Genomic DNA, 72,089 nt, shown 5'->3' on the forward strand with positions numbered 1-72,089 from the left:
CCATTCAATTCCTCATTCCATTCCACGTTCCATTCCGCCTTCTATTCCACGTTCCAATGCATTTCATTCCACTTTCCATTCCATGTTCCATACCATTGCATTCCACATTGCATTCGACTTTCCATTCCATTCCATTCCTCATTCCATTCCTTATTCCATTCCACATTCCTCACAATGGCATTCCACATTCCATTCCATTCCGTTCCCTATTCCACTCCATCCCATTAAACATTCCACTCCATTCCATTCTATTCCACATTCCATTCCACTCCATTGCAAATACCATTCCACATTCCAGTAAATTCCATTCCACATTCCATTCCACATTCCATTCCATTCCATTTCACTTTCCATTCCACATTCTACTCCATTCCTTTCTGCATTCAATTTCATTCCATTCCACATTCCCTTCCATTCCATTCCACATTCCATTCCATGACATTTCACATTCCGTTACATTCCGTTCCACATTCCATTCCACATTCCGTTCTGTTCCATTCCATTCCATTAAATTCCATTCCATTCTAAATTCCATTCCATTCTATTCCGCATTCCATTCTATTCCATTTCACATTCCATTCCATTCCACATTCCATTCCATATTCCATTAAATTCCCTTCCATTCCATTCCATTCCACTTTCTATTCCGTTCCATTCTATTCCACTTTCTATTCTGTTCCATTCCATACCATATTCCATTCCATTCCATTCCATTCCATTCCAAAATCCATTCCATTCCATTCCGCATTCCATTACAATCCATACCACATTCCATTCCACATTCCATTCCACATTCCATTCCATTCCATTCCACAATCCACTCAATTCCATTCCACATTCTTTCCCACATTCCATTTCACATTCCATTCCATGCGTTTCCATTCCATTCCACGTTCTATTCCATTTCGTTCCGTTTTCCATTCCACATTCCATTCCTTTCTATTCCATTCCATTCCACATTCCATTCCAACCCATTCCACATTCCATTCCATTCCATTCCATTCAATTACATTTCTTTCCACATTCCATTCCATTCCATTCTATTCCATATTCCATTCCGTTCCATTCCACATTCCATTCCTTTGCATTCCACATTCCATTCCACATTCAATTCCATTCGTTTCCATTCCATATCATACCACATTCCATTCCTTTCCATTTCATTCTGCAATGCATTCCATTGCATTCCACTTTCAATTCCATTCGATTTCACTTTCCATTCTACATTCCTTTCCATTCCGTTCCATATTCCATTCCATTTTATTCCAAAATACATTGAATTCCATTACACATTCCATTCCATTTGGTGTTGCATGGCATTACAAACCATTCCAATTCACATTCAATTAAACTTCATTCCACATTCCATTCCTTTCCATTCCAAATTCCATTCCACATTGCATTCCACATTCCATTCTACATCCCATTCCACATTCCGTTCCTTTACATTCCAAATTCCATTCCACATTGCATTCCACATTCCATTCTACATCCCATTCCACATTCCTTTAGATTGCGTTCCACATTCCACTCCATTCCATTGCATTCCAAATTCCATTCCATTCCATTCCATTACACATTCCATTCCATTCCATTTCACTTTCCATTCCACATTCTACTCCATTCCATTCTGCATTCAATTTCATTCCATTCCACATCTCATTCCATTCCTTTTCTCGTTCCATTCCACATTCCACTCCGTTCCATTGCCCATTCCACTCCATTCCATTACACATTCCATTCCATTCCACTCCATTCCACGTTCCATTCCACATTCCATTCCATTCCATTCTACATCCAATTCCTTTCCATTCCATTCCATTCCATATTCCATTAGATTCCATTCCACATTCCATTCCATTCCATTCCACGTTCCATTCCATTCCATTCCACATTCCATTCCATTCCATTCCACATTCCATTACACATTCCATTACGTTCCATTCTACTTTCCATTCCAATCAATTACATTCCACATTCCATTTCATTCCATTCTGCATTAGGTTTCATTCCATTCCCCGTTCCATTCCATTCCATTCTGCGATTCATTCCACATTTCATTTTCAATTCCATTCCACATTCCATTCAACTGTATTCCACGTTCCATTCCATTCCATTTCACATCCCATTCCATTCCACTGTATTCCACGTTCCATTTCATTCCATTTAACATTCCATTCCATTCCACATTCCATTCCACATTCCATTCCGTTCCATTCCACATTACATTCCTTTCCATTGCACACTCCACTCCATTCCATTCCACATTCGATTCCACATTCCACTCCATTCCATTCCACTTTCCATTCCACAACCCATTCCTCATTCCATTCCATTCCATTCCACATTCCCCTCCATTCCATTACTTTACACACTCCTTTCCATTCCATTACACATTCCATTCCGTTCCATTCCACATTCCTCTCCATTCCATTCCCTTGCACAATCCTTTGCATTCCATTCCACATTCCATTCCACATTCCATTCCATTCAATTCTACATTCCATTCCACTTTCCATTCCATTCCATTCCAAATTCCATTCCACACTACATTCCATTCCACATTCAATTCCACATTGCATTCTATTCATTTCCACATTCCTCCCCATTCCATACCATCCCACATTCCACTTCATTCCTTTCCACATTGCATTACACATTCCATTACACATTCCATTTCACATCCCATTACACATTCCATTTCACATTCCATTCCGTTTCTTTCCACATTCCACGCCATTCCATTCCATTCTACTTTCCATTCCATTCCACTCCATTTCAATTTCCATTTCATTCCATTCCTCTCCCTTCCACATTCCATTTCATTCCATTCCATTTCAATTTCCATTTCAATTTCCATTTCATTCCATTCCTCTCCCTTCCACATTCCATTTCATTCCATTCCATTCCACATTCCGTTTCTTTCCATTCCACATTAGATTCCATTCCATTTAAGTTTCCATTTCATTCCATTCAACTCCCTTCCGCTTTCCATTCCATTCCATTCCATTACTCATTCCATTCCACTTTCCGTTCCACATTCCATTCCACGTTCCATTCCTTTCCATTCCACATTCCATTACATATTCCATTCCATTACTTTCCACTTTACATTCTAAATTCCTTTCCATTCTATTCCACATTCCATTCCATCACATTCCATATTCCATTCCATTCCATTCCACCTTCAATTCCATTCCATTCCACCTTCCATTCCATTCCATTTCACATTGCGATCCATTCCATTCCTCGTTCCATTCCACGTTACATTCCAGTTTCCACTCCGCGTTCCATTCTTCTTTCCACTCCACGTTCCATTGCATTCCATTCCATGTTTCATTCCACGTTCCATACCACGTTCCATTAAACTTTCCATTCCACGTTCCATTCCACATTGCATTCCACGTTCCATTCCATGGTCCATTCCACGTTCCATTCCACTTTCCTTTCCAAGTTCCATTCCACGTTCCATTCCACGCTCCAATAAATTCCTTTCCACATTTCATTCCACAATCCATTCCATTCCACATTCCATTCCACATTCCTTTCCATTCCCTTCCATTCCACATTATATTGCACATTCCATTCCATTTCATTCCAGTCCACATTCCATTCGATTTCATTCCATTACTCGTTAGATTCCATTCCATTCTACAATCCATTCTATTCCATTCCACAATCCATTCCATTCCATTCCACAATCCCTTCCATTCCTTTCCACGTTCCATTAGACATTCCATTCCGTTCCATTCCACATTCCATTCCTTTCCATTCCACATTCCCATCCATTCCATTCCACTTCCCATTCCTTTCCATTCCTTTCCATTCCACATTCCATTAAATTCCACATTGCATTGCATTCCATTCCACTTTCCATTCCATTCATTTCCATTACATTCCATTCCACATTCCATTCCATTCCTTTCTGTAATCCATTCCATGCCATTACACATACCGTTCCACTCCATTCCACTTTCCATTCCAAACTCCTTCCCAAATTCCATTGAATACCATTCCACATTCCATTCCATTCCATTCCACATTCCATTCCATTTCTTTCCAGGTTACATACCACATTCCATTCCATTCCATTCCACATTCCATTCCACATTCCATTCCATTCCATTCCACATTCCACTCCATTCAATTCCACATTCCACTCCATTCCATTCCACATAACATTCCACATTTCACTTCTTTCCATTCCATTCCACATTCCATTCCATTCCATTCCCCATTCCATTCCATTCCATTCCATTCCACTTTCCCCTCCATTCCATTCCATTCCACCTTCCATTCCTTGCCATTTCACATCTCATTCCATTCCATTCAACATTCCATTCCACTCCATTCCATTCCATTTCAGACTCCATTAATTCCATTCCACATTCCATTCCATTCCATTCCACATACCTTTCCATTGCATTCCATTCCATTTCACCTTTCATTCCACATTCCATTCCATTTCACATTCCATTTCATTCCATTGCATATTCCATTCCATTCTATTCAATTCCATTCCACATTCCATTCCACCGTCCATTCCACGTTCCAGCCCATCTTCCTTTCCACTTTCGAATCCAGGTTCGAATCCACGATCCATTCCACGTTCCATTCCAAGCCATTCCACATTCCATTCCATTCCACATTCCATTCCATTCCATTCCACATTACATTTCATTCCATTACACTTTCCATTCCTTTCCATTACACATTCCATTCAATTCCTTTTCACATTCCATTCCATTCCATTCCACATTCCATTCCATTCCCTTTCGCATTCTGTTCCATTTTATTCCACATTCCGTTTCACATTCCTTTCAATTACATTCCATTCCATTCCATATTCCATTACGTTCCATTTTATTCCACATTCCTTTCAATTACATTCCACATTTCATTATGCTTTTACTTCCATTCCATTCCATTCCATTGCATTGCATCCTGCATTCCATGCCATTTCATTCCATTCAATATTCTTTTCCATTCCATTCCATTCTACAGCCCTTTCCATTCCATTCCATTCCACATTCCATTCCATCCATACCACATTCCATTCCACAATCCATTCCATTCCATAGCACATTCCATTCCAAATTCCATTCTATTCCATTCCACATTCCATTCCATTCCATTCCACATTCCATTCATTTCCATTCCCCATTCCATTCCACATTCCATTCTACATTCCACTCCATTCCATTTCACATTCCATTCAATTCCATTCCACATTCCATTCTATTTCTTTCCACATTCAATTCCACATTCCAATCAATTCCATTCCACTTTCCACTCAATTCCATTCCATTCTGCATTCCATTTCATTCCATTCTGCATTCCATTAAACTTTATTTCAAATTTCATTCCATTCCACATTGCATTCCATTTCACATTCCTTTCCATTCCATTCCACATTCCATTCCATTCCAATTCATTTCACTTTCCATTCCATTCCATTCCAGGTTCCATTCCACTTTCCATTCCACGTTCCATTCCACATTCCATTCCACATTCCATTCCATTTCATTCCACATTCCATTCCACATTCCATTCCATTCGTTTCCATTCCACATTCCATTCGATTCCATTCCATTCCATTTCACATGCCATTCCACGGTTCATTCCACGTTCAATTCCACGTTCCTTTCCACTTTCCATTCCACATTCCATTCCACGATCCATTCCACGTTCCATTCCATACCATTCCACATTCCATTCCACGTTCCTTTCCTCATTATACTCCATTCCATTCCACATTCCATTCCATTCCATTCCACATTCCATTCCATTCTATTCCACATTCCATTCCATTCCATTCCACCTTCCATTCCATTCCTTTTCACATTCCATTCCATTCCACTCCACATTCCATTCAATTCCATTCCATTCCATTCCACATTAAATTCCATTGCATTTCATTCCACATTCCTTTCCATTCCATTCCACATTCCATTCCATTCCATTCCTTTGTTTCCATTGCATTCCACATTCCATTCCATTCCATTCCATTCCATATTCCATTCCATTCCATTTCATTCCATATTCCATTCCATTCCATTCCATTCCATTCCATTCTACAATCCTTTCCATTCCATTCCACATTCCATTCCATTCCATACCACATTCCAATCCACATTCCATTCGATTCCATTAAAATTTCCATTCTACATTCCATTCCATTCCTTTCCACATTCCATTCAATTCCATTCCACATTCCATTACACATTCCATTCTACATTCCATTCCATTCAATTCCACATGCCATTCCATTCCACTGCTCATTCCATTCAATTCCATTACACATTCCATTCCATTCCATTCCACATTCCATTCCTCATACAATTCAATTCCATTCCACATTCCATTCCATTGCATTCCACATTTCATTCCATTCCATTCTTTTCCACATTCCATTCCATTCCGTTCCATTCCATATTCCATTCCATTCCATTCCATTCCATTCTACAATCCTTTCCATTCCATTCCACATTTCAATCTATTCCATACCACATTCCATTCCACATTCCATTCCATTCCATTCCATTTTCCATTCTACATTGCATTCCATTCCATTCCACATTCCACTCAATTCCTTTCCACATTCCATTCCATTATATTCCACTTTGCATTCCATTGCTTTCCACGTTCCATTCCACATTCGATTCCACGTTCCATACCAATTTCCATTCCATTCCATTCCACATTCCATTCCATTCCCCTTTCCATTCCATTCCATTCCGCATTCCATTCCTCATTCCATTTCATTCCATTCCACATTCCATTCCACATTCCCTTCGATTCCATTACTCATTCCACTCCATTCCATTCCATTCCACATTCCACTTCATTCCATTCCACATTCCATACCACATTCCACTCCAGATTCCTCTTCATTCCATTCCACATTCCTTTCCACATTCCATTGCACATTCCATTCCATGCCATTCCACGTTGCATTCCATTCCTTTCCACTGCACATTCCATTCCATTCCATTACGCATTCCATTACATTTCATGCCACATTGCATTCCACATTCTATTACATATTCCAATACTTTCCATTCCACATTCCATACCACATTCCATTCCATTCCATTCCATTCCACATTTCATTCCACTTTCCATTCCATTACATTCCACATTCCATTCCAAATTCCATTCCATTCCATTCCACATTCCATTCCATTAAAAACCACGTTCCATTCCATTCCATTCCACATTCCATTCAATTCCATACCACTTTCCATTCCATTACATTCCACATTGCATTCCATTCTATTCCACGTTCCATTCCACTTTTCACTCCATATTCCATTCCTTTCCATTCCACATTCCATTCCACGTTCCATTCCTCATTCTATTCCATTCCATACCACATTCCATTTCATTCCTTTCCATTTCACATTCCATTCCATTTCACATTCTATTCCACATTCCATTCCATTAAATGCCACATTCCATTCCATTCTATTCCATTACACTACTTTCCTTTCTAGATTCCATTTAATTCCATTGCTTTCCATTCCATATTCCAATCAATTCCATTCCACATTCCCTTCCATTCCATTCCACTTTCCATTCCATTCCATTCGACGTTCCATTGCCCTTTCCATTCCACATTCCATTACGTTCCATTCTACTTTCTATTCCATTGCATTCCATTCCACATTCCTTTCCCATCCATTCCACATTCCGTTCCATTCCCTTCCAAGTTCCATTCCATTCCATTCGACGTTCCATTTCAAGTTTCTTTCTCTTCCATTCCTCATTCCATTCCATTGTATGCCACGTTCCATTCCATTCCATTTCACATTGCATTCCATTCCACATTCCATTCCACATTCCACACCTTTCCATTCCCCATTGCTTTCCATTCTGTTCCACTCTCCACGCCATTCCATTCCACATTCCATTCCGCATTCCAGTCCATTAAATTCCACGTTCCATTCCACATTCCATTCCTCATTCCGTGCAATTCCATTCCTCATTCCATTCAATTCCATTCGATAGTCGCCTCCATTCCATTCCTCATTCCATTCAATTCCATTCGATATTCCCCTCCATTCCATTCCATTCGACATTCCATTCCGTTCCATTGCACATCCCATTCCGTTCCATTCCACATTCCACTCCATTCCATTCCATTCCAAATTCCATTCCATTCCATTCCATATTCCATTCCATTCCATTCCACGTTCCATTCCTCGTTCCATTCCATTCCATTCCACATTCCATTCCACATTCCATTCTATTCCGTTCCACTTTCCATTGTATTCATTTCCACTTTCTTCTCCATTCCATACCATTTCACTTTCCACTCCACTCCATTCCACATTACATTCCACGTTCCACTTCATTCCTTTCCACATTCCATTCCACATTCCATGCCACCTTCCATTCCATTCCATTCCACATTCCACTCCATTCCATTCCATTCCACATTCCCTTTCATTCTATTCCACATTCCACTACATTACATTCTAATTTCCATTTCATTCACTTCCATTCCATTCCACATTCCTTTCAATTCAATTCCACATTCCCTATCATTTCATTCCACTTTCTATTCCTTTCCATTCCACGTTCCATTACACATTCCTTTCCGCATTCCATTTCACTTTCCAGACCATTCCATTCCTCATTCCATTCCATTCCACTCCACATTACATTCCACATTCCATTTCATTCCATTCCACATTCCATTCAACACTCCTTTATATTCAATTCCACATTCCACTCCACTCTTTTCCATATTCCATTCCATATTCTGCTACATTGCATTCCACATTCCATTCCACATTCCGTTCCTCATTCCATTCCACATTCCATTCTATGCCATTCCACATTCCATTCCATTCCATTCCATTTCACTTTCCATTTCATTCCATTACACTTTCCATTCAATTCCATTCCTTTCCTCATTCCTTTCTACATTCCATTCCACAATCCATTCCACATTCCATTCCATTCCATATTCCATTCCACTTTCCATTCCATTCCATTCCACATTCCATTCTTAATTCCATTCCATTACATTCCACACTCCATTCCTTTACATTCAATTTTCCCTTCCATTCCGTTCCACTTTCATTTCCATTCCATTCCACTTTCCAATACATTCCATGACCCATTGCATTCCATTCCATTCCATTCCACGTTCCATTCCACGTTCCTTTCCAGTTTCCATTCCACTTTTCAATCCGTTTTCCACTCCACGTTACATTGCATTGCATTCCACGTTCCATTCTGCGTACCATTCCACGTTCCATTCCACTTTCCATGAAACTTTCCATTCCACATTCCATTCCTTTCCATTCCATTCCACATTCCATTCCACATTCCATTCCATTCCATTCCAGTCCAAATTCCATTGCATTGCATTCCATTTCACACTCCATTTCATTCCTCATTCCATTGCATTCTATTCCATTCCCTTCCATTCCATTCCAAAATCCATTCCATTCCATTCATGATTCCAATCAATTCCAGTCCACGTTCCATTCCACATTCCATTCCATATTTGATTCCTTTCCATTCCAAATTCCATTCCATTCCATTCCACATTCCCATCCATTCCATTCCACTTTCCATTCCTTTCCATTCCATTCCACTCTACATTCCCTTCCATTCCATTCCACTCCAAAATCCACTGCCTTCCATTTCACTTTCCATTGCATTCATTTCCATTCCATTTCATTCCACATTCCATTCCATTCCACATTCCATTCCATTCCATTCCTTTCCATTCCGCAATCCATTCCGTTCCATTCAACATTCCTTTCCACTCCAATCCACTTTCCTTTCTACATTCCTTTCAATTCCATTCAACATTCAATTCCATTCCATTCCAAATTCCATTGAATTCCATTCCACATTCCCTTCCATTCCAGTTCACATTCCATTCCATTACATTCCACATTCCATTCCACATTCCATTCCAAATTCCATTCCAAACTCAATTCCATTCCACTCCACGTTCCATTCCACGTTTCATTCCACATTCCATTCCACTCCTTTCCACATTGCATTCAACATTCCATTCAAGAATCCATTCCATTCCATTCCTGATTCCATTCCACATTCCATTCCATTCGTTTCCACATTCCGTTTCACATTGGTTTCCGCATTCCATTCCTCTATATTCCACAATCCATTCCACATTCCATTCCATTCCATTCCACATTCCATTCCAAATTCCATTCCGCATTCCATTTCAAATTCCATTCCATTCTTTTCCACATTCCATTCCGAAATTCTTCAATTCCAATTCACTTTCCATTACATTCGATTCCATTACACATTCAATTACATTCCATTCCACATTCCGTTCCATTCCATTCCACATTCCACTCCATTCAATTCCACATTCCACTCCGTTCCATTCCACATTACATTCCAAATTTCTCTTCTTTCCATTCCATTCCACATTTCATTCCATTCCATTCCACATTCCATTCCATTCCATTCCCCATTCCACTCCATTCCACTTTCCATTCCATTCCAATACATTCCACGTTCCATTCCACGTTCCCTACACTTTCATTCCACGTTCCATTCCACATTCCATTTCACATTCCATTCCACATTCCATTCCATTCTATTCCATTGCACATTCCACTCCATTCCAATCCGCATTCCATTCCACATTCCATACAGCTTTCCATTCCACATTCGATTGCAATCCATTCCACCTTCCATTTCATACCATTACAGTCAACTTTGCATTCCATTACATTCCACATTACATTCCAATTTCCATTCCCTACACCATTCTACATCCCATTCCACGTTCCATTCCTCGTTCCATTCCAGTTTCCATACCATTACATTCCACATTTCATTCCACATTCCATTTCACATTCCATTCTACATTCCATTTCACATTCCATTCCATTGCACTTTCCCCTCCATTCCATTCCATTCCACCTTCCATTCCTTGCCATTTCACATCTCATTCCATTCCATTCAACTTTCCATTCCAATACATTCCATTCCATTTCAGACTCCATTAATTCCATTCCACATTCCATTCCATTCCATTCCACAAGCTTTTCCATTGCATTCCATCCCATTTCACATTTCATTCCACATTCCATTCCATTTCATTTCACATTCCATTCCATTCCATTGCATATTACATTCCATTCCATTCCATTCCATTCCACATTCCATTCCACTGTCCATTCCACGTTCCAGCCCATCTTCCTTTCCACTTTCGATTCCAGGTTCGAATCCACGATCAATTCCACGTTCCATTCCAAGCCATTCCACATTCCATTCCATTCCACATTCCATTCCATTCCATCCCACATTCCATTCCATTCCATTCCACATTCCATTCCGTGCCATTCCATTGTTTCCATTGCATTCCACATTCCATTCCATTCCATTCCATTCCATATTCCATTCCATTCCATTTCATTCCATATTCCATTCCATTCCATTCCATTCCATTCTACAATCCTTTCCATTCCATTCTACACTCCATTCCATTCCATACCACATTCCAATCCACATTCCATTCGATTCCATTCCAAATTCCATTCTACATTCCATTCCATTCCTTTCCACATTCCATTCAGTTCCATTCCACATTCCATTACACATTCCATTCCACATTCCATTCCATTCCATTCCACATGCCATTCCATTCCATTGCTCATTCCATTCAATTCCATTCCACATTCCATTCCATTCCATTCCACATTCAATTCCTAATACAATTCCATTGCATTCCACATTCTATTCCATTTCATTCCACATGCCGTTCCATCCCATTCCACATTCCATTCCATTCCATTCCACATTGCATTCCATTCAATTCCATTCCATATTCCATCCCATTCAATTCCATTCCATTATCCTTTCCATTCCATTCCACATTCCATTCCATTCCATTCCACATTCCATTCCATTCCATTCCACATTCCATTCCATTCCAATCCATTCCAAATTCCTTTCCATTCCATTCCACATTCCACTCCATTCCATTCCACATTGCATTCCACATTCCATTCTACATTCCGTTCCATTGCATTCCACATTCCTTTCCATTCCTTTTCACTTTCCATTACGTTCGTTTCCTCATTCTTTCCATTCGATTCCTCTTTCCATTCCATTCTATTACCGATTCCATTACATTCTCTTCCACATTCCATTCCATTCCATTCCACATTCCTTTGATTCCTTTTCACTTTCCAGTTCATTCCATTCCTCATTCCATTCCACTCCTTTTCACCTTGCATTCCATTCCATTCCACATTCAATTGCACATTCCATTGCATTCCATTCCACATTCTATTCCATTCCATTCCATTGCACATTCCATTCCACATTCCATTCTATTCCGTTCCACTTTCCATTGCATTCATTTCCACATTCTTCTCCATTCCATACCATTTCACATTCCACTCCAATCCATTCCACATTACATTCCACGTTCCACTTCATTCCTTTCCACATTCCATTCCACATTCCATGCCACATTCCATTCCATTCCATTCCACATTCCACTCCATTCCATTCCATTCCACATTCCCTTTCATTCTATTCCACATTCCATTACATTCCATTCTAATTTCCTTTTCATTCTCTTCCATTCCATTCCACATTCCTTTGAATTCAATTCCACATTCCCTACCATTTCATTCCACTTTCTATTGCTTTCCATTCCACGTTCCATTACACATTCCTTTCCACATTCCATTTCACTTTCCAGACCATTCCTTTCCCCATTCCATTCCATTCCACTCCACATTCCATTCCACATTCCATTTCATTCCATTCCACATTCCATTCAAAACTCCTTTATATTAAATTCCACATTCCACTCCACTCTTTTCCATATTCCATTCCATATTCTGCTTGATTGCATTCCACATTCCATTCCACATCCCATTCCTCATTCCATTCCACATTCCATTCTATGCCATTCCACATTCCACATTCCATTCCATTCCATTCCATTTCACTTTCCATTTCATTCCATTACACATACCATTCCATTGCATTCCTTTCCTAATTCCTTTCTACATTCCATTCCACAATCCATTCCACATTCCATTCCATTTCTTATTCCATTCCACTTTCCATTCCATTACATTCCACATTCCATTCTTATTTCCATTCCATTACATTCCACACTCCATTCCTTTACATTTCATTTTGCCTTCCATTCCATTCCACTTTCATTTCCATTCCATTCCACTTTCCAATACATACCATGACCCATTGCATTCCATTCCATTCCACTTTCCATTCCACGTTCCTTTCCAGTTTCCACTCAACATTTCAATCCGTTTTCCACTCCACGTTACATTGCATTGCATTTCACGTTCCATTCTGCATACCATTCCACGTTCCATTCCACTTTCCATGTAACTTTCCATTCCACATTCCATTCCATTCCATTCCATTCCACATTCCATTCCATTCCATTCCAATCCAAATTCCATTGCTTTGCATTCCATTTCACACTCCATTTCATTCCTCATTCCATTGCATTCTATTCCATTCCATTCCATTCCACATTCCGTTCCATTCCATTCCAATCCAAATTCCATTGCTTTGCATTCCATTTCACACTCCATTTCATTCCTCATTCCATTGCATTCTATTCCATTCCATTCCATTCCATTCCAAAATCCATTCCATTCCATTCATGATTCCAATCCATTCCAGACCAAGTTCCATTCCACATTCCATTCCATTCCATTCCATATTCGATTCCTTTCCATTCCAAATTCCATTCCATTCCATTCCACATTCCCATCCATTCCATTCCACTTTCCATTCCTTTCCATTCCATTCCACTCAACATTCCCTTCCATTCCATTCCACTCCAGAATCCACTGCATTCCATTTCACTTTCCTTTCCATTCATTTCCATTCCATTCCATTCCACATTCCATTCCATTCCACATTCCATTCCATTCCATTCCTCTCTGTTCCGCAATCCATTTCATTCCATTCAACATTCCTTTCCATTCCAATCCACTTTCCTTTCCACATTCCTTTCAATTCAATTCAACATTCAATTCCATTCCATTCCAAATTCCATTGAATTCCATTCCACATTCCATTCCATTCCAGTTCACATTCCATTCCATTACATTCCACATTCCATTACATTCCATTCCACATTCCATTCCACATTCCATTCCAAACTCAATTCCATTCCATTCCACGTTCCATTCCACGTGTCATTCCACTTTCCTTTCCACATTCCATTCCACTCCTTTCCACATTGCATTCAACATTCCATTTAACAATCCATTGCATTCCATTCCTGATTCCATTCCACATTCCATTCCATTCGATTCCACATTCCATTTCACATTGCTTTCCACACTCCATTCCAATATATTCCACAATCCATTCCACATTCCATTCCTTTCCATTCCACATTCCATTCAAATTCCATTCCACATTCCATTTCAAATTCCATTCCATTCTTTTCCACATTCCATTCCGAATTTCTTCAATTCCAATTCACTTTCCATTACATTCGATTCCATTACACATTCAATTGCATTCCATTCCACATTCCATTCCATTCCATACCAAATTCCATTTCATTCCAGTCCGCATTCCATTCCATTCCAATCCATTCCACATTCCATTCAATTCCATTCCTATACACATTCCTTTTCATTCCGTTACACGTTCCATTCCTTTCCATTACATTCCATTCCACTTTCCATTCCATTCCATTCCATTCCATTCCATTCCCAATTCCATTCCATTCCATTCCATTCCATTCCATTCCATTCCAATTTCCATTCCACATTGCATTCCATTCCGTTCCACATTGTATTCCACTGCATCCCACATTCCATTCCATTCCATTCCTCATTCCATTCCACGTTCCATTCCGCCTTCTATTCCACGTTCCATTGCATTTCCTTACACTTTCCAATCCATTTTAAATACCATTCCATTCCACATTGCATTCGACTTTCCATTCCATTCCATTCCTCATTCCATTCCTTATTCCATTCCACATTCCACACAATGGCATTCCACATTCCATTCCATTCCACATTCCATTCCATTCCGTTCCCTATTCCACTCCATCCCATTCCACATTCCCCTCCATTCCATTCCATTCCACATTCCATTCCACTCCATTGCAAATACCATTCCACATTCCAGTAAATTCCATTCCACATTCCATTCCACATTCCATTCCATTCCTTTCCACATTCCATTTCATTCCATTCCACATCCATTCCATTCCATTCTGTGTTCAACTCCATTCCATTGCATTCCACATTCCATTGCATTCCATTCCACCTTCCATTCCATTCCATTCCACATTCCATTCCATTGCATTCCACATTCCAGTCCACATTACCTAGCATTCCATTCCACATTACTTTCCACATTCCATTCCATTCCAGTTCACATTCCATTCCATTCCATTCCACATTCCGTTACATTCCATTCCACATTCCATTCCACTCTCCATTCCACATTCCATTCCAAACTCAATTCCATTGCATTCCACGTTCCATTCCACGTGTCATTCCACTTTTCATTCCACTTTCCATTCCACTCCTTTCCACATTGCATTCAACATTCCATTCAACAATCCATTGGATTCCATTCCTGATTCCATTCCACATTCCATTCCATTCGATTCCACATTCCATTTCACATTGCTTTCCACATTCCATTCCACTATATTCCACAATCCATTTCACATTCCATTCCATTCCATTCCACATTCCATTACGTTCCATTCTACTTTCCATTCCAATCAATTACATTCCACATTCCATTTCATTCCATTCTGCATTAGGTTTCATTCCATTCCACGTTCCATTCCATTCCATTCTGCGATTCATTCCACATTTCATTTTCAATTCCATTCCACATTCCATTGAACTGTATTCCACGTTCCATTCCATTCCATTTCACATTCCATTCCATTCCACTGTATTCCACGTTCCATTTCATTCCATTTCCGATTCCATTCCATTCCACATTCCATTACACATTCCATTCCGTTCCATTCCACGTTACATTCCTTTCCATTGCACACTCCACTCCGTTCCATTCCACATTCGATTCCACATTCCACTCCATTCCATTCCACTTTCCATTCCACAACCCATTCCTCATTCCATTCCATTCCATACCACATTCCCCTCCATTCCATTAAATTACACACTCCATTCCCGTCCATTCCACATTCCATTCCGTTCCATTCCACATTCCTCTCCATTCCATTCCCTTCCACAATCCTTTCCATTCCATTCCACATCCCATTCCATTCCTTTCCACATTCCATTCCATTCCATTCCACATCCATTCCATTCCATTCTGCGTTCAACTCCATTCGATTGCATTCCACATTCCATTGCATTCCATTCCACCTTCAATTCCATTCCATTCCACATTCCATTCCGTCCCATTCCACATTCCATTCCTTTCCATTCCACATTCCCATCCATTCCATTCCACTTTCCATTCCTTTCCATTCCTTTCCATTCCATATTCCATTCAATTCCACATTGCATTGCATTCCATTCCACGTTCCATTCCATTCATTTCCATTCCATTCCATTCCACATTCCATTCCATTCCACATTCCATTCCTTTCCATTCTGCAATCCATTCCTTGCCATTACACATTTCGTTCCACTCCATTGCACTTTCCATTCCAAACTCCTTCCCAAATTCCATTGAATACAATTCCACATTCCATTCCATTCCATTCCACATTCCATTCCATTTCTTTCCAGGTTACATACCACATTCCATTCCATTCCATTCCACATTACATTCCATTCCATTCCACATTCCACTCTGTTCAATTCCACATTACACTCCATCCCATTCCACATTACCTTCCACATTTCACTTCTTTCCATTCCATTCCACATTTCATTCCGTTCCATTCCACATTCCATTCCATTCCATTCCCCATTGCATTCCATTCCATTCCACTTTCCATTCCATTCCAATAAATTCCACGTTCCATTCCACATTCCATTCCACATTCCATTCCATTCTATTCCATTGCACATTCCACTCCATTCCATTCCGCATTCCATTCCACATTCCATACAACTTTCCATTCCACATTCGATTGCGCTCCATTCCACCTTCCATTTCATACCATTACAGTCAACTTTCCATTCCCTTCCATTACACATTACATTCCACTTTCCATTCCATACTCCATTCTACATCCCATTCCTCGTTCCATTCCTCGTTCCATTCCAGTTTCTATACCATTGCATTCCACATTTCATTCCACATTCCATTGCATTCCATTCCACATTCCATTTCACATTCCATTCTACATTCCATTCCACATTCCATTCCATTCCACTTTCCACTCCATTCCATTCCTTTCCACCTTCCATTCCTTGCCATTTCACATCTCATTCCATTCCATTCAACTTTCCATTCCAATACATTCCATTCCATTTCAGACTCCATTAATTCCATTCCACATTCCATTCCATTCCATTCCACATACCTTTCCATTGCATTCCATTCCATTCCACATTTCATTCCACATTCCATTCCATTCCATTTCACATTCCATTCCATTCCATTGCATATTACATTCCATTCCATTCAATTCCATTCCGCATTCCATTCCACCGTCCATTCCACGTTCCAGCCCATCTTCCTTTCCACTTTCGATTCCAGGTTCGAATCCACGATCTATTCCACGTTGCAGTCCAAGACATTCCACATTACATTCCATTCCACATTCCATTCCATTCCATTCCACATTCCATTCCATTCCATTCCACTTTCCATTCCATTCCATTACACATTCCATTCAATTCCTTTTCACATTCCATTCCATTCTGTTCCACATTCCATTCCATTCCCTTTCACATTCCATTCCATTTTATTCCACATTCCATTTCACATTCCTTTCAATTCCATTCCATTCCATTCCATATTCCATTACATTCCATTTTATTCCACATTCCTTTCCATTCCATTCCACATTCCATTATGCTTTTCCTTCCATTCCATTCCATTCCATTCCATTGCATTCTGCATTCCATGCCATTTCATTCCATTCCATATTCTTTTCAATTCCATTCCATTCTACAGCCCTTTCCATTCCATTCCACATTCCATTCCATCCATACCACATTCCATTCCACAATCCATTCCATTCCATAGCACATTCCATTCCAAATTCCATTCTATTCCATTCCACATTCCATTCCATTCCATTCCACATTCCATTCATTTCCATTCCCCATTCCATTCCACATTCCATTCTACATTCCACTCCATTCCATTTCACATTCCATTCAATTCCATTCCACATTCCATTCTATTAGTTTCCACATTCAATTCCACATTCCAATCAATTCCATTCCACTTTCCACTCAATTCCATTCCATTCTGCATTCCATTTCATTCCATTCTGCATTCCATTCCACTTTTTATCAAATTTCATTCCATTCCGCATTGCCTTCCATTTCTCATTCCTTTCCATTCCATTCCACATTTCATTCCATTCCAATTCATTTCACGTTCCATTCCATTCCATTCCAGGTTCCATTCCACTTTCCATTCCACGTTCCATTCCACATTCCATTCCACATTCCATTCCACTTCATTCTACATTGCATTCCACATTCCATTCCATTCGTTTCCATTCCACATTCCATTCGATTCCATTCCATTCCATTTCACATGCCATTCCACGGTTCATTCCACGTTCAATTCCATGTTCCTTTCCACTTTCCATTCCACGTTCCATTCCACGATCCATTCCACGTTCCGTTCCATTCCATTCCACATTCCATTCCACGTTCCTTTCCTCATTATACTCCATTCCATTCCACATTCCGTTCCATTCCATTCCACTTTCCATTCCATTCTATTCCACGTACCATTAAATTCCATTCCACCTTCCATTCCATTCCTTTTCACATTCCATTCCATTCCACTCCACATTCCATTCCATTCCATTCCATTCCATTCCACATTAAATTCCATTGCATTTCATTCCACATTCCTTTCCATTCCATTCCACATTCCATTCCATTCCATTCCATTGTTTCCATTGCATTCCACATTCCATTCCATTCCATTCCATTCCATATTCCATTCCATACCATTTCATTACATATTCCATTCCATTCCATTCCCTTCCATTCTACAATCCTTTCCATTCCATTACACATTCCATTCTACATTCCATTCCATTCCATTCCACATGCCATTCCATTCCATTGCTCATTCCATTCAATTCCATTACACATTCCATTCCATTCCATTCCATTACACATTCCATTCCTCATACAATTCAATTCCATTCCACATTCCATTCAGTTGCATTCCACATTCTATTCCATTGCATTCCACATGCCCTTCCATTCCATTCCACATTCCATTCCATTCCATTCCACATTGCATTCCATTCAATTCCATTCCATATTCCATCCCATTCAATTCCATTCCATTATCCTTTCCATTCCATTCCACATTCCATTCCATTCCATTCCACATTCCATTCCATTCCAATCCATTCCAAATTCCTTTCCATTCCATTCCACATTCCACTCCATTCCATTCCACATTGCATTCCACATTCCATTCCTCATTCTGTTGCCCATTCCATTCTACATTCCATTCCTTTGCATTCCACATTCCTTTCCATTCCTTTTCACTTTCCATTCCGTTCGTTTCCTCATTCCTTTCCATTCCCTTCCTCTTTCCATTACATTCTATTTCCGATTCCATTCCATTCCCTTCCACAATCCATTCCATTCCATTCCACATTCCTTTGATTCCTTTTCAGTTTCCAGTTCATTCCATTCCTCATTCCATTCCACTCCTTTTCACCTTGCATTCCATTCCATTCCACATTCAATTGCACATTCCATTCCATTCCACATTCTATTCCATTCCATTCCATTGCACATTCCTTTCCATTCCGTTCCACATTCCATTCCGCATTCCCTTCCATTCCGTAACATTCCATTCCATTCAGTTGAATTCCACATTCCATTCCAGTCTATTCCATTCCATTGCATTCCACATTCCATTCCATTGCATTCCACATTTCATTCCATTCCATTCTTTTCCACATTCCATTCCATTCCATTCCATTCCATATTCCATTCCATTCCATTCCATTCCATTCCATTCCATTCCATTCTAAAATTCATTCCATTCCATTCCACATTTCATTCTATTCCATACCTCATTCCATTCCACATTCCATTCCATTCCATTCCACTTTCCATTCTACATCGCATGACATTCCATTCCACATTCCACTCAATTCCTTTCCACATTCCATTCCATTATATTCCACTTTGCATTCCATTCCTTTCCACGTTCCATTCACATTCGATTCCACGTTCCATTCCAATTTCCATTCCATTCCATTCCACATTCCATTCCATTCCACTTTGCATTCCGTTCCATTCCGCATTCCATTCCTCATTCCATTTCATTCCATTTCACATTCAATTCCACATTCCCTTCGATTCCATTACTCATTCCACTCCATTCCATTCCATTCCACATTCCACTTCATTCCATTCCACATTCCATACCACATTCCACTCCAGATTCCTCTTCATTCCATTCCTCATTCCTTTCCACATTCCATTGCACATTCCATTCCATGCCATTCCACGTTGCATTCCATTCCTTTCCACTGCACTTTCCATTCCATTCCATTCCATTCCGCATTCCACTACAATTCATGCCACATTGCATTCCACATTCTATTACATATTCCCATACTTTCCATTCCACATTCAATTCCACATTACATTCCATTCCCTTCCATTCCACATTTCATTCCACTTTCCATTCCATTACATTCCACATTCCATTCCAAATTCCATTCCATTCCATTCCACATTCCATTCCATTAAGAACCACGTTCCATTCCATTCCATTCCACATTCCATTCCATTCCATTCCACTTTCCATTCCATTCCATTCCACATTGGATTCCATTCCATTCCACGTTCCATTCCACTTTTCACTCCCCGTTCCATTCCATTCCATTCCACATTCCATTCCACGTTCCATTCCTCATTCTATTCCATTCCATACCACATTCCATTTCATTCCATTCCATTTCACATTCCATTCCACATTCCATTCCATTAAATGCCTCATTCCATTCCAGTCCATTCCATTCCATTACACTACATTCCTTTCTAGATTCCATTTCATTCCATTGCGTTCCATTCCATATTCCAATCAATTCCATTCCACATTCCCTTCCATTCCATTCCACTTTCCATTCCATTCCATTCGACATTCCATTGCCCTTTCCATTCCACATTCCAATACGTTCCATTCTACATTCCATTCCATTGCATTCCATTCCACATTCCATTCCATTCCATTCCAAATTCCGTTCCATTCCATTCCAAGTTCCATTCCATTCCTTTCGACCTTCCATTTCAAGTTTCATTCTATTCCATTCCACATTCCATTCCATTATATGCCACGTTCCATTCCATTCCATTTCACATTGCATTCCATTCCACATTCCATTCCACATTCCACTCCACATTCCATTCCACGTTCCACACCATTCCATTCCCCATTCCTTTCCATTCTATTTCACACTCCACACCATTCCATTCCACATTCCATTCCGCATTCCACTCCATTAAATTCCACATTCCATTCCACATTCCATTCCTCATTTGGTTCAATTCCATTCCTCATTCCATTCAATTCCATTCGACACTCCCCTCCATTCCATTCCATTCGACATTCCATTCCATTCCATTCCACATCCCATTCCGTTCCATTCCACATTCCACTCCATTCCATTCCATTCCAAATTCCATTCCATTCCATTCCACATTCCATTCCATTCCATTCCATGTTTCATTCCACGTTCCATTCCTCGTTCCATTCCATTCCATTCCACATTCCATTCCACATTCCATTCTATTCCGTTCCACTTTCCATTGCATTCATTTCCACATTCTTCTCCATTCCATACCATTTCACATTGCACTCCATTCCATTCCACATTACATTCCACGTTCCACTTCATTCCTTTCCACATTCCATTCCACATTCCATGCCACATTCCATTCCATTCCATTCCACATTCCACTCCATTCCATTCCATTCCACATTCCCTTTCATTCTATTCCACATTCCATTACATTCCATTCTAATTTCCTTTTCATTCACTTCCATTCCATTCCACATTCCTTTGAATTCAATTCCACATTCCCTACCATTTCATTCCACTTTCTATTGCTTTCCATTCCACGTTCCATTACACATTCCTTTCCACATTCCATTTCACTTTCCAGACCATTCCTTTCCCCATTCCATTCCATTCCACTCCACATTCCATTCCACATTCCATTTCATTCCATTCCACATTCCATTCAAAACTCCTTTATATTCAATTCCACATTCCACTCCACTCTTTTCCATATTCCATTCCATATTCTGCTTCATTGCATTCCACATTCCATTCCACATCCCATTCCTCATTCCATTCCACTTTCCATTCTATGCCATTCCACATTCCACATTCCATTCCATTCCATTCCATTTCACTTTCCATTTCATTCCATTAGACATTCCATTCCATTGCATTCCTTTCCTAATTCCTTTCTACATTCCATTCCACAATCCATTCCACATTCCATTCCATTTATTATTCCATTCCACTTTCCATTCCATTACATTCCACATTCCATTCTTAATTCCATTCCATTACATTCCACACTCCATTCCTTTACATTTCATTTTGCCTTCCATTCCATTCCACTTTCATTTCCATTCCATTCCACTTTCCAATACATACCATGACCCATTGCATTCCATTCCATTCCACTTTCCATTCCACGTTCCTTTCCAGTTTCCACTCCACATTTCAATCCGTTTTCCACTCCACGTTACATTGCATTGCATTCCACGTTCCATTCTGCGTACCATTCCACGTTCCATTCCACTTTCCATGAAACTTTCCATTCCACATTCCATTCCATTCCATTCCATTCCACATTCCATTCCATTCCATTCCAATCCAAATTCCATTGCTTTGCTTTCCATTTCACACTCCATTTCATTCCTCATTCCATTGCATTCTATTCCATTCCATTCCATTCCATTCCAAAATCCATTCCATTCCATTCATGATTCCAATCCATTCCATTCCACGTTCCATTCCACATTCCATTCCATTCCATTCCATATTCGATTCCTTTCCATTCCAAATTCCATTCCATTCCATTCCACATTCCCATCCATTCCATTCCACTTTCCATTCCTTTCCATTCCATTCCACTCAACATTCCCTTCCATTCCATTCCACTCCAAAATCCACTGCATTCCATTTCACTTTCCTTTCCATTCATTTCCATTCCATTCCATTCCACATTCCATTCCATTCCATTCCTTTCTGTTCTGCAATCCATTTCATTCCATTCAACATTCCTTTCCATTCCAATCCACTTTCCTTTCCACATTCCTTTCAATTCAATTCAACATTCAATTCCATTCCATTCCAAATTCCATTGAATTCCATTCCACATTCCATTCCATTCCAGTTCACATTCCATTCCATTACATTCCACATTCCATTACATTCCATTCCACATTCCATTCCACATTCCATTCCACATTCCATTCCAAACTCAATTCCATTCCATTCCACGTTCCATTCCACGTGTCATTCCACTTTCCATTCCATTTTCCATTCCACTACTTTGCACATTGCATTCAACATTCCATTCAACAATCCATTCCATTCCATTCCTGATTCCATTCCACATTCCATTCCATTCGATTCCACATTCCATTTCACATTGCTTTCCACATTCCATTCCACTATATTCCACAATCCATTCCTTTCCATTCCACATTCCATTCAAATTCCATTCCACATTCCATTTTAAATTCCATTCCATTCTTTTCCACATTCCATTCCGAATTTCTTCAATTCCAATTCACTTTCCATTACATTCGATTCCATTACACATTCAATTGCATTCCATTCCACATTCCATTCCATTCCATACCAAATTCCATTTCATTCCAGTCCGCATTCCATTCCATTCCAATCCATTCCACATTCCATTCAATTCCATTCCTATACACATTCCTTTTCATTCCGTTACACGTTCCATTCCTTTCCATTACATTCCATTCCACTTTCCATTCCATTCCATTCCATTCCCAATTCCATTCCATTCCATTCCATTCCATTCCAAATTCCATTCCACATTGCATTCCATTCCGTTCCACATTGTATTCCACTGCATCCCACATTGCATTCCATTCGATTCCTCATTCGATTCCACGTTCCATTCCGCCTTCTATTCCACGTTCCGTTGCATTTCCTTCCACTTTCCATTCCATTTTAAATACCATTCCATTCCACATTGCATTCGACTTTCCATTCCATTCCATTCCTCATTCCATTCCTTATTCCATTCCACATTCCACACAATGGCATTCCACATTCCATTCCATTCCATTCCACATTCCATTCCATTCCGTTCCCTATTCCACTCCATCCCATTCCACATTCCCCTCCATTCCATTCCATTCCACATTCCATTCCACTCCATTGCAAATACCATTCCACATTCCAGTAAATTCCATTCCACATTCCATTCCACATTCCATTCCATTCCTTTCCACATTCCATTTCATTCCATTCCACATCCATTCCATTCCATTCTGCGTTCAACTCCATTCCATTGCATTCCACATTCCATTGCATTCCATTCCACCTTCCATTCCATTCCATTCCACATTCCATTCCATTGCATTCCACATTCTAGTCCACATTACCTAGCATTCCATTCCACATTATTTTCCACATTCCATTTCATTCCAATCAACATCCATTCCTTTCCATTCCATTTTGCATTCCAATACATTGCATTCCACATTCCATTCCATTCCATTCCTCATTGCAGGCCGATTTCCATTCCATTCCATTACATTGCATTACACATTCCACTCAATTCCATTACATTCCACCGTCTATTACTCTCCTTTGCATTCCAAATTCCATTCCATTTCATTCCACCTTCCATTCCGTTCCATTCCACATTCCATTCCACATTCCATTCCATTCCACATTTCATTCCATTCCATTTCCCTTTCCATTTCACATTGCATTCCACATTCCATTACATTCCATTCCATTCCATTCCACTTTCCATTCCACATTCCATTCCATTCCATTCCATATTCCATTCCACATTCCATTCCATTCTTTCCATTTCTCAGTCCACTCCATTCCATTCCACATTCCATTAGACATTCCTTTGCATGGCATTACAAATTCTATTCCTTCCATTCCACCTTCCACTTCTTTAAATTCCATTCCACATTCCCTTCCATTCCATTCCACATTCCATTCCATGACATTTCACATTTCGCTACATTCCGTTCCACATTCCATTCCACATTCCGTCCTATTCCATTCCATTCCATTCCATTCCACTTTCCATTGCACATTCCACTCCATTCCATTTCAACTTCCACTTCATTCCATTCCACTCCATATTCCATTCCATTCCATTCCATTCCGCATTCCATTCCACATTCGATTCCTTTCCATTTCAAATTCGATTCCATTCTCTTCCGTATTCCATTCCATATTTAATTCCAATCCATTCCATTCCACTCCACATTCCATTAAATTGCATTCCATTCTAAATTCCATTCCATTCTATTCCGCATTCCATTCTATTCCATTTCACATTCCATTCCATTCCACATTCCATTCCATATTCCATTAAATTCCATTCCATTCCATTCCATTCCACTTTGTATTTCGTTCCATTCCACTCCACTTTCTATTCTGTTCCATTCCATTCTACATTCCATTCTATTCCATTCCATTACAGATACCATTCCATTCCATTCCACATTCCGTTCCATTCCCTTCTGCTTTCCATTCCACATTCCCTTCCATTCCATTCCATTCCACATTGCATTCCTTTCCACTCCATTCCAATCCTCATTGCATTCCATTCCATTCCAAATTCTATAACGTTCCAAAACACATTCAATTCCATTCCATTTTACTTTGCATTCCTTTCCACTCCATTCCAATCCACATTGCATTCCATTCCATTCCAAATTCTATAACGTTCCAAAACACATTCCATTCCATTCCATTCCATACCACATTCCAGTCCATTCCTTTCCATTCCATTCAATTCCACATTCCATTCCGTGTCATTCCTTTCTAAAATCCATTCCATTCCATTCCTCATTCCATTCCTTTCTATTCCATTCCACATTCCATTCTATTCCATTACACATTCCATTCCACATTCCATTCCACGTTCCATTCCTTTCCATTCCACATTGCATTCCACATTCCATTCCTTTCCATTCCATTCAATTCTACATTCCATTGCATTACATTCAATGTTCCATTCCATTCCAATCCACATTCCATTGCATTCCATTCCACATTCAATTCCATTCGTTTCCATTCCATATCATACCACATTCCATTCCATTCCATTCCATTCTGCAATGCATTCCATTGCATTCCACTTTCAATTCCATTCTATTCCACCTTCCATTCTACATTCCTTTCCATTCCGTTCCATATTCCATTCCATTTTATTCCAAATTAAATTGAATTCCGTTACACATTCCATTCCATTTCGCGTTCCATTCCATTACATATCATTCCACTTCACATTCAATTCCACTTCATTCCACATTACATTCCTTTCCATTGCAAATTCCATTCAACATTGCATTCCACATTCCATTCTATGTTCTATTCCACATTCCTTTAGATTCCGTTCCGCGTTCCACTCCATTCCATTGCATTCCAAATTCCATTCAATTCCATTCCATTCCACATTCCATTCCATTCCATTTCACTTTCCATTCCACATTCTACTCCATTCCATTCCGCATTCCATTTCATTCCATTCCACATTTCATTCCATTCCATTTCTCCTTCCATTCCACATTCCACTCTGTTCCATTGCCCATTCCCCTCCATTCCATTACACATTCCATTCCATTCCACTCCATTCCACGTTCCATTCGACTTTCCATTCCATTCCATTCTACATCCAATTCCTTTCCATTCCATTCCACTCCATATTCCATTAGATTCCATTCCACATTCCATTCCATTCCATTCCACGTTCCATTCCATTCCATTCCACATTCCATTCCATTCCATTCCACATTCCATTACACATTCCATTACGTTCCATTCTACTTTCCATTCCAATCAATTACATTCCACATTCCATTTCATTCCATTCTGCATTAGGTTTCATTCCATCCCACTTTCCATTCCATTCCATTCTGTGATTCATTCCACATTTCATTTTCAATTCCATTCCACATTCCATTCAAGTGTATTCCATGTTCCATTCCATTCCATTTCACATTCCATTCCATTCCACTGTATTCCACGTTCCATTTCATTCCATTTCCCATTCCATTCCATTCCACATTCCATTCCGTTCCATTCCACATTACATTACTTTCCATTGCACACTCCACTCCGTTCCATTCCACATTCGATTCCACATTCCACTCCATTCCATTCCACTTTCCATTCCACAACCCATTCCTCATTCCATTTCATTCCATTCCACATTCCCCTCCATTCCATTACATTACACACTCCATTCCATTCCATTCCACATTCCATTCCGTTCCATTCCACATTCCTCTCCTTTCCATTCCCTTCCACAATCCTTTCCTTTCCATTCCACATTCCATTCCATTCCATTCTACATTCCATTCCACTTTCCATTCCATTCTATTCCAAATTCCATTCTACACTTCATTCCATTCCACATTCAATTCCACGTTGCTTTCCATTCATTTCCACATTCCTCCCCATTCCATACCATCCAACATTCCACTTCATTCCTTTCCACATTGCATTACACATTCCATTTCACATTCCATTCCGTTCCTTTCCACATTCCACGCCATTCCATTCCATTCCACTTTCCATTCCATTCCATTTCAATTTCCATTTCATTCCATTCCTCTCCCTTCCACATTCCATTTCATTCCATTCCATTCCACATTCCGTTTCTTTCCATTCCACATTCCATTCCATTCCATTTCAATTTCCATTTCATTCCATTCCACCCACTTCCGCTTTCCATTCCATTCCATTGCATTCCTCATTCCATTGCACTTTCCATTACACATTCCATTCCACGTTACATTCCTTTTCATTCCACATTCCGTTCCATTACATTCCAATTTACATTCTAAATTCCGTTCCATTCTATCCCACATTCCATTCCATCACATTCCATATTCCATTCCATTCCATTCCACATTCAATTACATTCCATTCCACCTTCTATTCCATTCCATTCCACATTGCGATCCATTCCATTCCACGTTACATTCCACGTTACATTCCAGTTTCCACACTGCGTTCCATTCGTCTTTCCACTCCAAGTTCCATTGCATTCCATTCCATGTTTCATTCCACGTTCCATTCCATGTTCCATTAAACTTTCCATTCCACATTCCATTCCACATTGCATTCCACATTCCATTCCACGGTCCATTCCACGTTCCATTCCACTTTCCTTTCCAAGTTCCATTCCACGTTCCATTCCACGCTCCAATCCATTCCTTTCCACATTTCATTCCACAATCCATTCCAATCCACATTCCATTCCACATTCCTTTCCATTCCCTTCCATTCCACATTATATTCCACATTCCATTCAACTTCATTCCAGTCCACATTCCATTCCATTTTATTCCATTACTCGATCCATTCCATTCCATTCTACAATCCATTCTATTCCATTCCACAATCCATTCCATTCCATTCCACATTCCCTTCCATTCCTTTCCACGTTCCATTCCACATTCCATTCCATTCCATTCCACATTCCATTCCTTTCCATTCCGCATTCCCATCCATTCCATTCCACTTTCCATTCCTTTCCATTCCTTTCCATTCCATATTCCATTCAATTCCACATTGCATTGCATTGCATTCCACTTTCCATTCCATTCATTTCCATTCCATTCAATTCCACATTCCGTTCCATTCCATTCTGCAATCCATTCCTTGCCATTACACATTCCGTTCCACTCCACTCCACTTTTCATTCCAAACTCCTTCCCAAATTCCATTGAATACCATTCCACATTCCATTCCATTCCATTCCACATTCCATTCCATTTCTTTCCAGGTTACATACCATATTACTTTCCATTCCATTCCACATTCTATTCCACATTCCATTCCATTCCATTCCACATTCCACTCCATTTAATTCCACATTCCACTCCATTCCATTCCACATTACATTCCATATTTCACTTCTTTCCATTCCATTCCACATTTCATTCTGTTCCATTCCACATTCCATTCCGTTCCATTCCCCATTCCATTCCATTCCATTCCATTCCACTTTCCATTCCATTCCAATACATTCCACATTCCATTCCACGTTCCCTTCACTTTCATTCCACGTTCCATTCCACATTCCATTCCACATTCCATTTCATTGTATTCCATTGCACATTCCACTCCATTCCATTCCGCATTCCGTTCCACATTCCATACAACTTTCCATTCCACTTTCGATTGCAATCCATTCCACCTTCCATTTCATACCATTACAGTCAACTTTGCATTCCATTCCATTCCACATTACATTCCACTTTCCATTCCACATTACATTCCAATTTCCATTCCATACTCCATTCTACATCCCATTCCACGTTCCATTCCTCGTTCCATTCCAGTTTCCATACCATTGCATTCCACATTTCATTCCACATTCCATTTCACATTCCATTCTACATTCCATTCCACATTCCATTCCATTCCACTTTCCCCTCCATTCCATTCCATTCCGCCTTCCATTCCTTGCCATTTCACATCTCATTCCATTCCATTCAACTTTCCATTCCAATCCATTCCATTCCATTTCAGACTCCATTAATTCCATTCCACATTCCATTCCATTCCATTCCGCAAACTTTTCCATTGCATTCCATTCCATTTCACATTTCATTCCACATTCCATTCCATTCCAATTCACATTCCATTCAATTCCATTCCACATTCCATTCCACCGTCCATTCCACGTTCCAGCCCATCTTACTTTCCACTTTCGATTCCAGGTTCGAATCCACGATCAATTCCACGTTCCATTCCAAGCCATTCCACATTCCATTCCATTCCACATTCCATTCCATTCCATCCCACATTCCATTCCATTCCATTCCACATTCCATTCCATTCCATTCCATTGTTTCCATTGCATTCCACATTCCATTCCGTTCCATTCCATTCCATATTCCATTCCATTCCATTTCATTCCATATTCCATTCCATTCCATTCCATTTCATTCTACAATACTTTCCGTTCCATTCCACACTCCATTCCATTCCATACCACATTCCAATCAACATTCCATTCGATTCCATTCCAAATTCCATTCTGCATTCCATTCGATTCCTTTCCACATTCCATTCAATTCCATTCCACACTGCATTACACATTCCATTCTACATTCCATTCCATTCCATTCTACATGCCATTCCATTCCATTGCTCATTCCATTCAATTCCTTTCCACATTCCATTCCATTCCATTCCACATTCAATTCCTTATACAATTCCATTGCATTCCATATTCTATTCCATTGCATTCCACATGCCGTTCCATCCCATGCCACATTCCACTCCATTCCATTCCACATTGCATTCCATTCAATTCCATTCCATACTCCATCCCATTCAATTACATTCCATTATCCTTTCCATTCCATTCCACATTCCATTCCATTCCATTCCACATTCCATTCCATTCCATTCCACATTCCATTCCATTCCAATCCATTCCAAATTTCTTTCCATTCCATTCCACATTCCACTCCATTCCATTCCACATGGCATTCCACATTCCATTCCACATTATGTTGCCCATTCCATTCTACATTCCATTCCATTGCATTCCACATTCCTTTCCAATCCTTTTCACTTTCCATTACGTTCGTTTCCTCATTCCTTTCCATTCGATTCATCTTTCCATTCCATTCTATTCCCGATTCCATTCCATTCTCTTCCACATTCCATTCCATTGCATTCCACATTCCTTTGATTCCTTTTCACTTTCCAGTTCATTCCATTCCTCATTCCATTCCACTCCTTTTCACCTTGCATTCCATTCCATTCCACATTCAATTGCACATTCCATTCCATTCCATTCCACATTCTATTCCATTCCATTCCATTGCACATTCCTTTCCATTCCGTTCCACATTCCATTCCGCATTCCCTTCCATTCCATAACATTCCATTCCATTCAGTTGCATTCCACATTCCATTCCATTCTATTCCATTCCATTGCATTCCACATTTCATTCCATTCCATTCTTATCCACATTCCATTCCATTCCATTGCATTCCATATTCCATTCCTTTCCATTCCATTCCATTCTACAATCCATTCCATTCCATTCCACATTTCATTCTATTCCATACCTCATTCCATTCCACATTCCATTCCATTCCATTCCACTTTCCCTTCTACATTGCATTCCATTCCATTCCACATTCCACTCAATTCCTTTCCACATTCCATTCCGTTATATTCCACTTTGCATTCCATTCCTTTCCATGTTCCATTCCATATTCGATTCCATGTTCCATTCCAATTTCCATTCCATTCCATTCCACATTCCATTCCATTCCACTTTCCATTCCATTCCATTCTGCATTCCATTCCTCATTCCATTTCACATTCCATTCCACATTCCCTTCGATTCCATTACTCATTCCACTCCATTCCATTCCATTCCACATTCCACTTCATTCCATTCCACATTCCATACCACATTCCACTCCAGAGTCCTCTTCATTCCATTCCACATTCCTTTCCACATTCCATTGCACATTCCATTCCATGCCATTAAACATTGCATTCCATTCCTTTCCACTGCACATTCCATTCCATTCCATTCCGCATTCCATTACATTTCATGCTACATTGCATTCCACATTCTATTACATATTCCAATACTTTCCATTCCATATTCCATTCCACATTCCATTCCATTCCATTCCATTCCACATTCCATTCCATTCCACTTTCCATTCCATTCCATTCCACATTGCATTTCATTCCATTCCACGTTCCATTCCACTTTTCACTGCCCGTTCCATTCCATTAAATTCCATTCCACATTCCATTCCACGTTCCATTCCTTATTCTATTCCATTCCATACCACATTCCATTTCATTCCATTCCACTTCACATTCCATTCCATTTCACATTCCATTCCACATTCCATTCCATTAAATGCCACATTCCATTCCATTCCATTCCATTCCATTCCATTACACTACATTCCTTTCTAGATTCCATTTCATTCCATTGTGTTCCATTCCATATTCCAATCAATTCCATTCCACATTCCCTTCCATTCCATTCCACTTTCCATTCCATTCCATTCGACGTTCCATTGCCCTTTCCATTCCACATTCCATTACGTTCCAGTCTACATTCCATTCCTTTGCATTCCTTTCCACATTCCATTCCATTCCATTCCACATTCCGTTCCATTCCATTCCAAGTTCCATTCCATTCCATTCGACGTTCCATTTCAAGTTTCATTCTATTCCATTCCACATTCCATTCCATTATATGCCACGTTCCATTCCATTCCATTTCACATTGCATTCCATTCCACATTCCACTCCACATTCCATTCCACATTCCACACCATTCCATTCCCCATTCCTTTCCATTCTATTCCACACTCCTCACCATTCCGTTCCACATTCCATTCCGCATTCCACTCCATTAAATTCCACATTCCATTCCACATTCCATTCCTCATTCGGTTCAATTCCATTCCTCATTCCATTCAATTCCATTCGACACTCCCCTCCATTCCATTCCATTCGACATTCCATTCCATTCCATTCCACATCCCATTCCGTTCCATTCCACATTCCACTCCATTCCATTCCATTCGAAATTCCATTCCATTCCATTCCACATTCCATTCCATTCCATTCCATGTTTCATTCCACGTTCCATTCCTCGTTCCATTCCATTCCATTCCACATTCCTTTCCACATTCCATTGTATTCCGTTCCACTTTCCGTTGCATTCATTTCCGCATTCTTCTCCATTCCATACCATTTCACATTCCACTCCTTTCCATTCCACATTACATTCCACGTTCCACTTCATTCCTTTCCACATTCCATTCCACATTCCATGCCACATTCCATTCCATTCCATTCCACATTCCACTCCATTCCTTTCCATTCCACATTCCCTTTCATTCTATTCCACTTTCCATTACATTCCATTCTAATTTCCATTTCATTCACTTCCATTCCATTCCACATTCCTTTGAATTCAATTCCACATTCCCTACCATTTCATTCCACTTTCTGTTCCTTTCCATTCCACGTTCCATTACACATTCCTTTCCACATTCCATTTCACTTTCCAGACCATTCCATTCCCCATTCCATTCCATTCCACTCCACATCACATTCCACATTCCATTTCATTCCATTCCACATTCCATTCAACACTCCTTTATATTCAATTCCACATTCCACTCCACTATTTTCCATATGCCATTCCATATTCTGCTTCATTGCATTCCACATTCCAATCCACATCCCATTCCTCTTTCCATTGCACATTCCATTCTATGCCATTCCACATTCCATTCCATTCCATTCCATTTCACTTTCCGTTTCATTCCATTACACATTTCATTCCATTCCATTCCTTTCCTCATTCCTTTCTACATTCCATTTCACAATCCATTCCACATTCCATTCCATTCCATATTCCATTCCACTTTCCATTCCATTCCATTCCACACTCCATTCTTAATTCCATTCCATTACCTTTCACACTCCATTCCTTTACATTCCATTTTCCCTTCCATTCCATTCCAGTTTCATTTCCATTCCATTCCACTTTCCAATACATTCCATGACCCGTTGCATTCCATTCCATTCCACGTTCCATTCCACGTTCTTTCCAGTTTCCACTCCACTTTTCAATCCGTTTTCCACCCCACGTTATATTGCATTGCATTCCACGTTCCATTCTGCGTACCATTCCACATTCCATTCCACTTTCCATGAAACTTTCCATTCCACATTCCATTCCTTTCCATTCCATTCCACATTCCATTCCACATTCCATTCCACACCATTATAGTCCAAATTCCTTCGCATTGCATTCCATTTCACACTCCATTTCATTCCTCATACCATTGCATTATATTCCATTCAATTCCATTGCATTTCAAAATCCATTCCATTCCATTCATGATTCCAATCCATTCCAGTCCACGTTCCATTCCACATTCCATTCCATTCCATTCAATATTCGATTCCTTTCCATTCCAAATTCCATTCCATTCCATTCCACATTCCCATCCATTCCATTAAACTTTCCATTCCTTTCCATTTCATTCCACTCAACACACCCTTCCATTCCATTCCGCTCCAAAATCCACTGCATTCCCTTTCACTTTCCATTCCATTCATTTCCATTCCATTCCATTCCACATTCCATTCCATTCCACATTCCATTCCATTCCATTCCTTTCCATTCCGCAATCCATTCCATTCCATTCAACATTCCTTTCCATTCCAATCCACTTTCCTTTCCATATTCCTTTCAATTCCATTCAACATTCAATTCCATTCCATTCTAAATTCCATTGAATTCCATTCCACATTCCATTCCATTCCAGTTCACATTCCATTCCATTGCATTCCACATTCCGTTACATTCCATTCCACATTCAATTCCACATTCCATTCCACATTCCATTCCAAGCTCAATTCCATTCCATTCCACGTTCCATTCCACGTGTCATTCCACTTTCCATTCCACTTTCCATTCCACTCCTTTCCACATTGCATTCAATATTCCATTCAACAAACCATTCCATTCCATTTTTATTCCATTCCACATTCCATTCCATTCGATTCCACATTCCATTTCACATTGCTTTCCACATTCCATTCCACTATATTCCACAATCCATTCCACATTCCATTCCATTCCACTCCACATTCCATTCCAAATTCCATTCCACATTCCATTTCAAATTCCATTCCTTTCTTTTCCACATTCCATTGCGAATTTCTTCAATTCCAATTCACTTTCCATTACATTCGATTCCATTACACATTCAATTGCATTCCATTCCACATTCCATTCCATTCCATACCAAATTCCATTTCATTCCAGTCCGCATTCCATTCCATTCCATTCCATTCCAATGTATTCCACATTCCATTCAATTCCATTCCTTTACACATTCCTTTTCATTCCGTTACACGTTCCATTCCTTTCCATTACATTCCATTCCACTTTCCATTCCATTCCATTCCATTCCATTCCATTCCCTATTCCATTCCATTCCATTCCATTCCATTCCAAATTCCAGTTCACATTGCATTCCATTCCGTTCCACATTTTATTCCATTCTATCCCACATTCCATTCCATTCCATTCCTCATTCCATTCCACGTTCCATTCCGCCTTCTATTCCACGTTCCATTGCATTTCATTCCACTTTCCATTCAATGTTCCATACCATTCCATTCCACATTGCATTCGACTTTCCATTCCATTCCATTCCTCATTCCATTCCTTATTCCATTCCACATTCCACACAATGGCATTCCACATTCCATTCCATTCCATTCCACATTCCATTCCATTCCGTTCCCTATTCCACTCCATCCCATTCCACATTCCACTTCATTCCATTCCATTCTACATTCCATTCCACTCCATTGCAAATACCATTCCACATTCCAGTAAATTCCATTCCACATTCCAATTCACATTCCATTCCTTTCCATTTCACTTTCCATTCCACATTCTACTCCATTCCATTCCGTATTCCATTTCATTCCATTCCACATTTCATTCCATTCCATTTCTCGTTCCATTCCACATTCCACTCCGTTCCATTGCCCATTCCACTCCATTCCATTACACATTCCATTCCATTCCACTCCATTCCGCGTTCCATTCCACATTCCATTCCATTCCATTCTACATCCAATTCCTTTCCATTCCATTCCATTCCATATTCCATTAGATTCCATTCCACATTCCATTCCATTCCATTCCACGTTCCATTCCATTCCATTCCACATTCCATTCCATTTCATTCCACATTCCATTACACATTCCATTACGTTCCTTTCTACTTTCCATTCCAATCAATTACATTCCACATTCCATTTCATTCCATTCTGCATTAGGTTTCATTCCATTCCACGTTCCATTCCATTCCATTATGCGATTCATTCCACATTTCAATTTCAATTCCATTCCACTTTCCATTCAACTGTATTCCACGTTCCATTCCATTCCATTTCACATTCCATTCCATTCCACTGTATTCCATGTTCCATTTCATTCCATTTCCCATTCCATTCCATTCCACATTCCATTCCACGTTCCATTCCGTTCCATTCCACATTACATTCCTTTCTATTGCACACTCCACTCCGTTCCATTCCACATTCAATTCCACATTCCACTCCATTCAATTCCACTTTCCATTCCACAACCCATTCCTCATTCTATTCCATTCCATTCCACATTCCCCTCCATTCCATTACATTACACACTCCATTCCTTTCCATTCCACATTCCATTCCATTCCATTCCACATTCCTCTCCATTCCATTCCCTTCCACAATCCTTTCCATTCCATTCCACAGTCCATTCCACATTCCATTCTACGTTTCATTCCGCTTTCCATTCCATTCTATTCCAAATTCCATTCTACACTCCATTCCATTCCACATTCAATTCCACGTTGCATTCCATTCATTTCCACATTCCTCCCCATTCCATACCATCCCACATTCCACTTCATTCCTTTCCACATTGCATTACACATTCCATTACATATTCCATTTCACATTCCATTACACATTCCATTTCACATTCCATTCTGTTCCTTTCCACACTCCACGCCATTCCATTCCACTTTGCATTCCATTCCATTTCAATTTCCATTTCATTCCATTCCTCTCCCTTTCACATTCCATTTCATTCCATTCCATTCCACATTCCGTTTCTTTCCATTCCACATTCCATTCCATTCCATTTCAATTTCCATTTCATTCCATTCCACCCATTCTGCTTTCCATTCCATTCCATTCCATTCCTCATTCCATTCCACTTTCCATTCCACATTCCATTCCACGTTCCATTGCTTTCCATTTCACATTCCATTCCACATTCCAATCCACATTCCATTCCATTACATTCCACTTTACATTCTAAATTCCATTCCAATGTATTCCACATTCCATTCCATCACATTCCATATTGCATTCCATTCCATTCCACATTCAATTCCATTCCATTCCACCTTCCGTTCCATTCCATTCCACATTGCGATCCATTCCATTCCACGTTCCATTCCACGTTACATTCCAGTTTCCACTACGCGTTCCATTCGTCTTTCCACTCCAAGTTCCATTGCATTCCATTCCATGTTTCATTCCACGTTCCATTCCACGTTCCATTAAACTTTCCATTCCACATTCATTCCACATTGCATTCCACATTCCATTCCACGGTCCATTCCACGTTCCATACCACATTCCACTCCAGATTCCTCTTCATTCCATTCCACATTCCCTTCCACATTCCATTGCACATTCCTTTCCATGCCATTCCACGTTGCATTCCATACCTTTCCACTGCACATTCCATTCAATTACATTCCGCATTCCATTACATTTCATGCCACATTGCATTCCACATTCTATTACATATTCCAATACTTTCCATTCCACATTCCATTCCACATTACATTCCCTTCCATTCCATTCCACATTTCCTTCCACTTTCCATTCCATTACTTTAAACATTCCATTCCAAATTCCATTCCATTCCATTCCACATTCCATTCCTTTCCATTCCATTCCACATTCCATTCCACATTCCATTCCACTCCATTCCAGTCCAAATTCCATTGCATTGCATTCCATTTCACACTCCATTTCATTCCTCATTCCATTGCATTTTATTCCATTCCATTCCATTCCATTCTAAAATCCATTCCATTCCATTCATGATTCCATTCCATTCCAGTCCACGTTCCATTCCACATTCCATTCCATTCCATTCCATATTCGATTCCTTTCCATTCCAAATTCCATTCCGTTCCATTCCACATTCCAACCCATTCCATTCCACTTTCCTTTCCTTTCCATTCCATTCCACTCAACATTCCCTTCCATTCCATTCCACACCAAAATCCACTGCATTCCATTTCACTTTCCATTCCATTCATTTCCATTCCATTCCATTCCACATTCCATTCCATTCCGTTCCTTTCCATTCTGCAATCCATTCCATTCCATTCAACATTCCTTTCCATTCCAATCCACTTTCCTTTCCACATTCCTTTCAATTCCATTCAACATTCAATTCCATTCCATTCCAAATTCCATTGAATTCCATTCCACATTCCATTCCATTCCAGTTCACATTCCATTCCATTCCATTCCACATTCCATTCCATTCCATTCCACATTCCATTCCATTCCATTCCACATTCCATTCCACATTTCATTCCACATTCCATTCCAAACTCAATTCCATTCCATTCCACGTTCCATTCCACGTGTCATTCCACTTTCCATTCCACTTTCCATTCCACTCCTTTCCACATTGCATTCAACATTCCATTCAACAATCCATTCCATTCCATTCCTGATTCCATTCCACATTCCATTCCATTCGATTCCACATTCCATTTCACATTGCTTTCCACATTCCATTCCACTATATTCCACAATCCATTCCACATTCCATTCCATTCCATTCCTAATTCCATTCCACATTCCATTTCAAATTGCATTCCATTCTATTCCACATTCCATTCCGAATTTCTTCAATTCCAATTCACTTTCCATTACATTCGATTCCATTACACATTCAATTGCATTCCATTCCACATTCCATTCCATTCCATACCAAATTCCATTTCTTTCCAGTCCGCATTCCATTCCATTCCATTCCATTCCAATCCATTCCACATTCCATTCAATTCCATTCCTTTACACATTCCTTTTCATTCCGTTACACGTTCCATTCCTTTCCATTACATTCCATTCCACTTTCCATTCCATTCCATTCCATTCCATTCCATTCCCTATTCCATTCCATTCCATTCCATTCCATTCCATTCCATTCCAAATTCCATTCCACATTGCATTCCATTCCATTCCACATTGTATCCCATTCCATCCTACATTCCCTTCCATTCCATTCCTCATTCCATTACACGTTCCATTCCGCCTTCTATTCCACGTTCCATTGCATTTCATTCCACTTTCCATTCCATGTTCCATACCATTCTATTCCAAATTGCGTTCGACTTTCCATTCCATTCCATTCCTCATTCCAATCCTTATTCCATTCCACATTCTACACAATGGCATTCCATATTCCATTCCCTTCCATTCCACATTCCATACCATTCCGTTCCGTATTCCACTCCATCCCGTTCCACATTCCACACCATTCCATTCAATTCCACATTCCATTCCACTCTATTGCAAATACCATTCCACATTCCAGTAAATTCCATTCCACATTCCATTCCATTCCTTTCCACATTCCATTTCATTCCATTCCACATCCATTCCATTTCATTCTGCCTTCAACTCCATTCCGTTGCAATCCACATTCCCTTGCATTCCATTCCACCTTCCATTCCATTTCATTCCACATTCTATTGCATTCCAATCCAGATTCCATTCCATTCCTTTTCACTTTCTGTTCCATTCCATTCCACATTCAATTCCTTTCCTTTTCGCATTCCTTTCCATTCCATTCCACATTCCATTCCATATTCTATTCAATTCCATTCCATTCCATTTTCCTTTCCATTCCATTCCTCATTCCATTCCGTATTCCCTTCCATTTCATTCCGTTCCATTCCATTCCATTCCTTTCCATTGAATTCCACTTTGCATTGCATTCCATTAAATTCCAAATTCCACTCCATTCCACACCATATTCCATTCCATTACATTCCATTCCATTCCACAATCCATTCCATTCCATTCCACATTCCATTCCATTCCATACCACATTGCATTCCACATTCCATTCCACATTCAATTTCTTTCCATTCCACAATCCACTCAATTCCATTCCACATTCCTTCCCACATTCCGTTTCAGATTCCATTCCATTCGTTTCCATTCCATTCCACGTTCCATTCCATTCCGTTCCGCTTTCCATTCCACATTCCATTCCTTTCTATTCCATTCCATTCCACATTCCATTCCAACCCATTCCACATTCCATTCCATTCCATTCCATTCCATTCCATTTCTTTCCACATTCCATTCCATTCCATTCTATTCCATATTCCATTCCGTTCCATTCCGCATTCCATTCCTTTGCATTCCACATTCCATTCCATTCCATTCCACATTCCATTTCACATTCCATTCCACGTTCCATTCCTTTCCATTCCACATTGCATTGCACATTCCACTCCTTTCCATTCCATTCAATTCCACATTCCATTCCATTACATTCAATGTTCCATTCCATTCCAATCCACATTCCATTGCATTCCATCCCACGTTCAATTTTATTCGTTGCCATTCCATATCATACCACATTCCATTCCATTCCATTCCATTCTGCAATGCATTCCATTGCATTCCACTTTCAATTCCATTCTATTCCACTTTCCATTCTACATTCCTTTCCATTCCGTTCCATATTCCATTCCATTTCATTCCAAATTACATTGAATTCCATTACACATTCTATTCCATTTCGCGTTCCATTCCATTACATATCATTCCAATTCACATTCAATTCCACTTCATTCCACATTCCATTCCTTTCCATTCCAAATTCCATTCCACACTGCATTCCACATTCCATTCTACGTTCCATTCCACCTTCCTTTAGATTCCGTTCCACGTTCCACTCCACTCATTTGCATTCCAAATTCCATTCAATTCCATTCCATTCCAAATTCCATTCCATTCCATTTCACTTTCCATTCCACATTCTACTCATTCCATTCCGCATTACATTTCATTCCATTTCGCATTTCATTACATTTCATTTCTCGTTCCATTCCACATTCCACTCCGTTCCATTGACCATTCCACTCCATTCCATTACACATTCCATTCCATTCCACTCCATTCCATTACACATTCCATTCCATTCCACTCCATTCCACGTTCCATTCCACATTCCATTCCATTGCATTCTACATCCAATTCCTTTCCATTCCATTCCATTCTATATTCCATTAGATTCCATTCCACATTCCATTCCATTCCATTCCACGTTCCATTCCATTCCATTCCGCATTCCATTCCATTCCATTCCATTACACATTCCATTACACATTCCATTACGTTCCATTCTACTTTCCATTCCAATCAATTACATTCCACATTCCATTTCATTCCATTCTGCATTAGGTTTCATTCCATTCCACGTTCCATTCCATTCCATTCTGCAATTCATTCCACATTTCATTTTCAATTCCATACCACATTCCATTCAAGTGTATTCCACGTTCCATTCCATTCCATTTCACATTCCATTCCATTCCACTATATTCCACGTTCCATTTCATTCCATTTCCCATTCCATTCCATTCCACATTCCATTCCTCATTCCATCCGTTCCATTCCACATTACATTCCTTTCCATTGCACACTCCACTCCGTTCCATTCCACATTCGATTCCACATTCCACTCCATTCCATTACACTTTCCATTCCACAACCCATTCCTCATTCCATTCCATTCCATTCCATTCCACATTCCCCTCCATTCCATTACATTACACACTCCATTCCATTCCATTCCACATTCCATTCCGTTCCATTCCACATTCCTCTCCATTCCATTCCCTTCCACAATCCTTTCCATTCCATTCCACATTCCATTCCATTCCATTCTACATTCCATTCCACTTTCCATTCTACATTCCATTCCACTTTCCATTCCATTCTATTCCAAATTCCATTCTACACTCCATTCCATTCCACATTCAATTCCGCGTTGCATTCCATTCATTTCCTCATACCTCCCCATTCCATACCATCCCACATTCCACTTCATTCCTTTCCACATTGCATTACACACTCCATTTCACATTCCATTTCACATTCCATTCCGTTCCTTTCCACATTCCACGACATTCCATTCCATTCCACTTTCCATTCCATTCCATTTCAATTTCTATTTCATTCCTTTCCTCTCCCTTCCACATTCCATTTCATTCCATTCCAGTCCACATTCCGTTTCTTTCCATTCCACATTCCATTCCATTCCATTTCATTTTCCATTTCATTCCATTCCACTCCCTTCCACTTTCCATTCCATTCCATTCCATTCCTCATTCCATTCCAATTTCCATTCCATTACATTCCACTTTACATTCTAAATTCCATTCCATTCCATTCCACATTCCATTCCATCACATTCCATATTCCATTCCATTCCATTCCACATTCAATTCCATTCCATTCCACCTTCCATTCCATTCCATTCCACATTGCGATCCATTCCATTCCACTTTCCATTCCACGTTACATTCCAGTTTCCACTCCGCGTTCCATTCGTCTTTCCACTCTAAGTTCCATTGCATTCCATTCCATGTTTCATTCCACGTTCCATTCCAGGTTCCATTAAACTTTCCATTCCATGTTCCATTCCACATTGCATTCCATATTCCATTCCACGGTCCATTCCACGCTCCAATCCATTCCTTTCCACATTTCATTCCACAATCCATTCCATTCCACATTCCATTCCACATTCCTTTCCATTCCCTTCCATTCCACATTATATTCCACATTCCATTCCGTTTCATTCCAGTCCACTTTCCATTCCATTTCATTCCATTACTCGTTCCATTCAATTCCAGTCCACAATCCATTCTATTCCATTCCACAATCCATTCCATTCCATTCCACATTCCCTTCCATTCCTTTCCACGTTCCATTCCACGTTCCATTCCGTTCCATTCCGCATTCCATTCCTTTCCATTCCACATTCCCATCCATTCCTTTCCACTTTCCATTCCTTTCCATTCCATATTCCATTCAATTCCACATTGCATTGAATTCCATTCCACTTTCCATTCCATTCATTTCCATTCCATTCCATTCCACATTCCATTCCATTCCATTCTGCAATCCATTCCTTGCCATTACACATTCCGTTCCACTCCATTCCACTTTCCATTCCAAACTCCTTCCCAAATTCCATTGAATACCATTCCACATTCCATTCCATTCCATTCCACATTCCATTCCATTTCTTTCCAGCTTACATACCACATTCCATTCCATTCCATTCTACATTCCATTCCACATTCCATTCCATTCCATTCCATTCCACATTCCACTCCATTCAATTCCACATTCCACTCCATTCCATTCCACATTACATTCCACATTTCACTTCTTTCCATTCCATTCCACATTTCATTCCGTTCCATTCCACATTCCATTCCATTCCATTCCCCATTCCATTCCATTCCATTCCACTTTCCATTCCATTCCAATACATTCCACGTTCCATTCCACGTTCCCTTCACTTTCATTCCACGTTGCATTACACGTTCCATTAAACTTTCCATTCCACGTTCCATTCCACATTGCATTCCACATTCCATTCCTCGGTCCATTCCACGTTCCATTCCACTTTCCTTTCCAAGTTCCATTCCACGTTCCATTCCACGCTCCAATCCATTCCTTTCCACATTTCATTCCACAATCCATTCCATTCCACATTCCTTTCCATTAACTTCCATTCCACATTATATTCCACATTACATTCCATTTCATTCCAGTCCACATTCCATTCCACTTCATTCCGTTACTCGTTCCATTCCATTCCATTCTACAATCCATTCTATTCCATTCCACAATCCATTCCATTCCATTCCACATTCCATTCCTTTCCATTCCACATTCCCATCCATTGCATTCCACTTTCCATTCCTTTCCATTCCTTTCCATTCCATATTCCATTCAATTCCAAATTACATTGCATTCCATTCCACTTTCCATTCCATTCATTTCCATTCCATTCCATTTCACATTCCATTCCATTCCACCTTCCGTTCCCTTCCATTCTGCAATCCATTCCTTGCCATTACACATTCCGTTCCACTCCATTCCACTTTCCATTCCGAACTCCTTCCCAAATTCCATTGAATACCATTCCACATTCCATTCCATTCCATTCCACATTCCTTTTCATTCCATTCCACATTCCATTCCATTTCATTTCAGGTTACATACCACATTCCATTCCATTCCATTCCACATTCCATTACACATTCCATTCCTCCTTCCATTCCATTCAATTCCACATTCCACTCCATTCCATTCCACATTACATTCCACATTTCACTTCTTTCCATTCCATTCCACATTTCATTCTGTTCCATTCCACATTCCATTCCATTCCATTCCCCATTCCATTCCATTCAATTCCACTTTCCATTCCATTCCAATACATTCCACGTTCCATTCCACCTTCCCTTCACTTTCATTCCACGTTCCATTCCACATTCCATTCCACATTCCATTCCACATTCCATTCCATTCTATTCCATTGCACATTCCACTCCATTCCATTCCGCATTCCATTCCACATTCCATACAACTTTCCATTCCACATTCGATTGCAATCCATTCCACCTTCCATTTCATACCATTACAGTCAACTTTCCATTCCATTCCATTCCACGTTACATTCCATTTTCCATTCCATACTCCATTCTACATCCCATTCCACGTTCCATTACTCGTTCCATTCCAGTTTCTATACCATTGCATTCCACATTTCATTCCACATTCCATTGCATTCCATTCCACATTCCATTTCACATTCCATTCTACATTCCTTTCCACATTCCATTCCATTCCACTTTCCACTCCATTCCGTTCCATTCCACCTTCCATTCCTTGCCATTTCACATCTCATTCCATTCCATTCAACTTTCCATTCCATTCCATTCCATTCCATTTCAGACTCCATTAATTCCATTCCACATTCCATTCCATTCCATTCCACATACCTTTAGATTGCATTCCATTCCATTTCACATTTCATTCCACATTCCATTCCCTTCCGTTTCACGTTCTATTCCATTCCATTGCATATTCCATTCCATTCCATTCAATTCCATTCCACATTCCATTCCACCATCCATTCCACATTCCAGCCCATCTTCCTTTCCACTTTCGATTCCAGGATCGAATCCACGATCCATTCCACGTTCCATTCCAAGCCATTCCACATTCCATTACATTCCACATTGCATTCCTCATTCTATTCCATTCCATTCCACATTCCATTCCACATTCCATTCCGTTCCATAACATGTTCCATTCCACATTCCGTTCCACATTACATTCCGTTTTATTCCACATGCCACTTCACTCTACATTCCACATTCCATTCCACATTCTATTCCACCTTCCTGTCCACATTCCATTCCATTCCATTCCACGTTGCATTCCATATTCCATTCCACATTGAATTCCACATTCCATTCCACATTCCCTTCCACATTCCATTCCACATTCCATTCAATTCCATTCCACATTCCATTCAAAATTCAATTCCATTAAATTCCGCATTCTGTTCCATATTGCATTCCACAATCCATTCCATTTCATTCCACATTCCTTTGGACATTCCATTCCATTCTGTTCACATTCTTTTCCATTCCATTCCACATTGCATTCCACATTCCATTCCACTTTCCTTTCCTCATTCCATTCCATTCCACATTCCATCCCACATTCCATTCCATTCCATTCCACTTTCCATTCCACATTCCCTTCCACATTCCATTGCATTCGATTCCACATTCCACTCCACATTTCATTCCTTTCCATTCTACATTCCATTCCACATTCCATTACATTACATTGCACACTCCATTCCATATTACCTTACATTCCATTCCACTTTCCATTCCACTTTCCATTCCACGTTCCCTTCCACATTCCATTCCATTGCATTCCACATTCCATTCCATTCCATTCCACATTCCATTCCACATTCCCTTCCACATTGCACTCCATTCCATTCCACATTCCATTCCATTCCCTTCCACATTCCATTCCACAATCCAATCCATTCCATTCTGCATACCATTTCACATTCGATTACATTCCTTTCCACATTACATTATATACCATTCCACTTTCCATTTCACATTGCACTCCATTCTTTTCCACTTTCCATTCCACGTACCATTCCATTCCATCCACATTCCATTCCACGTTCCATTACACATTCAATTCCACGTTCCATTCCACTTTCCATTCCATTCAATTTGATGTTCCATTCCACGTTGCATTCCAATTCATTCCACTTTACATTCCACATTCCATTCCATTCCATTCAACATTGCATTGTATTCCATTCCACATTCATTTCCACTTGCCATTCCCTTCCATTCCACATTCCATTTCATTCTATTCCATATTCTCTTCCACATTCAATTTCACATTCCATTCCACATTCCGATCCATTCCATTCCACATTCCATTCCACATTCCAGGTCACATTCCATTGCGCATTCCATTTCATTCCATTCCACATTCGACTGCATTCCTTTGCATTCCACATTCCGTTCCATTCCAATCCACATTCCATTCCTTTTCATTCCACCATCCATTTCATTCCATTCCTCTATCCATTCCACGTTCCATTCCATTCCATTCAACATTCCATTCCATTCCATTCAACATTCCATTCCACGTTCCTTTCCACATTCCATTCCACATTGCATTCCAAGTTCCATTCCATTCCATTCCACATTCCATTGCATGTTCCATTCCATTCCATTCCATGTTCCATTCCACGTTCCATTCCACGTTGCATTCCTTTTCATTAAGCATTCCATTCCATTCCGTTCCACATTCCATACCATTGCATTCCACATTCCCTTCCACGTTCCATTCCACGTTGCATTCCATGTTCCATTCCACATCCCGTTCCACGTTCCATTCCTTTCCATTCCACATTCCATTCCATTCCATTTCATTCCATTGAACATTCCATTGAACTTTCCCTTCCATTTCATTCCACTTTCAATTCCACCTTCCATTCCACATTCCATTACAGTTTGCCTTCCAAGTTCCATTCCATTCCTTTCCACATTCCATTCCACTCCATTCCACGTTGCATTCCACTTTCCATTCCACTATCCTTTGCACAATCCATTCCAAGTTCCATTCCACGTTCCATTCCACGTTCCTTTCCACGTTACATTCCACATTCCATTCCATTCCATTTCATGTTCCATTACACTTTCCATGGCATTCCATTCCAAGTTCCATTCCACATTCCTTTACACGTTCCATTCCATTCCATTCCACATTCCATTCCACGTTCCATTCCATTCCATTCCACGTTCCATTCCACATTCCATTGCTTTCCATTCTAAGTTCCATTCCACACTCCATTCCACATTCCATTCCACATTCAACTTAGTTCCATTCCACCTTCCATGCCACTATCCATTCCACATTCCCTTCCACTTTTCATTCCATATTCCATTAAAAACCGTTCCACATTCATTTCCACATTCCATTCCGTTCCATTCCACACTCCATTACGCTTTGCATTCCACAATCCATTCCATTCGTTTCTACATTCCATTTCACTTTCCATTCCACAATGCATTCCACGTTTCACCCCATTGTTTTCCACATTCCATTCCATTCCATTGCATTCCATTCCACATTCCATTCCATACTCCATTCAAATCTGTTCCACGTTCCATTACACGTTCCATTCCACATTCCATTCCGTTCGATTCCACATTCTACACCACATTTCATTTCTTCCATTCCACATTCTTTTCCACTCCATTTCACATTCCATTCCACATTCCATTCCTTTCCATTAACCTTTCCATTCCACATTCCATTCCACTTTCTATTCCACCTTCCGTTTCACATTCCGATCCTGGTTCCATTCCATTACATTACACTTTCCATGCCATGATCCCTTCCACATTACCCTCCATGTTCCATTCCATTCCATTCCATGTTCCATTCCATGTTCCATTCCATTCCATTCCGCCTTCGATTCCACATTCCATTCCACATTCCATTCCACGTTGCATTCCACTTTCCATTCCACGTTCCATTCCATGTTTCTTTCCAAGTTCCATTCCACGTTCCATTCAATTCAGTTCCACGTTCAATTCCATATTCCATTCCATTCCATTGCACTTTCCATTCCAAATTCCTATCTACTTTCCTTTCCACATTCCATTACGTTCCATTCGACATTCCATTTCACATTCCATTAAACATTCCTTTCCATTGCATTCCGCAATTCATTTCACTTTCAATTCCACATTCCATTCCGTTCTATTCCACATGTCAATTCACATTCCTTTCCACATTCCATTCCACCTTCCATTCCATTCCATTCCATTCCACATTCCACTTCACAATCCATTCCACATTCCATTTCACATTCCATTCCACATTCCATTCCACATTCCATTCCATTCCATTCTGTGTTCCATTCTACATTCCATTCCACATTCCATTCCACGTTCCTTTCCGTTTCATTCCACGTTCCGTTCCACATTACATTCCACATTCCATTCCACGTTCCTTTACATTTGATTACACGTTCCATTCCAATTTCCATTCCATTCCATCCCACGTTCCATTCCACATTCCATTGCACCTTCTGTTCCATGATCCATTCCAAATTCAATTCCACGTTCTATTTCATGTTCGATTCCACTTTCCATTCCTTTCCATTCCACGTTCCATTCCACATTCCATTCCATTCCATTCCACGAAACATTCCACATTCCATTCCACATTCCATTCCACATTCCATTCCACATTCCATTCCGTTCCATAACATGTTCCATTCCACATTCCATTACACATTCCATTCCGTTCTAATCCACATGCCCCTCCACTTTCCATTCCACATTCCATTCCACATTCAATTCCACATTCCATTCCATTCCTTTCCACATTGAATTCCACATTCGATTCCAAATTCCATTCCACATTCCCTTCCACTTTCCCTTCCACATACCATAGCATGCCGTGCCACATTCCATACAAAATTCCATTCCATTCAATTCCACATTCTATTCCACATTGCATTCCACAATCCATTGCATTCCATTCCACATTCCATTGGACATTCCATTCCATTCTATTCCACATTCGTTTGCATTCCATTCCACATTGCATTCCACATTTCATTCAACTTTCCTTTCCTCATTCCATTACATTCCATTCCACATTCCATTCCACATTCCATTCCATTCCATTCCACATTCCGTTCCACATTCCAATTCACATTTCATTACATTCCGTTCCAGATTACTTTCCACGTTCCATTCCAGATTCCTTTCCACATTCCACTCCATTCCATTCCACAGTCCATTCCACATTCCATTCCATTCCTTTCCACCTTCCATTCCACATTCCGTTCTACATTCCATTCCAAGTTCCTAACCATTCCATTCCACGTTCCGTTCCACATTACATTCCACATTCCATTCCACGTTCCTTTACATTCAATTACACGTTCCATTCCACGTTCCTTTACATTCAATTACACGTTCCATTCCACTCCATCCCACTTTCCATTCCACATTCCATTGCACATTCCATTCCACGTTCTATTCGACATTTAATTCCACGTTCCGTTTCATGTTCCATTCCACTTTCCAATCCTATGCATTCCACACTCCATTCCACAATCCATTCCGTTCCATAACACGTTCCATTCTACATTCCATTCCACATTCCATTCCGTTGTATTCCACATGCCACTCCACATTACATTCCACATTCCATTTAACATTTTTTTCCACCTTCCAGTCCACCTTCCATTCCATTCCATTCCACATTCCATTCCATTCCATTCCACATTGAATTCCACATTCCCTTCCACATTCCCTTCCACATTCCATTCCATTCTATTCCACATTCTGTTCCAAATTCTACTCCACAATCCATTCCATTTCATTCCACATTCCATTGGACCTTCCATTCCATTCTATCCACATCCGTTTCCATTCCATTCCATATTGCATTCCACATTCCATTCCACTTTCCTTTACTTATTCCATTCCATTCCACTCCACATTCAATTCCACATTGCATTCCATTCCATTCCACATTCCTTTCCACATTCCATTCCACATTCCATTCCATTCCATTCCACATTACTTTCCACAATCCATTCCAGATTCCCTTCCAAATTCCATTCCATTCCATTCCACATTCCGTTCCACATTCCATTCCATTCTGTTCCACATTCCATTCCACATTCCCTTCCACCTTCCATTCCATTCCAATATCCATTCCACTTTCCATTTCACATTCCCTTCCACATTCCATTCCATTCCATTCCACATTCCATTGCACTACTTTCCACATTCCATTCCACATTCCTTACCTCATTCCCTTCCACATTCCATTCCATTCCATTCCACATTCCATTCCACTTTCCCTTCCACATTGCACTCCATTCCACTCCACATTCCATTCCACAATGCATTCCATTCCATTACACATTACATTCCACATTCCATTCCTCATTCTCTTCCACATTCCATTCCATTCCCTTCCACATTCCATTCCACAATCCAATCCATTCCATTCCACATACCATTCCACATTCGACTACATTCCTTTCCACATTAGATTCCATTCCATTTCACGTTCCATTCCATTCCATTCCACATTACATTCCACGTTCCATTACACATTCGATTCCATGTTTCATTCCACTTTCCATTCCATTCAATTCGATGTTCCACTCCTCGTTCCATTCCAATCCATTCACTTTCCATTCCACATTCCATTACATTCCATTCCCCATTGCATTGCATTCCATTCCACATTCGTTTCCAATGTCTATTCCCTTCCATTCCACATTCCATTTCATTCCATTCCATGTTCCCTTCCACATTCAATTTGACATTCCATTCCCATTCCATTCCATTCCAATCCACATTCCATGTCACATTCCATTCCGCATTCCATTCCATTCCATTCCAAATTCCACTCTATTCAGTTGCATTCCACATTTCATTCCATTCCTATCCACATTCCATTCCTTTCCATTCTACATTCCATTCCATTCCATTCCACAATCCATTTCATTCCATTGCACATTCCATTCTACGTTCCATTCCATTCCATTCAACGTTCCATTCCATGTCCATTCCACGTTTCATTTCACATTCCATTCCACATTCCATTCCATTCCATTCCACATTCCATTCCACATTCGATTCCATTCCGTTCTACATTCCATTCCACATTCCATTCCACATTCCCTTCCACATTACATTGCATTCCATTCCACATTCCACTCCACATTCCCTTTCATTCCATTCCACATTCCATTCCACATTCCATTCCGTTCCATTCCTCATTCCATTCCATTCCATTCCACATTCCATTTCATTCCTTTCCACATTCCACTCCACATTCCATTCCATTCCATTCCACATTCCATACCACATTCCATTTCATTTCATTGCACATTCCATTCCACATTCCTTTCCATTCCATTCCACATTCCATTCCATTCCATTCCACCTTCCAATCCACATTCCTTTCCTCATTCCCTTCCAGATTCCATTTCATTCCATTCCACATTCCATTCCACATTCCCTTCCACACTGCACTCCATTCCATTCCAAATTCCTTTCCACAATGCATTCCATTCCATTCCACATTACGTTCCACATTCCATTCCTCATTCCCTTCCAAATTCCATTCCATTCCATTCCACATTCCATTCAACAATCCCATCCATTCCATTCCACGTACCATTCCATATTTGATTACATTCCTTTCCACATTACATTCCATTCCATTCCACTTTCCATTTCACGTTGCATTCCATTCCATTCCACTTTCTATTCCACGTTCCATTCCATTCCATTCCACATTCCATTCAACATTCTATTACACATTCATTTCCACGTTCCATTCCACTTTCCATTCCATTCAATTCGATGTTGCATTACACGTTCCATTCCAGTCCATTCCACCTTCCATTCCACGTTCCATTCCTTTCCATTCCACATTGCACTGCATTCCATTCCACATTCGTTTCCACTTTCCTTTCCCTTCCATTCCACATTCCCTTTCATTATATTCCATGTTCTCTTCCACATTCCATTCCACATTCCATTCCACATTCCATTCCATTACATTAAACATTCCATTCCACATTTCATGTCACATTCCATTCCACATTTCATTCCATTCCATTCCACATTCCATTCCAAGTTCCATTAAAAGTTACATTCCACTTTCCATTCCACGTTCCATTCCATTCCATTCCACGTTGCATTCCACATTCCAACCCACATTACTTTCCTTTCCATTCCACATTTCATTCCACATTCCATTCCATTCCAAAGTCCTTTTCATTCCACTCCACATTCCATTCCACATTCCATTCCATTCCTTAACAAATTCCATTGCACATTCCATTCCACATTCCATTCCATTCCATTCCACTTTCAATTCAACTTCCCATTCCACGTTTCATTCCACTTTGCATTCCACGTTCCATTCTATTCCATTCCATCTTCCATTCCATTCCTTTCCACGTTTCATTTCACTCCTTTTCACATTCCAGTCCACATTCCACTTCACTTTCCTTTCCATTCCACTTCCCATTCCATTCCAATCCATATTCCATACCATTCCAGTACACTTTCTATTCCATTCCATTCCATTCCACATTCCATTCCATTAAATTCTTTTCCACGTTCCATTTCATTCCATTCCTCATTCCATTCCATTCCATTCCACATTCCATTCCACATTCCATTCCTTTCCCCATTCCATTCCATTCCATTCCACATTCCCTTCCATTCCATTCCACATTTCATTCCACATTCCATTCCGTTCCATTCCATATTCTATTCCATTAAATTCTTTTCCACGTTCCATTTCATTCCATTCCTCATTCCATTCCATTCCATTCCACCTTCCATTCCATTCCTTTCCACGTTTCATTTCACTCCTTTTCACATTCCAGTCCACATTCCACTTCACTTTCCTTTCCATTCCACTTCCCATTCCATTCCAATCCATATTCCATACCATTCCAGTACACTTTCTATTCCATTCCATTCCATTCCACATTCCATTCCATTAAATTCTTTTCCACGTTCCATTTCATTCCATTCCTCATTCCATTCCATTCCATTCCACATTCCATTCCACATTCCATTCCTTTCCCCATTCCATTCCATTCCATTCCACATTCCCTTCCATTCCATTCCACATTTCATTCCACATTCCATTCCGTTTCATTCCATATTCTATTCCACATTACGTTCCAGATTCCATTCCACCTTCCATTCTACTTTCCATTACATTGAATTCCACATTCCATTCCTTTCCATTCCACATTCCATTCCACATTCCATTCCATTCCATTCCACATTCCGTTCCACATTGCATTCCATTCCAGTCCACATCCCATTCAGCCTTCCATTCCATTCCTTTCCACATTCTATTCCATTTCATTAAACATTTCTTTCCACATTTCATTCCACATGCCATTCCATTTGATTCCAGATTCCATTCCACATTCCATTCCACCTTCCATTCCAATTTCCATTCCAATCCATTCCACATGCCATTCCACATTCCATTCTACATTCCATTGCATTCCATTCCATTCCACATTCCATTCCACATTCCATTTGGCATTCCATGCCATAGTCCTTTCCATTCCATTCCACATTTTATTCCATTCAATTCTACATTCCACTCCACATTCCATTCCACATTCCATACCATTCCATTCCACATTCCATTCTATTCCATTCCATTCCATTCCATTCCTCGTTGCTTTCCAATTTCCATTTAATTACATTCCACATTCCACTCCATTGCATTCCATATACCATTCCATTCCAATCCACATTTCATTCCACATTTCATTCCATTCCATTCCACATTCCATTCCACATTCTATTCCATTCTTTTCCACATTGCATTCCATTCCATTCCATTATATTCCACGTTCCATTCCACATTCCATTCCATTGCATTCCACGTTCCATTCCTCACTTAATTCCACGATCCATTCCACATTCCATTCCGCTCAATTCCACATTTCATTCCACATTCTATCCCACTTTCAATTCCACATTCCTTTCCACTTTCCATTCTACGTTCCATTCCACATTCCATTCCATTCAATTCAAAGTTCGAATGCAAGTTCCACTCCTTTCCATTTAACTTTCCATTAAATTCCCATTCCACTTTCCTTTCCACGTTCCATTCTAGGTTCCATTCCACATTCCATGCTATTCCATTCCATCTTCCGTTCCACGTTATATTCCATGTTCCATTCCAAGTTCCATTCCACATTGCACTCCATTCCATTACACTTTCTATTCCACATTGCAATCCACCTTACATTCCTCATTGCATTCTGTTACATTCCGCATACCATTCCACATTCCATTCCTTTTTCCATTCCTCCTTGCATTCCACGTTCCATTCCATTCCATTCAACGTTCCATTCCGTTCCATTTCACTTTCCATTTCATTCCATTCCACATTCCATTCTATATTCCATTTCACATTCCGTTAAATATTCTATTTCATTTTCCATTTAATTCCATTGCATTCCATTACACATTCCATTCCATTCCGTTGCACATTACATTCCATTTCATTAAACGATCCATTCCACATTCCATTCCATATTCCATTCCATTCCATTCCATTAAACAATGCATTCCTCATACCATTCCACATTCCATTCCACTTTCCATTCCATTCCATTCAACTTTCCATTCCATTTCATTCAACGTTCCATCTCACGTTCCTTTGCACATTCCATTCCGTATTGCTTTCCATGTTCCATTCCATTCCATTCCACATTCCATTCCACGTTCCATTCCATTCCATGTTCCATTCCACGTTCCATTCCACGTTGCATTCCTTTTCATTCAACGTTCAATTCCATTCCGTTCTACATTCCATACCATTGCATTCCACACTCCATTCCACGTTCCATTCCACGTTGCATTCCATGTTCCATTCCACGTCCCTTTCCACGTTAAATTCCATTCCATTCCACAATCCATTCCATTCCTTTCAAATTCCATTTCATTCCATTCCACAATCCATTGCATGTTCCGCTCCATTTCATTCCACTTTCAATTCCACGTTCCATTCCAAATTCCATTCCACATTCCATTCCAAGTTCCATTCCATTCTTTCCAAGATACATTCCACTTTCCATTCCATACAATTCCTCGTTCCATTCCACTTCCCATTCCATTATATTACACGTTCCATTCCACATTCCATTGCCCATTCCATTCCACATTGCATTCCTCGTTCCATTCCATTTTCAGTTCCACATTGCATTCCACATTCCATTCCATTCCATTCCAAATTCCATTCCGCATTACTTTCCATTACATTCCACTTTCCTTTCCAGATTCCTTTCCACATTCCATTCCATTACATTCCACATTACATTCCACATTCCATTCCAAATTCCATTCCATTCCATTCCACTTTCCATTCAACATTCCATTCCATTACATTCCACGATACATTCCACATTCCATTCCACATTCCATTCCACATTCCATTTCACCTACCATTCCATGACCCATTCCACATTCAATTCCACGATACAATGCACGTTCCATTCTCCATTCCATTCAGTTACATTCCAGTCAATTCCAGATTCCCTTACACGTTCTATTTCACATTCCATTCTACGTTCAATTCCACTTTCCTTACCTCATTCCCTACCACGTTCCATTCCACGTTCCTTTCCATTCCATTCCACGTTCCATTCCATGTTCCATTCATTTCCATTCAACTTTCCATTCCACATTCCATTGCACATTACATTCCACGTTTCATTCCATGTTCCATTCCAGTTTCCAGTGCACATTCCATTCCACGTTCCATTCAATTCCAGTCCACGTTCAATTACACGTTGTATTCCATTCCATTCAACTTTCCATTCCACATTCCATTGCACATTCCATTATGTCCCATTCCACATTCCATTCCACATTCCGTTCCATTCCATTCCATTCCATTCCACATTCCATTCCACATTCCATTCCATTTTCCATTCCATTACATTCCACATTTAATTCCATTCAATTCCACAATCTATTCCATTCCATTCCATTCCAATCCACTTTCTATTCCACCTTCCATTCCACATTCCAATCCATTCCATTCCAAGTTCCATTCCACACTGAATTCCACATTCCATTCCACCTTCCATTCCACGTTACATTCAATGTTCCATTCTATTCCATCTCACATACCATTCCACATTCCATTCCATTTCATGTTCCATTCCACATTCCCTTCCATTCCCTTCCAAGTTCCTTTCCACGTTCCATTCCACTTTCCATTCCATTCAATTCCACGTTGCATTCCACTTTCCATTCCATGTTCCATTCCGTTCCATTCCACGTTGCATTCCACATTACATTGCATTACATTCCGAGTTCCATTCCACACTCCATTCCACGTTCCATTCCACATTCCATTCCGTTCCATTCCACATTCCATTCCACAATCCATTCCACATTCCATTCCACTTTCCAGGCCACATTCCTTTAAAGACCATTCCAAAGTCCATTCCACATTCCATTCCATTCTATTTCACATTCCATTCCATTCCATTCCACATTCCATTCCACGTTCCATTCCACATTCCATTCCACGTTCCATTCCACACTCAATTCCACATTCCATTCCACGTTCCATTCCGCTCCATTCCACATTCCATTCCACATTCCATTTCATTCCATAGTAATTTCCATTCCACATTCCATTCCACATTCCATACCCCATTACATTCCGTTCCATTCCACTTCCCATTAGATATTCCATTCCTTTCCGTTCCACTTTCCCTTGCATTCCACACCACATTCCATTCCACATTCATTTCCATTCCATTCCGTATTGTATTCCAAGTTCCATTCATTCAATTCCACGATCCATTCCACTTAACATTCTACATTCCATTCCACATTCCATTTCACATTCCATTCCACATTCCATTACTTTCCATCCTATTTTCCATTCTACATTCCATACGTTGTATTCCACATTCCATTCCACATTCTTTACACATTGCATTACGCATTACATTCCATTTCATTCCACATTCCATTCCACATTCCATTCCACATTCCATTCTATTCCATTCCAGGTTCCATTCCACATTCCATTCCACAATCCATTCCAAGTTACTTTCCTTTGCGTTCCACGTTCCGTTCCACATTCCATTCCACATTCCATTCCACATTCCTTTCCATTCCATTCCCCGATCCACCCCACTTTCCTTTCGATTCCATTCCACGTTCCATTCCACATTCCATTCCATTCCATTCCACCTTCCATTCCACACTCAATTTCACATTCCATTCCGTTCCATTCCTCATTCCATTCCATTCTATACCATTTTCCATTCCACATTCCATTCCACATTCCATACCCCATTACATTCCGTTCCATTCCACATTCCATTCCATATTCTATTCCATTCCGTTCCACTTTCCATTGCATTCCACTCCACATTCCATTCCACATTCCCTTCCATTCCATTCCACATTGAATTCCAAGTTCCTTTCTATTGAATTCCACCATCCATTCCACTTTTCATTCCACATTCCGTTCCACATTCCATTCCACATTCCATTCCACATTCCATTTCACGTTCCCTTCCACATTCCATTACTTTCCATTCTATTTTCCATTCCATATTCCATTCCATATTCCATTCCGTTGTATTCCACATTCCATTCCACATTCTTTGCACATTCCATTCCACATTACATTACATTCCATTCCACATTCCATTCCACATTCCATTCCACATTCCATTCTATTCCATTCCACGTTCCATTCCACAGTCCATTCCACAGTCCATTCCAAGTTACTTTCCATTCCATTCTACGTTCCATTCCATATTCCATTCCACTCCATTTCACGTTCCATTACACATTCCAGTCTTCTCAATTTCACGATCCATTCCTCATTTCATTCCACGTTACATTCCACATTCCATTCCGTTCCATAGCACGTTCCTTTCCACATTCCATTCCACATTGTATTCCACGTTCCATTCCATTCAATTCCACACGCCACTGTACATTACATTCCACATTCCATTCCACATTCCTGGTCAAGTTCCATTCCATTCCATTCCACATTCCTTTCCACATTCCATCCCTTTCCATTCCACATTCCATCCCATTCCATTACACATTCCATTCCACATTCCATCCCTTTCCATTCCACATTCCATCCCATTCCATTACACATTCCATTCCACATTCCTTTAGTCATTCCATTCCATTCCTTTCCATATTCCTTTACACATTCCATTCCATTCCACATTCCATTCCAATCCATTCCATTCAATTCCATGTTCCAATCCACTTTCCATTAAATTCTATTCCACATTCCCTTCCTCATTCCAGTCCATTCCATTCCATTCCAATCCACATTTCATTCCACATTTCATTCCATTCTCTTCCACATTCCATTCCACATTCCCTTCCACTTTCCATTCCATTACATTCCACTTTCCATTCCATTCCATTGCACATTCTGTTCCATTCCATTTCATTCCATTCCATTCCATTCCACTTTCCTTTCCACATTCCATTCCATTCCATTCCACGTTCCATTCCACACTCTATTCCACACTGCATTTCACATTCCATTCCGTTCCATTCCACATTCCATTCCACGTTACATTCCACGTTCCATTCCATTCCGCTTCACGTACCATTCCACATTCCATTCCATTTCACATTCCATTCCACATTCCATTGCATTCCATTCCAAGTTCCATTCAATGTTCCTTTCCACTTTCCATTCCATTCCATTCCACGTTCCATTCCATTCCATTCCACGTTGCCTTCCACATTACATTGCATTCCATTGCAACTTCCATTCCACACTCCATTCAACGTTCCATTCCACATTCCATTTCATTCCATTGAACTTTCCATTGCACAATCCATTCCACATTCCATTCCACTTTCAATGCCACATTCCTTTAAAGACCACTCCACATTCCTTTCCACATTCCTTTCCATTCCATTTCATTCCATACCACTTTCCATTCCATATTCCATTCCACATTCCATACCCCATTACATTCCGTTCCATTCCACATACCATTCCACATTCCATTCCATTCCATTACAGTTTCCATTGCTTTCCACTCCGCATTCCATTCCACTTTCCCTTCCATTCCATTCCATATTGTATTCCAAGTTCCATTCTATTCAATTCCACGATCCATTCCACTTTTCATTCCACATTCCATTTCACATTCCATTACACATTCCATTACTTTCCATTTTATTTTCCATTCCACATTCCATTCCACATTCCATTCCGTTGTATTCCTCATTCCATTCCACATTCTTTCCACATTCTATTGCACATAACATTCCTTTCCATTCCATTCCACATTACATTCCACATTCCATTCCACATTCCATTCTATTATATTCCATGTTCCATTCCACATTTCATTGCATGATCCATTCCAAGTCACTTTTCATTCCGTTCCACGTTCCGTTCCACATTACATTCCACATTCCTTTCCACGTTCCTTTCCGTTCCATTCCACGATCCATCCCACTTTCCATTCGATTCCATTTCACGTTCCATTCCACATTCCGTTGCATCTTCCATTCCACTTTCCATTCCACATTTCATTCCATGTTCCATTCCACATTCCATTCCACGTTCCATTCCACGTTCCATTCCACGTTCCATTCCATTCAATTCCACGTCCATTACACATTCCATTCCATTACTTTCCACAATCCATTCCACATTCCATTCCATTGCATTCTACGTTGCATTCCACATTCCATTCCACCTCATTTCACGTTCCATTACACTTTCCATTCCACTCTGTTCCACCATCCATTCCACATTCCATTCCACGTTCTATTCCACATTCCATTCCGTTGAATAGCATGTTCCATTCCACGTTCCATTCCACATTGTATTCCACGTTCCATTCTGTTCAATTCCACATGCCACTCTACATTCCATTCCACATTCCGCTCCACATTCCAGTCCAAGTTCCATTTCATTCCATTCCACATTGCATTTCATATTCCATCACATTCCATTCCACATTCCATCCCATTCCATTCCACATTCTATTCCACATTCCTTTAATCATTCCATTCCATTCCATTCCAGATTCTTTTCCACAGTCCATCCATTCCATTCCACATTCCATTCCACCTTCCATTCCATTCCATTCCACATTCCATTCCACATTTCTGTCCATTCCTTTCCACATTCCATTCCATATTCGATTACATTCCTTTCCACATTCCATTCCATTCCATTCCACATTCCATTCCACTTTCCATTCCATTCCATTCCACTTTCCATTAAAACTTCCATTCCACGTTCCTTTCCACGTTCCATTCCATTCCATTACATATTCCTAATGGAATATGTATTCCATTACATTCATTTACATTCCACATTCTACTCCACATTCCATTCCATGTTCCATTACACATTCCATTCCATTTCATTCCACACTGAATTCCACATTCCATTCCACATTCCATTCCACATTCCATTGCGTTCCTTTCCACACACCATTCTATATTCCATTCCACATTCCAATCCATTACATTCCACATTCCTTTCCAAATTCCATTCCATTCCATTCCAGATTTAATTCCACATTCCATTCCACATAACATTCAATTTCTTTCCACATTCCATTCCGCATTTCATACCATTCCGTTCCATTCCATTCTATTCCACATTCCATTCCGCACTGCATTCCACATTCCAATCCATTCTATTCCACATTCCATTAAGCATTCCCTTCCATTCCATTCCACATTCCATTCCACATTTCATTCCACATTCCATTCCACATTTCATTCCACATTCCATTCCATTACATTCCATTCCTGTCCATTCCGCATTCCCTTCCACATTCCTTTCCTTTCCATTCCGCATTCCATTCCACGTTCCATTCCACATTCCATTCCATTCAATTCCACTTTGCGTTCCATTCCATTCCACATTCCACACCATTCCATTCCATTCCATTCCGCTTTCCATTCAATTCCATTACATATTCTATTCCAGATTCCATTCCATTCCATTGCACATTCAATTCCACATTCCATTCCATTCCATTCCACATTCCTTTCCTTTCTATTCCATTGCGCCTTCCATTCCATTGCATTCAACATTCTTTTCGTCATTCCTTTCCATTCCATTCCACATTCAATTCCACATTGCATTCCATTCCATTCCACATTCCATTCCATTCCTTCCACAATCCATTCCATTCCATTGCACATTCCATTCATTTGCATTCCACATTCCATTCAATATTCTATTCCACGTTCCATTCCACGTTCAATTCCACTTTCCATTCCATTCCATTCCACCTTCCATTCCACGTAGCATTCTGCATTCCATTCCACATTCCTTTCCACGTTCCATTCCATTCCATTCCATCTTCCGTGCCATTGCATTCCATTCCATTCCGCATTCTATTCCATTGCATTCCACATTCCCTTCCATTCCATTGCACATTCCTTTCATTTCCATTCCAGATTCCATTCCACATTCCATTTCGTCCCATAACACGTTTCATTCCACATTCCATTCCAAATTCCTTTCCGTTATATTCCACATGCCACTCCACATTCCATTCCACATTCCATTCCACATTCTATTCCACATTCCAGTCCACTTTTCACTCCATTCAATTCCACATTCCATTCCATATTCCATTCCATTCCATTCAACATTGAATTTCTCATTCCATTCTACATTCCATTTCTCATTCTACTCCACATTCTCTTCCACATTCCATTCCATACCATTCCACAATCAATTCAAAATTCCATTCCATTGAATTCCACATTCTATTCCACTTTTCTTTCCACAATCCATTCCATTCCATTCCACATTCCTTTAGACATTGCATTCCTTTCCATTGCACATTCCATTTCACATTCCATTCCAATCCATTCCACTGTGAATTCCACATTCCATTCCACATTCCCTTCCTCATTCCATTACATTCCATTTCACATTCCATTCCACATTCCATTCCATTCCATTCCACATTCCATTCCACATTCCTTTCCATTCCATTCCACTTTCCATTCCACTTTCACATCCACTTTCCATTCCATTCCATTCCACATTCCATTCCAAGTTCCAATCCATTACATTCCACATTTCATTGCACCTTTGATTACATTCCTTGACTCGTTCCATTCCATTCCATTCCACATTCCTTTCCACATTCCATTCCACCTTCTTTTCCATTCCATTCCATGCTTCATGCCACTTTCCAATCCAGGTTCCATTCCACTTTACATTCGATGTTCCATTCCATACCATTCAAACTTCCAATCCACATTCCATTGCATGCAATACCATTCCAGTCCACATTCCATTCCATTCCATTCCACATTCCATTCCTTTGCATTCAACATTCCGTTCCAAATTCCATTCCACTTTCTATTCCACATTCTGTTCCATATTCAAATCCACGTAGCTTTCCATTCCATTCCTCTTTGCATTCCACTATCCATTCCACAATCCATTCCACATTCCATTCCATTGCATTCCATGTTCTATTCCTCGTTCCATTCCATTCCATTCCACGTTCCATTACACACTCCACTCCATTCCATTAGACTTTCCATTCCTCATTCTGTTACACATTCCTTTCTACATTCAATTATTTTCCATTCCACATTCTATTCCACATTCCATTTCACATTCCATTCCACATTCCATTACATTCTATTCTATTTTCCATTCCACATTCCATTCCACATTCCATTCCTTTCTATTTCATGTTCCATTCCACATTCCATTCCACATTCCATTCCACATTCAATTCCATTCCATTCGACGTTCCATTCCACATTCAATTCCACGTTCCTTTCCATTCCATTCCACATTCCGTTAAACATTCCATTCCACATTCCATTCCACGTTCCTTTCCGTTCCATTCCATGTTCCATTCCGCTTTCTATTCCATTCCATTCAACTGTCCATACAACTTTCCATTTAACATTCCTCAATACATTTCTTTCCATTCCATTCCACTTTCCATTCCACATTCCATTCCATTCCATTCCAGATTCCATTCCATTCCACTCCACATTCTATTCCACATTATCTTCCATTCCATTCCACATTCTATTAAAAGTTCCATTCAATTCAATTCCACGATCCATTCCACTTTTCATTCCACATTCCATTCCACATTCCATTCCACATTCCATAGCGTTCCTTTCCACTTTCCATTCCACATTCCATTCCAATTTCCAATCCATTACATTCCACATTCCTTTCCACGTTCCATTCCATTGCATTCCACATTCCATTCCGCATTCCATTCCATTCCATTCCATTCCATTCCATATTCCATTCCACACTGCAATCCTCATTCCAATCCCTTCCTTTCCACATTCCATTTCACATTGCATTGCATACCATTCCACATTTCATTCCACATTCCATTTCGCATTCCATTCCGCATTCCATTCCTTTCCATTCCACATTCCATTCCATTCCATTCCATTCCTGTCCATTCCGCATTCCATTCCACATGCCATTCCTTTCCTTTACACATTCCGTTCCACATTCCATTCCACATTCCTTTCTATTCCATTTCGCATTGCATTCCATTCCATTCCACATTCCATACAATTCCATTCCATTACATTCCGCATTCCATTCCATTCCATTCTATATTCTTTTCCAGATTCCATTCCATTCCATTCCACATTCAATTCCACATTCCATTCCATTCCATTATACATTCCATTTCATTCCATTGCACATTCCATTCATTTCCATTCCACTTTTCATTTAACATTCCGTTCCATGTTCCATTTCACATTCCATTCCACGTTCCATTCCACTTTCCCTTCCATTCCATTATACATTCCTTTCCACATTCCATTACACATTCTATTCCATTCCATTCCATTCCAGATTCCATTCCACATTCCATTCCAAATTCCATTCCACATTCCTTTCCATTCCATCCTACGTTCCAATACACATTCCATTCCACATTGCATTCCGAGTTCCTTTCCATTCCATTCCACTTTCCATTCCACATTATATTCCACATTCCATTCCACGTTCCATTCCACTTTCCATTGCATTCCATACAACGTTCCATTCCACATTCCGTTGCACATTCCATTCCACTTTCTATTCCACATTTCATTCCACATTCCATTACACGTTCCACTCCACTTTCCATTGCTTTCTATTACACGTTACATTCCACATTCCATTCCATCCCATTCCACGATCGATTCCACATTCCATTCCACTTTCCATTTCACATTCCATTACGCTCAATAACACGTTCCATTCCACGTTCCATTCCATATTTCATTCCCTTCTATTCCACATGCCACTCCACATTCCATGAAACATTCCATTCCACAGTCTGTTCCACATTCCAATCCACATTCCATTCCATTACATTCAACATGCCATTCCTCTTTCCATTCCATTCCATTCCACATTGAATTCCACATTCCATTCCTCATTCCCTTCCACATTGCATTCCATTCCATTCCACATTCCACTCAAAATTCCATTCCATTGAGTTCCACATTCTATTCCACATTGCATTACACAATCCATTTCATTCCATTCCACATTCCATGACATTCCATTCTGTTTTCCATTAAACATTGCTTTCCACGTTCCATTCCGTTGTATTCCACATTCCATTCCACATTCTTTTCCACAATCCATTCCACATTCCATTCCACATTCAATTACGCTGCATGCCACATTCCATTCCACATTCCATTTCACATTCCATTCCACATTACATGACATTCCATTCTATTTTCCATTCCACATTCCATTCCACATTGCATTGCGTTGTATTCCACATTCCATTCCACATTTCTTTGCACATTCCATTCCGCATTCCATTCCGTTCCATTCCTTTCCACATTCCATTCTTCATTCCATTCCACATTCCATTCCAATCCATTCCATGTTCCACTCCACATTCCATTCCACGTTCCATTCCACATTCCATTCCATTACACATTCCATTCCACATTCCAGTCCATTGCATTCCACCTTCCATTCCACATTCAATTACACTCCTTTCCACATTCCTTTCCGTTCCATTCGACATTCCTTCCACATTACATTCCACGTTCTATTCCATTCCATTCCACTTTCCATTCAAAGTTCCATTCCACGTTCCATTACACGTTCCATTCCACGTTCCATTCCATTCCATTCTGCATTCCATTCCACCTTCCATTTCAAGTTCCATTCCACCTTCCATTCCACGTTCCATTCCACGTTCTATTCCACGTTCTATTCCACGTTCTATTCCAGTCCATTCCATGTTCTATTCCATCTTCCATGAAACAATTCATTCCATTCCATTCGATTCCATTCCAGTCCACATTCCATTCCATGCCATTCCTCATTCCATTGTATTCCATTCCATGTTACACTCCATGTACCATTCCACTTTACAGTACATTCCTACCCAAATTTCATTCTATTCCATTCCACGTTCCATTTCATTCCATCCCACGTTCCATTTCATTCCATTTCAAATTCCATTGCGCATTCCATTTCACATTCCATTCCATTCCATTCCATTGCTTCCACATTCTATTCCATTCCAATCCACATTCCATTCCATTCCATTCCAGTTTCCATTCAATTCCACATTCCATTCCACCTTCCATTCCATTAAATTCCATTCCACATTCCATTCCATTTCATTCCACATTCCATTCCACATTCCATTCCATTTCATATCACATTCCATTCCACATTCCATTCCATTCCATTTCACATTCGATTCCATTCCATTCCACATTCCTTTCCATTCCATTCCACATAACATTCCATTCCATTCCACATTCCAAAACATTGCATTCCACATTCCATGCCTGCTTCCATTCCATTCCAATCTATTCCACATTCCATTCAATTTCATTCTTTCACATTCCATTCCATTCTCTTACTCATTCCATTCCATTCCATTCAACTTTCTGTTCCACATTCCATTCCACGTTCCTCTCGACGCTCCATTGCATTCCATTCCACATTCCATTCCATTCCATTCCACATTCCATTCCGTATTCCATTCCATTACATTCGACATTCCTTTCTATTCCATTCCACATTCCATTCCAAATTCCTTTCCATTCCATTCCACGTTCCATTCCACCTTCCGTTAGGCATTCCATTCCACATTCCATTCCATTCCATTCCACATTAAATTCCATATTCCATTCCATTCCATTCCACATTCCATTTCATTCCATTCCACATTCCATTCCACATTTCATTCCATTCCATTATACATTCTATTCCACGTTCCTTTCCACCTTCCATTCCATTCCATTCCATATTCCATTCCAGTCCATTCCACAATCCTTTTCATTCCATTCCACGTTCCATTCCACATTCCGTTTCACATTCCATTGCACCTTCCATTCTATTCTATTCCACATTCAATTCGTTTCCATTCCACTTTCCATTCCATTCAATATCACATTCCTTTCCATTCCATTACTTTCCATTCCAGATTCCATTCGATTCCATTCCATTACAGATTCCATTTCATACCATTCTGCATTCCATTCCATTCGATTCCATTTCACCTTCCATTCCAGTCCATTCCACATTCCGTTCCATTCCATTCCATTCCATTCCAAATTCCGTAAAGTTCCATTCCATTCCGGATTCCATTCCTTTCCATTGCACATTCCATTCTCTTTCATTAAACATTCCATTCCATTCCATTCCATTCCACATTCCATTCCACATTCCATTCCCTTCCATTCCACATTGAATTCCATTCCATTACACATTCCATTCCACTTTCCATACCATAACTTTCCACGTTCCATTCCACATTCCAAAGCACGTTGCATTCCATTTTCCATTCCACGTTCCATTCCATTGCACATTCCATACAATTCCTTTCCATTTCATTCCATTCCGGATTCCATTCCATGACAATACACATTCTATTCCACATTCCATTCTTTCCATTCCACTTTACCTTCCACATTACATTCCATATTACATTCCACGTTCCATGCCACATTCCTTTCCACGTTGCATTCCATTCCATTCCACGTTCCATTCCACTTTCAATTCCATGCTCCATTCCACATTCCATTCCACATTCCATTCCACGTTCCATTGCAAGTTCCATTCCACATTCCATTCCATTCGATTCCATTACATTTTCCAATCCATATTCTATTCAATTAGATTCCACATTTCATTCCATTCCATTCCACACTCCATTCCACATTCCAGTCCATTCTATTCCACATTCGATTACACCCTTTTCCAGATTCCATTGCATTCCATTCTACGTTCCTTCCACATTACATTCCACGTTCTATTCCATTCCATTCCACGTTCCATTCCACCTTCCATTTCACATTTCATTCCACTTTCCATTCCAGGTTGCATTCCATTCCATTCCTCGTTCCATTCCACCTTCCATTCCACGTTCCATTCCACCTTGCTTTCCACGTTCCATTGTAGATTCCATTCCACGTTCATTCCATTCCATTCCACGTTCCATGTCACCTTCCATTACACATTGCATTCCATTCCATTCGACTCCATTCCAGTCCACATTCCATTCCATGCCATTCCACATTCCATTCTATTCCGTTCCAGGTTACATTCCATGTACCATTCCACATTCCACTACATTCCTATCCAAGTTTCATTCTACTCGATTCTATGTTCCATTTCATTCCATCCCACGATCCATTTCATTCCATTTCAAATTTCATTCAGCATTTCATTTCACATTGCTATCATTTCCATTCCAGTTTCCATTCCATTCCACATTCCATTCCAATCCATTCCACATTCAATTCCATTCCATTCCACACTCCATTTCACCTTCCATTCTATTAAATTCTACTCCACATGCCACTCCACTTCATTCCGCATTCTATTCCACATTCCATTCCATTCCATTCCACATTCCATTCCACATTCCATTCCATGGCATTACACATTCCATTCCATGGCATTACACATTCCATTCCATTTCATTCTATTCCACATTCCTTTGCATTCCATTCCATATTCCATTCTGCATTCCTGTCCTTTCCATTCCATTCCATTCCATTCCACATGCCATTCCATTCCATAACACATTCCATTCCAAATTCCATTCCATTCCATCCCACATTCTATTCTACATTCCATTCAATTCCATTCCACATTCCATTCTATTCTATTCCTCATTCCATTCCAGATTCCATTCTACATTCCATTCCATTCCATTCTACATTTCATTCAATTCCTTTCCTCATTCCATTTCACATTCCTTTCTACTTTCCATTCCATTCCATTCCACATTCCATTCATTTCCATTCCACATTCCATTCCACATTCTATTTTAAATTCCATTGCACTCTATTCCACATTCCATTCAATTCCATTCCACATTCCATTCCATTCCATTCCACGTTACTTTCCTCATTCATCTCCATTCCATTCCACATTCCATTCCTTCCTTTCCACATTCCTTTCCATTCCATTACACGATCCATTCCATTCCATTCCACATTCCATTCCATTCCTTTCCACATTCCATTCCATTCCATTCCACATTCTATTACACATTCCTTTCCATTCCATTCCACATTCCATTCCATTCCATTCCGCATTCATTTCCATTCCATTCCACATTCCATTCCGCATTCCCTTTCATTCTATTAAATTCCATTCCATTCCATTGCATTTCAGTCCAAATTCCGTTCCATTAAATTCCATTCCACGTTCCATTCAATTGCATTCCATTCCGTATTCAATTCCATTCCGTTCCATTCCATTCTAAAATCAATTCCATTCCATTTCACATTGCATTCCATTCCATGCCACATTCCATTCCACGTTCCATTCTACTTTCCATTATATTCTATTCCACATTCCATTCAATTCCGTTCAACATTCCATTCCACATTCCATTCTACATTCCATTCCATTCCATTCCACTTTCCATTCAACTCCATTCCACATTACATTCCATTCTGTTTCACATTCTATTCCGTTCCTTTCAATTCCAGTCCACATTCTATCCCATTCCACATCCAATTCCATTCCATTCCATATTCCATTTCATTGTATTGCACATTCCATTCCATTGCATTGCACATTCCTCTCCATTCCATTCCACATTCCGTTCCACATTCCAGTCCACATTCCACTTCATTCCATTTCACATTCCATTCTACGCCATTCCACATTGCGCACTTCGATTGCATTCCATTCCACATTCCATTCCATTCCATTCCACAATCCATTCCACGTTCCATTCCACGATCCATTCCAAGTTCCTTTCCACTTTCTATTCCACGTTCCATTCCACGTTCCATTCCACCATCCATTCCACATTCCATTCCATTCCATTCCACATTCCATTCCATTCCATTCCACACTCCATTCCATTCCATTCCACATTCCATTCCACATTGCATTCCCCATTCCATTCCACATTCCATTCCATTCCATTCCATTAAATTCCACATTCCATTCGGCATTCCATTCCATTACAATCAACGTTCCATTCCATTCCATTCCACATTGCATTCAATTCCATTGAACGTTCCATTCTGCTTTCCATTCCACTTTCCCCTCCATGTTCCATTCCACATTCCATTAATTTCCATGCCACATTCCATTCCATTCCATTCCACGTTCCATTCCTCATTCAATTCCATTCCATTCCACATTCCATTCCACATTCCATTCCAAATTCCATTCCACATTCCATTCCACATTACCTTTCACTTTCCATTGCACGTTCCTTTCCACGTTCCATTGGGCGTTCCTTTCCACGTTCCATTCCACATTCCATTCCACAATCCATTCCATGACATTCCACCTTCCATTCCATGTTCCATTCAGTATTCCATTGCACGTTCCATTCCCCATTCCATTCCACATTCCATTCCATTCCATTCAATTCCACATTCCATTCCATTCCATTCCACATTCCCTTCCATTCCATTCCTTTCCATTCCAGATTCCATGCCACATTCCTCATTCAATTCCATGCCACATTCCATTCCATTCCATTCCACGTTCCATTCCTCATTCAATTCCATTCCATTCCACATTCCATTCCACATTCCATTCCATTCCATTCCATTCCACATTCTATTCGACATTCCATTCCACGTTCCATTCCACATTCCATTGGGCGTTCCTTTCCACGTTCCATTCCACATTCCATTCCACAATCCATTCCATGACATTCCATATTTCATTCCACGTTCCATTCAATATTCCATTGCACGTTCCATTCCTCATTCCATTCCACATTCCATTCCATTCCATTCAATTCCACATTCCATTCCATTCCATTCCACATTCTTTTCCATTCCATTCCTTTCGATTCCAGATTCCACTCCACATTCCATTCCATTCCATTCCGCATTCCATTCCACTGTCCATTCCACATTCCTTTCGACGATCCTTTCCACTTTCCATTCCACGTTCCATTCCACGTTCCATTCCACGTCAAATTCCATTGCAATACACATTCCATTCCGCATTCCCTTCCATTGCATTCCACGTTGCAATCCATATTCCATTCCATTCCATTCCACATTCCATTCCATTCCATTCAAAATTCCATTCTACATTCCATTCCATTTCATTCCACATTGCATTCAATTCCATTCCTCATTCCATTCCGTTCCATTTCACATTCCATTCCATGACATTTCACATTCCGTTACATTCCTTTCCACATTCCATTCTATTCCATTCCATTCCAATCCATTCCATTGTATTCCACATTCCATTCCTCATTCCCTTGTGTTCCATTTCACTTTCCATTCCATTGCATTCCCTTCCACATTGAATTGCATTCCATTCCACATTACATTCCTTTCCGTTTTACATTCAATTGCACATTCCATTCCACATTCCATTCCATTTCATTCCACATTCCATTCCACATTCCTTTCCAAATTCCATTCTATTCTATTCCACATTCTATTCGACATTCCATTCAATTCCACTTCACATTCCATTCCATTCGATACCATTCAACATTCAATTGCATTCCTGCCCACATTGCATTCAATTCCATTCCACATTCCATTCCATTTGATTCCATTCCTCATTCCACTCCCTTCTATTAATTCCGCATTCCATTCTTTTCCAGTGCAAATTGCATTCCATTTATTCAACATTCCATTCCGTTACAGTCCACATTCCATTCCATTCCATTCCAATCCACATTCCAGTCCACATTCCATAGTATTCCATTCCACATTCCTTTCCACATTCCATTTCATTCCATTCCACATCTATTCTTTTCATTGCATTCCACTTTCCAATAAATTCCATTCCACATTCCTTTCCATTCCATTCCGCATTCCAGTCCGATTTCCATTCCATTCCACATTTCATTCCATTCCATTTCCCATTCCTTTTCACATAGCGTTCCAAATTCCATTCCGTTCCCCTCCATTCCAACTTCCATTCCATTCCATTCCATTCCAAATTCCATTCCATTCCATTCCATTCCATTCCAAATTCCACTCTGTTCAATTCCACATTCCATTCCATTGCATTCCACATTCCTATCCACATTCCATTCAATTCCAAAGTCCATTCCATGGCATTCCACATTCCTATCCACATTTTATTCCATTCCACATTTCATTTCATTCCAATTCCCATTCCATTTCACATTGCATTCCACAATCCAGTCCATTCCATTCCATTCCACATTCTATTCCACATTCCATTCCATTTCTTTCCACATTCCATTCCATTGCATTCCTCAATCCACTCCATTCCATTCCACATTCCATTCCACGTTCCATTCCATTCCATTTCAAATTCCACTCCATTCAATTCCACCTTCTAGTTCATTCCATTCCATTA

The sequence above is a fragment of the Pongo pygmaeus genome, chromosome 14 (genome assembly GCF_028885625.2).
Source record: "Pongo pygmaeus isolate AG05252 chromosome 14, NHGRI_mPonPyg2-v2.0_pri, whole genome shotgun sequence".
Taxonomy (NCBI): domain Eukaryota; kingdom Metazoa; phylum Chordata; class Mammalia; order Primates; family Hominidae; genus Pongo; species Pongo pygmaeus.